Source organism: Elaeis guineensis, chromosome 3 (assembly GCF_000442705.2).
Source record: "Elaeis guineensis isolate ETL-2024a chromosome 3, EG11, whole genome shotgun sequence".
NCBI classification, from domain to species: Eukaryota; Viridiplantae; Streptophyta; class Magnoliopsida; order Arecales; family Arecaceae; genus Elaeis; species Elaeis guineensis.
This window is the reverse complement of record NC_025995.2, coordinates 125,843,870-125,915,958: the sequence shown is the minus strand read 5'-3', so window position 1 is coordinate 125,915,958 and position 72,089 is coordinate 125,843,870. Positions and strand designations below refer to the sequence as shown.

The window sequence follows — 72,089 nt, the reverse complement described above, 5'->3', positions numbered from 1 at the left end:
CACCTAAGAGGTTCATTCCTTTCATTTTGTTAGGTTGCCACTACATGCTGCTAGATGTCATTGATGGATTATGAGAACAACGAGAATTATTTTGATGGTCAATAATCCTCATTTGATGAGTTAGAATCATTCTAATCCATTAAAAGAAGTTTCAGTGATATTAATGATGGAAATCACAATATATCTCACTACTAGACATAATAGAACCTATGAGATCACACACATAAGAGATCCTGACTGATCGAATAGTTGAATTGCGATTTTGAATCACAGTAGGATTCGATTATCAATATAATTGATGATTGGACTGATTTGCAAAAATTACAAGAGAGGACTTACTGACAGTTAGTGAGTTAAAGGATTTATTTACAATTATTACTATATTATTTGATTTGATCAAATAATAGAAGTTAAGTCCTAGTCAAATTAAATGAGAATTTAATTTGATTGGACTTGATCTGATTTTAAGTCATATTGGATTTCATAAGTCTAAAAGATTTAAACTCAATAAGTAGTTGACTTATTAAGAATCCAAACCACATTGGTCTCTATCTGTAAAAGATGTTTAACTTGCAGGACTCTTTCCATTAGATGGCCTGCCCCACTCTCCCTCACGCCAATCTATTTTTCCGTGGCTTCTTTGTTTTCGCGTGGAGACAAGGCCGCACAAGGATGAGACGCAACTTCATCCAAAAGAGTCCTAATGCCTCAAGACTCTATCCCTAACCCTAATAAGATTAGGTTTAAACTTGAAATTTAAATGTGGGCATCTCCTCTTATGAGATAAGAGGGTGGGACGCAGCATACGGGGTTGTTGGCGTGAAAGAAAGGTGAGGCACAACGTCAGGAGTTGGTTGGCGCAAAAAACAAAAAGAAAGGATCAAGGGGCGCTACTTGGTCTTGAAGCCTCTCTTCTTTCTTACATGAGATATCCAAGAGTTGGACATTCTCAAGCATCTCTTCCTTCTTCCATGCTATATCCAAGAGCTGGACATTCCCTAGCCTTCATCCTTCTACGATCCCATGTCCAATAGTTGGATGCCCATCTCCTCTCTCAACTTCCTCCTCTTGATTTCTGATGTTTTCTTAAGAAGAGAAAAGGATCCAAAAAATATTCAACATCCAAGGAGCGATCTCTACAAGGAAGCTAGCATCCCGATGACATTAAGATCTTCTGATCAGATCAGCCTCGCATAGATATCTGTAGAAACCGAACACATGTGCGGCTTCAGAGGAACCTTGAAGACATCCACGAATCATCGAATCGTGGTGAACATCTACCCACGCAAGATGAAGATCAGATCTTCCTCTCTTTTATTTTAATCTTAATCTTAAGTTCATGAAGGATCTTGGTGTTTTGAGATGCGATCTCATGTATGCCTGCATGTTTGATTAAAATAGTTTTAATTTATTTATTTTCCGCTGCGTTTACGTTTTAAAATTTTAATGATGCATACAACCGGACTTCCTTCAATAGATACCAATGAACTCAAGAAACATTACATATTTATTTGCAGAAACATGAAGAGATACTTAAATCTGCTAACAGATAACACAGAGGCAGCAACAAACCTCAATAACATCGGACATTTCACATCTGACTGCAATCCGCTTCACATCACCACCTGCATTTTATGCTACTTATCTTGTTATCAAACATACAAGCAATAAGCATGGCTTCTAAGAAAAACCATATTTAACTAGACAACCATGCACCAGAGCCTAAAACAAACTACATAATCAATGCCCACTGAAAGACCTTTCGCACACATAGTGTGGTTTTGTCCTTTTGAATTTCTTCCGCAACATGTTTAATATCCATTCCTGCATTGGTCATGAAGAACATCCCCAAATCATACCCAATGCTCCGGAATACAGCAAGACAAAAGAAAACACATAACAAAATCAAGGTTTGCAATCTTGGTATCGGACTATGTATTAGGAGACAGGTATAATACCAATACCATACCAACATGTACTGTAAACAAATATATATATATTTGAAGTTTTTAAGCTCCCTTTATTTAGTTTTAAGTGCAAAAAATAGGATTTTCTGAGTTTTTTTTCTAATGTCTTAATCTAATAAACTTTAATTTCATATGTTACATGCCCAAAGAATAGTGAGATTATATAATACACGTTAACTATGTATAATATTATAAGTATAAAATACTTATATTAAATTGGAAATGTAACATACATGCATAAGCTCAATTCCAAGTTAACCATCAATGTCCTTCATACATGTCTGGGTCATGTTCGTGGTCAAGGTCTGAGACTTGATTCCAATCTTGTATTCTGCCCACCCAGGATCTTGGTAGGCCATCGGTACTAAATAGCCATGATAATGTTGATGCTCCATCAGGTACAGTGGTGGAAATCCAAAAAAAGGGACCAAGCAACGTCTAATCCATAGTCTAACAGATACTGGAAAGGATGATTCCTACTCGAACATGTAGACTCAGTGAGTGAATATCCATATGGGTCACAACCACCTTGGGAGGATATTGGTATAGGGTGATGATGTTGAGTTCAGGGGTCTTGATATGTCCAAGATTTCTAAAGATTGTTGGTTGCCTACAAACTGCTTCTAAACTATATTATATAATTCTAAATTTTCACAAATTTTCACTGCATTATTATTTTTATATCAAATTTACAAAACGATATATAAATTGCATAACTATCAGAAAATTATGATACATGCTTCAAAAAATATGACTAAAATATCTTTACATGCTTCTCAAATTCACAAATTTTTGAAAAATAAATTATTATTAGAAACAATATTAATTCAAAATAAAAAAAATCTCAAAATTAAATTTTAAGCATGATTGTAATAGTCTCTCATTGGAGATCACATATATATTTTTCACCTCAAAGCCTAGTTAATTTAGGATTTACTTCGAAGTTAGGCTTTTATTTGAGAAGTAATTACTATACAGAAAATTAATCAAATTGCTGTCAAAAAAATATATAACAGATAGCATGCTAGACTCCAATCATGATACTAATTTTCAAATCTAACATCTTCATGTTTTATTAATTTTTTATCCAAAAATATATTTTTAAAAATAAAATAAATATCAAATAATAAAAAAGTTACAACATTATGTAGATTTGACTAAGATCTAGATCATATTACAAAACGATGCAAAAATACAAAATTTTCGTACAATTTTCCCATTTTTTTAATTTTTGTCCATTTATGGGATTAAAAAAGAAAATGGAGAGAATCTAGGAAAATGCTTTAGCGAGCTAAGGATCTGACCTCCTTGCTCACCCTACCATTTTCTCCATCTCTTTCTCCTCTTCTCCTCTCTTACATAGCTTACGGGTGAAATAGAGGGAGGACAGGATGTGGTGACCTCTTCTCCTTCAATTAGTGAGGAGGTGCTACTTAGGCCTGAACCAAGCTCTTAGCATGTTGAACCACCTGGAACTGTTCGACTCCAGGGTATTTGGCATGATAAGGACCAGTCCATACCAGTTTGGATCCCATTCCGTACCAAGACCATGAACCATCTCAATTCATGGTTGCTGCAGTTGGACACCAACAGAACTGGGCAGTTCAGTGTGGTATCATATACCATGAACAAAATCCTGAAATACCAATAAATTTAAGCTGTGATGACAGGCAAGTGATCAAAAAGAAAAGCTACCTGCTGAAAAGGCACGAGGAGAGCTGCTTTCTACCAGAACACATTTAACACTCGGATTAGTTTCCCATTGATCAAGAAAACTCCTATACTTTATGTCCATCTCTGCATAATTGTATTATTTTTAGTCAACAGCATTAGTGAAAATATAATAGGATTACGTAAGTACACACGAGAGAAAATCATGCAAATATATGAATAATGACGCATCCATCCATCACCACCAAAATGCAGCAAATTTGATCTCAACAATTGATATAAGATGACATCCTCTAGGAGGAATACCAGCTACCCACCATGTGAATGTCTAAACCAGCATAATCTCCAATATTCAGGTATTAATGACCAAACTCGTAATGTAATAAACAAGCCTCCAATTTTCCTTGAAATATAATTTAAACAGACAGACGGGAAATGAAAAATAACTGGTTATTCATTTAATCACTCATGGTGTCTCCCCTTCCATACAAGCCAGATCAAAAACTGATACTGGACAACAACTAAATTTTGTTACTTGAATTTATGGATCCAGAGTGTTACTGCTGATTTGATCTTTTGGCCTTTAAACTGGAAAGGTGAGCCAAATCTAATCAGTCCTGACTTGCTTTATAGAAAAAGATAAGATAAAGAAGAATCGCAAGAGTGATTGGGACGTGACTGCAATTTCAACAGCTGCAAATATGAGGTGTAGAACTTCTATCAGTTCAGCTAACATCGTGTCACATAACTGCCTTGGCTCCAAACGATGCCTCTTTTTACAAAAAACATGGGAAGCCAAAAGCCTAGCCTAGTTCAAATCCCGGATTTTCCAACTTTCTTGCTTGACCTAGCTTTTCATAATTGCTATCAAGTCTAGAACTAGTACAAGAGGAGATCATAAACCCTTGATTCAAAGAGGACCTTTACATATGGGATTCTTCCATGTATTCAAGAATTCGCAAGACAACAAATAAATCAAGAAGAACTTGGAAAGAAATAAATTAGAAAAAGAAAGGTATAAGTACTTTTAGGTCCACTGTATCAAGGGTTTTTGTGATTGAATTATTTTTCTAAAGTAGTAATAATAATACTTTTTACTAAAAAAAAGAAAGAAAAGTAAACAAGAAATGCAAGAGTAATTGAGACATAACTTGGGACCTGTCCCTGATCACTTCCAATAGTTCATCCCGTGCTGTTTCGTTATGGAACTCCAAGAGCTCCAAAACGATACCTCATTTCACTGAGAACACGACGTTTAAAACATTGGCCAGGGTCTAATTTTGAACCCGATTTCCCACACCTCCTTTTCGTTTCAAGGAAGGCAGCCCAGTTCCTCGTATTTGTCTATAATTCAAGAACTCCTAAAACAGAAGATCTTCAACCCAAATTTCAAACCAAAACTATGCATATAAAATTCTTGGACAATAAAGCAAGTCTAGAGAAAGAAAGGGGTAGAACTGAACCAAGATTCATCGAATTGAGGGCTTTGGGACGATCGAGGGTTATGACGGCAACGCCGTTAGGGAAGACGCGCCCCTTGACGAAATCTTCTGCAGAGCCCGGCATGGCTGCGAAAGCACGAGGATAGCCGAACGTTCTTCCGGTATCAATGGGAACGAAATTAGGGTTCCGTGAGAAGCATTTGGATTTGGAGCGGAGGATCGCAAAGAAAGGAGAATGAAAGGGTTTTGGGATGGCGAAGCGAGAGAAGAAGGCTCGCATGGTGGTGGAGATAGACAATAAGCTACCTACAGAGACTCGGGAACCGACCCTCTCCGGCTTCTTTAAAAAGGAGGCGGAGAAAGGAAGCGAAAAGGTCCGCAATTTGATTAACGACATGCGCTTCTTTCCGCATCTTGCCATTCTGTCACCGAGTGCTTTACCTAATTAATTTATAAAAAAAATTATTTATAAAAATAATTTAATTTTTAACTTATTTATCAGATTAATATAAATAAAATAAAATATTATTTTCAATAATATTTTATCATTATCATATCACCCACTTTTTTTTCCTCTTTTTTACATAGACAACACAAAAAAAAAAAATCGCCAAACCCAATGACATTTTAAAAAACATCATATTACTTTACGATTTTAATTTTTTTCTCAAAAAATAAAATAAAATAAAAATTATAATTTTAAATTTATAAAAAAATAAAAATTATAATTTTGATAAAAATAAAAATTATTATTTTAAATTAGTATCTCCATTTCAAATTATCTTTTTAAAAAAATATCTGAAAAAATTGGTGTAAAAAAAATTAAAAATACCATAAAAAATTTTGAAAAGAAATAGAAATTATAATTTTAAATTTTAAGAAAATAAAAATTTTAATTTTAATTCAAATAAAAATCATCATTTCAAGTTACAATCTCCTTTTCAAATTAATTTTTTTAAAAAAATATCATAAAAGAAGAAAAAATGAGAAAAAAAATAAAAATTATAATTTTGAATAAATTTTAAAAAATAAAAATTTTAATTTTAATTCAAATAAAAAAGATAATTTTAAATTATTTTATCCATTTAAAATTAATTATTTTAAAAAATATATCAAAAAAATTTTAAAATTTTAAAAAATACAAAATACCATAAAAAATGAGAAAGAAATAAAAAAATAAAAATTATAATTTAAAATTTAAAAAAATTTAAATTTAAATTTAAATAAAAAATATCATTTCAAATTACTTTCTCCATTTCAAATTAATTTTTTTAAAAAATATCCAAAAAATTAAAAAAAATAAAAAGTACCATAAAAAAGTCAAAAAATGAGAAAAAAATAAAAATTATAATTTAAAATTTAAAATAAATTAAATTTTAAATTTTACTTAAAATAAAAAACATTATTTCAAATTACTTTCTCCATTTAAAATTAATTTATTTAAAAAAAATATTTCAAACAAATGAAAAAATACCTAAAAAAATTCATAAAAACAGAAAAAAATGGTAAAAATGAAAAAAAATTAAAATTAAAATTTTAAATTATAAAAAAAATTAAAATTTGAATTTGAATTAAAAAAATAAAAGAAATAAAAATAGCATAAAAAAGTGAATAAAAGGGAAAAAATGTGAAAAAAATTAAAATTATAAATTAAAATTATAAAAAAAATAAAAATTTTAACTTTAATTCAAATAAAAAATATCATTTCAAATTATTTTCTTCATTTTAAATTATTTTTTAAAAAATATCTGAAAAAAAGGAAAAAATTGGTGCAAAAAAATTAAAAACACCATAAAAAAGAAAAAAGAAAAAAAATTGAATTGAAAAAAAATAGAAATTATAATTCTAATTCAAAAATTATAATTATAATTTTAAATTTAAAAAAATAAAAATTATAATTATAATTCAAATAAAAAACATCATTTCAAATTACTAAATTAATTTAAATTTAATTTTTTTAAAAATATTCCAAACAAAGAAAAAAAATACCTATAAAATGCCAAAAAGGGTAAAAATTGGAGAAAATAAAAATTATAATTTTAATTTATAAAAATTTTAATTTGAATTCCAAAAAAATACCATAAAAGAAGTGAATAAAAGGAAAAAAATGGTAAAAAAATAAAAATTATAATTATAAATTTAAAAAGAAAATTAACTTTAATTCAAATAAAAAATTATCATTTCAAATTACTATCCCCATTTTAAATTATTTTTTTATTAAAAAATTACATAAAATAACTAAAAAAATTTTAAAAAAATAAAAATATCATTAAAAAAAGAAAAAAAAAATTGAAAGAAAATGCCAAAGGGAATGGTGTTTTTGAAAATATCATTTCTTTTGGCATTTTTCAACCATAAAATCCAAAAAAAAAATCCTCTCTCCCTCTTCTCCCTCTTCTCCGGCGTTTTCTCCTCTCCGGCGGCACGGCGGCGAGCTCCCGGCGACGGTGAGCTCCCTCCTATCTTTTTCCTCTTCCTTTGTCTCTCCCTCTTCCTCTCTGTTGCTCCCTCTTCCTCTTTTTATCCTATGTCTTCTGCTATGGTGACTTCTTTTTTGCTAGAAGTAGTGGTAAGTACGGGAGACGACACTCATATAAGGAACGATGACTGGATAGTCGGTGGAATAAATTCTGATAATTTAGGCTTTGAGTCGGATGAAAGTGAAGATCAAGACTATTGGATGGATGAGGACAGTAGCAGTAATGATGATGATGGTGAAGATGAGAATGATGATGAAGATGTTCGGACTAATATTAATGTGGAAAAACTTCAACCTCGTTTGCACGAATCCTCATAATTTTTTAACGATATAAATTTAGATGATGGTGGTTGTATTAGTGCTGGTCGAAGATTGAACTCTAACTATCAATTTTAGGACTCCTCGATAACTGAATTTTCTAAAAGTCTAATGTTTGAGAGTAAAGATTATGTAAGGAAAGCTGTTGATCTATATCACATTATAAAGCATCGGACGTACAATGTAGTTCAGTCACATTCAAAATTATGGTCCGTACGATGTGCATCATCAGATAATGTTCAAAATTATAAATGGAGGCTTCGTGCTGCATTGTTGAAAAAATATGTATATTTTCAAATCACAAAATATGAGGATCCTCACACTTGTTTATTTACGGGATTGAGTCGAGACTACAAACATATCAGTGGAATGATGATTGGCACACTAGTCCGACATATTGTTGAAAAAGATCTCGGTGTTAAAGTTGAAGCTATTATAGCAACCGTTAATGATCAATTTCAATATACAGTGTCATACAGGAAAGCATAGTGTGGAAAGCAGAAGGCATTGATTGATATTTATGGAGAATGGGAGCCGTCTTATGCTAAATTACCCAATATTTGAGTTTTAAATTATATTTTCTGAGCTTTCAAACAATCTATTCAGGATTTTATGCACTGCCGTCCTGTAATCAGCATTGATGGGACGCACTTGTATGAAAAGTTTAAAGGTAAGATGTTAATTGCAACAAGAATTGATGCAGAGAATGAGATATTTTTATTAGCATGTGCAATTGTGGATGAGGAGACGACTGCAAGTTGGAGTTGGTTTCTTTTCCAGCTCAGAACACATATCGTCAAAGATATAAATGGAATATGCTTAATTTCTGACAGGCATCCAGGTATATTAAATATCATCGCAGATGAGTCTATTAGATGCAGTCCACCACGTGCCTATCACCAATACTGCTTAAGACATATCTGCAGTAATTTCAATACTCATTTTAAAAATATGCAGCTGAAAAGAGCAGTATGGCAAGCAGGAAGCACTCATCAAGTTCGTAAGTTCAACTTTATCATAGATAGGATCAGAACAGTGAACGAAGAGGCTTGGAGCTGGTTGTCCAAGATAGAAAAGGAGAAGTGAACGTTGGCACATGATGATGGCCTGCGCTATGGTGTCTTAACTACAAATTTATCAGAGATTTTTAACAGTGTTTTACGAGGAGCTAGAAATGTGCCAATTACAGTTTGTGTTCAAATGACATTTTATCGTCTTGTGAAATACTTCAATACGAGGCATGCCCAAGCCTTGAGATATGTAGAAGAGAATCCAAATAATCTTTTTACTCCTCATATTGCAATTAAGATTACTGAAGATCAAGTTAAAGCTAACCAGCACTGAGTAACAACATTCAACCTTCAAAGAAGCATATATAAAGTGCTTATGAAGAGAGCAAGCGCAGGGTTACGAGGTGGAAAAAATTTTCATACTGTTACTTTAGCTGAAAGAAAATATTCCTGTGGAAAATAGAGCATGTACAAATATCCATGTTCACACGTTTTAGCTGTGTCAAGAAATTGCTGTATATTTTAGTGATTTTGTGGATGATGCATATACAATTACAGCATATATGAATGCTTGGAGCGGTGACTTTAATCCATTACCACACGAAGATTATTGGATGCATACACGTATGTTCAAATATATTTCTGATCATCATCATTTGAGAAGTAAGAACCACTGTGGTATTTGTACGGAATAGGATCATGATCGCTGCCGCTATCCTAGGATACTTCAACTTCAAACAGTGGAAGAAATTAAAGGCTCCGAAGATATATTTTCGTCATTATTTTATGTATTTCTGTGAGATTATATTTGAATATACGTGTTTAATATCCAGAGATGAACTGAATTTTGTGTTTAAGTTGTATTGTGTGACAATATTGTGTTTAAAATATATTTCTCATAAAATGAATAGCTATCATATTTCTTATTTTTTAATACACTTGTGATAATATCATTATTTTAGATTCATTAGCGTATTATGGCTTACGATTCGCGGTATCCCGATCCTCGAGACAGCAGTATTCTTATATTGCAAAAGTACTATCGATTACAGACTATTTTAGATGGCGACGTAAGCATTCCAATCTTATTTACTATTTAATTTTTTTTTGAAAAGTCATATACATTATCTAATTATTATATTTTATTACAGGAGCCCAGACACCTTTGTCTACGACGATCCGATGCTGACTCTTGGAGGACAGAGGACATCCCACATAGAGTGCTGGATTATTTACGATATCTTAGATTTTATGAAGTATATCAGATTGGTCGTATACAAATGGACATTGGTCTTATTACTGCTTTGCTTGAGAGATGACATCCAGAGACACACACATTTCATCTTCCATTTGGTGAGGCGATCATCACTTTATAAGATGTCAGCATCCTTACTGGACTACCAGTTGATGGCGATCCAATTACCGGAGTTGATCCCACGCTTATCATTCTGGAGTGGCAGGCTTTGTGCTTGCGATTGCTAGGATTTGAGCCCAACACCCACTTTTTCGATCATTCACGACTCAAGATTGAGTGTTTGGATGATTGTTATCGATATTTTCATATTGCGGATGATGCACCAAAGGAGATGGTGCAGCAGTATGTTAGGAGTCAGGTGTTGCGGTTGTTAGATGGTGTCCTGTTATCCGATACTTCATTGAATAAGATGAAGTTGATGTTTTTGTCCTTATTTGAGGATTTAGACTTCGCTCGTAGACTCAGTTGGGGCAGTGCAGTACTAGCTTGCATGTACAGAGCTATGTGTCGGGGTTCTTATGCTGATCAGAGCGAGATTGATGGTTATCTTGTATTATTACAGGTATGTAAATTAAAAATTTTTATTTTTAATATTCAATTATATTTCACATTGGGTATATCATGTATGATTTTTTTAAAATTTGCAGATTTGGGTATGGGAGCGTATGCCGACTATCAGTCTATTACGACGATAGTTGCTCGAAATACCATCAGAGCAGCATGATCCTGATGTTCCATTCAGACTAGACGGACCATTGGGATATAGGTATAAAAATATTATTTTTTTTATTTGAAACTTACTGTTTTAAATCCGATAAAATTTATTTAACATGAGTAGATTGTGAAACAGATGGAATGTTGCATTCAATGTTCATCACGTATCGACGAGAGTAGCACGAGTTTATAGGTGCCAGTTGGATACATTAGTTGATACATATAGACGGATAAATTTGATTTTTTTATAAATATCATTTTACAGTATTCATAATCTATTAAAATTTTAGCTTACTAATTTTTTTTATTTTAACTCTATCAATTTTTGTGGGAGCCATATACAGATGAGATATTGGCTATATTGCCACAGATGTGTACAGTTGGACATGACATATGAACTGTTAGGGTGCCACTTATTTATTTTGATGTGGTAGAGTGACATCTTTTCGATCGTGTCCTGTGGTAGTTTGGTCAGATTCAGGACATCCTAGAGCAGTTTGATACCAGCCAGAGACTTCATCGTATTGATCGACGAGAGAGAGCTCGTATTGACTGACGTATTAGACATGCAGAGTACATCGATATTTGGGATGACGTCGAGATCATATTGTTCATGGTGATCCCATTTTGAGAGGCCATTCATATACCGAGGACTACATAGCTTGATTTTTTAGCATTACAGTGCGAGTCGTTGGACAGCCTCGGTATGCAGTTTTCGGATACAAGGACGAGAGTTTTGCTGTGCATCTTTTGGTAAAACTATAAAAATTAGTTTATGTTGTTTGTGTTATATTTTTATTTTATATTTTACAGTATATTGACTATTTTATTTTTATTTTGTAGACTGATTCTATGTCGGATCTTGTGTTGGACGCTCGTCGTGCTTTATCTACGACTAATGAGGACGAACGGATTCGGATACTGCATGAGATAGAGAGAATAAGTTCTGAAATATTGATGGCGATTGGTGTTGATCCATATAGCTGTGCATCTTGATATGGAGCAGTCGATACGCCAGATATGAGATATACGCTATCACCATATGTTCCACATATGCCATCACCGCATATTCCGCAGATGTCATCACTAAATGCTGCACAGATGCCACCACCTTTTGATCCACAGATTGCAGTGCCTTCTTCTTCCTACATCCCCCAGATGACATCACTGGATACCAGTTGGCCACATGAGTATGATACTTTCTTTTCAGGCCCATCCGTGTATCCAGATGAGAGGGTTAAGCTGGTCGCTCAGTCCGTAGATGATCCGACAGCATCAGTTATTTCTGAGCAGTATGACCAGCAGACCTCCTCCACTGATATAAGAGAGGAGCCATCACAGCAGGAGCAGGAGCAGCCGTTGAGGACCTTCCTGAGAAGGTCCAAGCGACCATAGGCACCACGACGTCCTTATGGGACTTAGTCTTCTTTAGATTTGTACTTAATATTTTTGAAACTTTTATTATACTATTTTTTGTATACTTGATATTTTTATTCTATTTAATATTATTAATTATTAATTTTATTTTATATTATTTTATTTTAAGTGATTGGATATTATACTTTGTGGATATAGATACACATACTCTAATGTGTCTCAGAACATTAGGAGAGAAAAAATTATGCTAAAAGGACTATAGAAATTATAATGTAAATAATAATAATATATCGAATAATTTAATTATGAGATGAATCAAACTGCACTGGTACATCTCGATCTGGTACAGGTACAAACAGCTACGTACGGTGCGGTATGAAAAAAATTAATTAATTTGAAATAAAGAAAGTAATTTAAAATTATATTTTTTATTTGAATTAAAATTAAAATTATTATTTTTTTAAATTTAAAATTATAATTTTTATTTTTTTCTCATTTCTTTCTCATTTTTCTTTTTTATGGTATTTTTTTATTTTTTTAATTTTTTAAGATTTTTTGGGATATTTTTTTAAAAAAATTAATTTTAAATGGAGAAAATAATTTAAAATTATATTTTTTATTTGAATTAAAATTTTTATTTTTATTTTTCAAAATTTAAAATTATAATTTATTTTTTTCTCATTTTTTTCTTCTTTGTTTGAAATATTTTTTTAAAAAAATAATTTGAAATGGAGAAAGTAATTTGAAATGATATTTTTATTTTAATTAAAATTAAAAATTTTATTTTTTTAAAATTTAAAATTATAATTTTTATTTTCTTCCTATTTTTTAAAATTTTTTGCTTCTTTATGACACTTTTTATTTTTTTATTTTTTATTTTTTTGACATATTTTTTTAAAAAAATTAATTTTAAATAAAGAAAATAATTTGAAATGATATTTTTTATTTGAATTAAAATTAAAATTTTTATTTTTTTAAAATTTAAAATTATAATTATTATTTTTTCTCATTTCTTTCTCATTTTTTTATGGTATTTTTTAATTTTTTAATTTTTTAAGATTTCTTTTTGAGATATTTTTTAAAAAAAAATAATTTTAAATGGAGAAAATAATTTAAAATTATATTTTTTATTTGAATTAAAATTAGAATTTTTACTCTTTAAAATTCATTTAAAATTATAATTTTTATTTTTTTCTCATTTTTTTCTTCTTTTATGATATTTTTTTAAAAAAATTAATTTGAAAAAGAGATTGTAATTTGAAATGATGATTTTTATTTGAATTAAAATTATAATTTTAATTTTTTTAAATTTATAATTATAATTTTAATTTTTTTTAATTCTTTTTTATGGTATTTTTAATTTTTTTACACCAATTTTTTTAGGTATTTTTTAAAAAGATAATTTGAAATGGGGATACTAATTTGAAATGATAATTTTTATTTTTATCAAAATTATAATTTTTTTTATAAATTTAAAATTATAATTTTTATTTTTTTCTATTTTTTACCTTTTTTTCTTTTTTTGAAAAAAATTAAAATCGTCAAATAATATGGCATTTTTAACAACGTCATTTGGAATGACATTTTTAAAAATATCATTTCAAATGATATTTTGAAAAATACCATTTGACTTGATAATTTTAATTTTTTTTTGGCGTCGTCTATGTGGAAAATGAGAAAAAAAGATGGATGATGTGGCGATGATAAAACGTCATTCAAAATGATGTTTTATGCTTTTTGCATCAATTTGATAAACAAGTTAAAAATTAGATTATTTTTATAAATATTTTTTTTAAAATTAATTTGATAAAGCACTCTTCTGTTTCCGTCCCCCCCCCACACACATATATATATGTATGTATATATATGTATATGTATATGTATATACACACACACATATATATATATATGTATATGTATACACACACACACATATATATATATATGTATATGCACACATATATATATATTAACTTAGAACCCCTTGTGTGCATATATACATATGTATATGTGTATATATATATATACATATGTATATATATGTATACATATGTATATATATGTATACATATGTGTGTGTGTGTGTGTGTGTGTGTATATATATATATATATATATATATATGTATATGTATATATATATATATATATTAACTTAGAACTTCGTGTGTGCATATATATATATATATATATATATATATATATATATATATATATATACATACATACATACATACATACATACTAGCTTAGAACCCCGTGCGATGCATGACATGTATTTATTTCTTCAAATAATATTTTTATAAAATAAAAATTTAACATAATATAAAAAATATCATAGATGATATCAAATATTTTAAATTAAAATATAAATTTAAAATATTTAAGTAATATAATAATAAGAAGTAACATAATCATTCTTATTTTTTATTGATAGAGAAATCATTTCTTGAATCAATATTTTTAGCATCAATTGTTTCGAAATCTTCATCATTAAGCAGAACATGACCACCTATTTGCATCCCACATATATCTCTTTTTTTCATAGTCTATCAATAAAAATAATATATATTTTATTATTATATAATTTTTTATTTTATTGAATTTTCTATCATCATTAAAGACTTACTCCAGAGAAAAGGTAGAGACAAATTTTCTAATAGTTGAATTGTTAATAACTTCTTAGTCCCAATAGCTCAGAATTTCATCTAGAATGACTAAGAGACAATGATGATCTATACATATCTGAGATTAGTAGTTTGTATCCATTTTGCATGCATTTAAGAATGGATGGTTAAGTAATAGTAGGAGATAGACAGTAGTCATATTGTATTTATATTTATATGCATGATTGTAGTAGTTGACCCATGGAGACAATCTCAATTAATAGTTTTTTTGCCCTTGGATTCAAAGTCAAAAATATGGAGATCTAGTACAAAAAGGCCTTTATATAATAAATACTTTGTCAGTATTTAATTGCAAAACACCCCTAAACTAAATTAACTCAACATGGTCCGGTTCAGTCAATTATCAAAAGGGCTTAATTAAATATAGCCTTTATCAAGGGCTTAAATGCAAGATTTTCTTTTTAAATAAATAGATCTATGTCGGATTTCAGATCGGGTTGGGACCCAAAACCCGAATCCGTTAGGCCCATCTTTTTCCTCCCTTCTCTTCCTTCCCCGATCGTCGATGGAGAGGAGCTCACACTTTCTCCACTGATATTATCTACTTTCTCAAGTCTCTTACCATAACTCAGAAAAAAATAAAGAAAGAAAAAAAAAATTCCACTGGCACCAGCCAAATGCGCTTCTCTTTCTCTCTCTCATAAAAGAAACACGACGCACTCAACCCTACATCTACCATCCAAATGGTCCACGTCATCGACTCGTGCAGACCCGGTTCGTCTCTGCCCAATAGTTGCCGGGCTCGAAACTCAAATTAAAAAAAAAAAAGAAATAAAAGGCTGGGGGTGGGGCGGAGAGAGGGGAGACAGGAGAGAGAGAGAGAGCAGGAGGGGGTGGAGAGAGGGAGAGCAGGAAAACAAATGAAAGCGCATTACGGACTCGTTGCGATGATTTTTTTCTCTGGAGGGCTCGCTGGATAGAGGAGGGAGGGGAGAAGAAACTTAGATGGAAAAATTGTAAATTTCTCTAACTCCTGGGGTGAGGCTCAAGGTTTGTTCACTCATCTTCTTCTTGCTGAATCTAGTGTTAGGTCTTTTCTTTCTTCTCTTCCGTGTGGCGTTGTTTTTTTTTTCTAGCCTCCTACCTCGACGTCTTCGAATTGCAGCTTTCCTGTCATCATTCTCGACCCATCCATGGACCTCCTTCCATGACTCCATGCCAGTAGCTTCTTTCGTTCCCCCATGGAGACGAAGCTCTCTCGCTCGATCGTGTTTCACTAAGGAGATAGGTCTGTGCGCTCCAATACTTTTTTCAAAACCTCAGCGCTCCAACGTGGCTTTCTTCGATTTTCTTAAAACGGACACGTGGCAGACGGAGGCTTTTCAACGCGGAAGCTCCATTTTAATATATATATATATATCAGACATAAATTCTCAACTCTATTTTCAACTTAAAAATAATTTTTAAAATAAATTTTATATAAAAATATCTATTCATCTTAAATATAAGTTCAGGTAACTATCTATTTTGACTGAAATTATCTTGATATTCTTATATTCTTTAAAATACTGCAGTATTATATTATCATATTATAGTATTCTTTTACAATAAGATAATATTACATTATATTAATGTAGTAGCATTACATTATCATAGTATAGTATTTTTTTATTATAGTATTATTTTACAATAATGCAGTGTTACTTTATAATAGTATAGTATTACTTTATAATAGTGTAGTATTGGTTTTATTATAGTGTAGTATTATTTTATAATAATATAGTATTATTTTATAATAGTATAGTATTGCTTTATCTGTAAGGATAATTAGATCATTTCATCCCATTTAGATAGTTACTTTTAAGTTATGTTTCAAATGGAGAAGATTTTCTACTCAAAATTTAAGTAGACAGTTACTTTTAAGTTTAAACTCAACAAAATATTTCTAATTAATTTTTTTTATAATATATATATGTCCAAGAATACCGGCGATATACAAGCATTAATTTACACTAATTTTATCCCTATATGATGTGAGTTTAGATATTTATGGTAATTACAGCAAGTCATTGAAAGATTTAAAATTTGTAAAGTTTTAAAATTTATGTAGAATACAATCTGATTGATATCTTGAAAGAAGAAGATAAATCATTCCCTGAACCCTCTTCCCACCCCAACATCAAAGGAGGGACAGTAATTGCATGCCTCCGTCAGAGAATTATTTTTTTGTCCTCATGTATTTATTCTTTTGTTTGAGTCCGGAACGATATCAAATTTCCTTTTCACATCATTTCCTGATATTACATTTTATCTCCTGTGCTCTTCTAGTTGTACTGCTGATTCAGATTTTGTATTGATCTCTTGTGGCTCCTTTACATATCTATAGAATAGATTGCTAAAAGAAACTTCAGTTGAGCCTTCGAACTAAGATCCACCGTAGGAGCCGGAGGTCTATGCAGTGGGTGAAAATTTTTTAAATACCTATATGCATTTAGGTTTCATTAATTTTTAAATTTTCGAAATTATAGCTTGTTATTATGAGATGTTTAAGTGATTGTATAATAGAGGATTTTTCTATTTAGAGCTTTCTCTTTTTATACTTTCCTATCCTTGATGAAGCCTTTTCGAATGTCTCCACTCGTTGATGTGGGTTGTAAGCCAAACCACGTGAATCCCTATGTTCTGTCCTTGTTTACTTCATTTTTTTCTAAAAATTTAGTACTTTCACATGACAATTAGGATTTTTTATTTTGTTTGAGATCTTTTTTAGAAGATAGACTGCAACTTTCCCATGGGAGGGCATTTATAACCTCAAGATAAAATAAGTAAAACAATATATAAAGTGAAGAAATAAAAATTAAAACCTAGAGCCATTAAGAAGAGACACGAGAGATACGGAAGGGAGAAAGGATATAGCGGATCACGTAGCCAAAATTTCAAGCGAAGTTTATAATAGTTAGAGAACCAGTTGCTCATCAAAAAAGTGGCATGTCATATAATGTGCATCACGAAGGAAGAAACATGAAGAAGACATTATTTAAAATCTATGTATTTTGATGTTGTTTTGGGATATCGTGTCATGACCATGAAGACATAATTCGAAAATTAATTGATACAGGCTAAAAATATGTAGTGGTTGCAAGAAGTGAACCCCAAATAAACATAACCACACTACTACAACAAAATGATAATTGCCTGTTTCATCTTCCAATCTGCAGAATAGGTATGAATCAGATCTTGGTCCATTCCTTTTGAGAAGATTGTCCGCAGTTAGGACCTTGTCATGATGAGCAAGCCGGATGAACATTTTAACTTTTATAGGTGTATGCATGCTTGGGTCAGCTTCAATCGTATAAACAAAGCCTTGTGGAGTTGTATTGTTGTTTCACATGTAACAAAAGGGAAGTACCTGCAAAACCTCGTGATGCTTATGTGGCTTCCATCCATATCATGCACCTGTACATAGAAGTGGCAATCGGATCGCATTGGATATAAACAGATCGGATCATATATGAATCAAAAAATTCTGAATCCAGATCCGATCTATTTAAATCAATAGATCAAACTTTAAAATTCGAATCCGACCTATTTAATAAACAGTTTATCTGATCTAACCTATTTACAATCTGATTATAACTCAGTTAAAAAAAATAATAAAATCCAATCCATTTACAACCTGTTTAAAAAAAATAAAATTCTGCTAGCCTCCGCACGACTACCTCCGTCGCATCTCCGTTTGACCGTCCTTGCTACATCTCTATCCGATTACGCTCTTACCGCCTCGAGCTCCATCCGATTGGAGCTCTCTTGATCGCCTCCGGCTCCGGCGCTATGTTCCAAACTTCACCGTAATCTCCTCCATTGAGCTCCCGATTGCCATCACATGGGCGTAGTGGACCATGGTGGCGCCATCCACTGGGCGCTGGCCATTGGAGCAAGAGCAAGGGAAGCGGATGGTGTGCACAGCAACAGAGTGGATAGAGAGGAGAAGGCTGTTGTCGTCAAGAAGGGAGAGGAGGGAGCAAACCTGGAAGAGGAATTTGACGGTGGTGCAGGTGGTGGCATTGGAGAGCACCTCCAGTCGACGCACCACCGCCTCCTTTGCCTCTGGTTTCTTCGCCTCCAACAAGCGATAAGCCCGACCGAAGTGTCGAACTTGACCTCGGCATTCTTCGGAATAGCGGCGGCAGAGAAGAAAGAAAGGTAGGGGAAGAACGTGAAAATCCCTAGCCATGGGACTTAGGGTATTGACGAGATACAAGGGGTAGTTAGAGGAGGCAGAGGCGCAGATGAGGAAGATTGGATGATGAAGCCGCACCTTGCTATGACATGTTGGACGGTGCGGTGGGCCGTCGGAGGAGGCGGAGGCACATTATGGGAGGGATTTGGAGAAGGAGGAGCACAAAGAGGGATTTTGGGGAGACGGGAGGCAGCTTTTGGGACTCTCGGTGGCTGTGCCTAAAATTTGTGGAGCATCACAGATCTGAATTCAAATGAACGGTTTAAATTTTATTACAGTTCTATATCTCAAATATATTAAATAAAAATTATAAATGGGTCAAATAGATTGGATAGGTTGAAATATTTAAACCCAAATCTGATCCATTTAATAAATGGGTTAAACAGGTTGATCTATTTACGATCTGAATTCGTTTAATGCAAATTCAAACATGCTTATGGCAGGTCAATTATAGATCGGATTGATGGATTGGATCATATTTTATCACCCCTACTTGCATATCATTGCTTTGTTGAAATTAAAAAACTGTATCAAAATCTAAAGATATTGATCGTACAAATTCCAATCCCCGAGCCACATGTATGTTGTGCCAAAAGCTATCGGCTACACCATCAGGTAGAACAAGAGACTACATCACCTGACTACGGTGCTTGCCCACTTGCAAGGCTATCGGTGAAGCGCGTTGTTCATGAATAGGTTGGCTTTAATTGGCGAGCTTGTTTGTTCAAATTTGTATGGTTACGATACAAGCGAGCACACGAGGCATAATGTCTGATTTTAGTTTGTGAGCAAGCTAATTATGGATGGTGTCTGGCTCCCAAAATAGTGGAAATTCGTAATTTGCTTACAAGACCGGTGCTGATATTTTTTTAGATCCGGGGTCAAATGAAAAAATAGAGCCTTCTTTATTAAAAATTAGTATATTTTAAAAATAGGGCCTAGCCATGTCCTCCTGTTGGACTTCTCATCGAAGTCTTTGTTGCATAGCGACACCAGACCGACGTGCCACGCCTTCCTTCCAGTGAGCTTCTTATAGTGGATGGCGAAGTCTGGCTCGAGTTCATAAAAACTGTTGACTAGCACGTCAGAGCAGCCCATCTCAACCTCACCCAGCTAACAAAAGAGATCACTCAAGAAGGAGCTGACTTTGGATAAGTCTGGGATCTGCGATCGTTTCAACTTGATACGATGCGGGAGGCCGAGGATGTCAACGGTCTCAGGATCATCGGACAAGAGGAGGGTTTGGGTGGTGCATGCTATGGCCGATGCAGAGGATAAGAAAGCTCATGCCATGGAAGAAGAGCAGCGGTATACCGAAGTCTTTTGCGAGGCTGACAGTCCATGGGTAGAACATATCAGCGATGATGCAGTCAGGATAGTGCTTTCTAAGAATCTGGTTGAACGTTTAGCGTAGGCTGGCATGGGAGCCGAGGAAGTTCTACGGGGCAGCTTATGTCGAGAGGCAGGACATGTTTCCTGTCAATGGAAAAAATACCTGGCACTTCTAGAGTAATGAAATAAAAAACTATCAACTTTTTTTTTTTTTTCTGTTGATGCTACGGGAGGCGAGAGTCTCACATGGGGCCTAGGGCAGTCGCCTAGTTCGATCTGCCCCAGGGTCGGCCTTGTTTGCTTATTAATATAACCACAAAAACATGCATGTGTATATAAAGAAAAAATAGGGCCCGAACATTTATGGCCATAACTCGTGTGTGAATATTTTTTGACAAAGTAAGACAACTAAAAAAACTCAAAGCTTGCCTAAATCATTTTAAACTAAATGGCTCGAAGCTTGGCTAAACCATTTTAAACTAAATAACTCGTAGCTTGGCTAAAATATTTTAAACCCTAATACGTTACACTATGGATTGTCAATATGGGGGCATAGTCTCCAAATCATCACTTCTGATATATCTTCCACGACTATATCAAACATACATGTTTATGTCGTATTGTCTGGAGCACTATCATGATATGGAATAATCTCCCGAGCTATTATTGTTATTTTAAATAATTAAATATTTTTTATTAGAAGGAACAAGAGTAGCGCATCTATCAAAATGAGTACACAGAAAGAGACTTGCATTAGATAATAGAAAATAAGTAGACCAAACTATTCATACCTTTTCACATAAATACTATATATATACTAAAACATGACATATACATTGCTTGTATTACTTTATTTTTAATTAAAAATAAAATTTATATAAACAAATACTAATGAAAGATTTCTTTTTTGATATTTTATTTTATTTTTATAAAATATTATAAGTAGATAATAATAGAGCCTATAAGAACGTATCGCACATAAATAGATCACGAGAGTTTCCCATATATATTAAAATATTGTATTTATGATTTGCTTATTATTTTATTTTTTAATTTAAAATATATTTATATAAATAAATAATAAATGAATATTAAATATAGATTTTGAATTTTGATATTATATTTTATTTTAATAAAAAATTATATGGATAAAATAATAAATATAAGCTGGAGAAAGTAATCGAATATTTATTTTGTGGTTCAAAGGTAAAGTAGAGGCTGAGGAAATGGATACCAGGAGAGGCAGATACTAAGGTTGCAAATGGGTCAAATTGATTTTGATCTGATCCGATTCGATCCACGTAGATCCGATCTGAATCATTTTAAAGGATCCATAGATCCGGATCGGATTCTAAAATTAGATCCGTTCCATTTTTCAGATTGGATATGGATTTACTAAATTTTGATCCAATTTGATCCGATCCGATCTGTAGAGATTTTTGAATTAATTTAGATCTTGAGATAAATGAACCGATCTGATCCGATCGAACCCATATCTTATCTCTCTTTGTTCCTATATTATATGAATGTTAATTTTGATCGAGCTTACTTTAATATCTGTTGTTCTTGAAAAGACAGTCTATTAATTTTTAAATTTTTATCTTTTAAAATTTTATTAAAATATTTTGAATTTGGATTAACCAAGTTAGGGGCAATATGAAAAAAATATGATTAGACTTTTTAAATTCTTGAATGAAGAGTGTGGGATATGAGAGCTCTAATAGTTTTATATATTAAGATCAAAATTTATAGTACAAATAAGGTTTATTTATAAATCTTATACTTATTGATCTTATTATTTATAACTTAGATCCGAATTGATCTAGGTCCGAATCCGAATCGGATTCGTATTTTATGGATCAGGATTAGATTATACATGGATCCGATCCAAAAAAATTTGATCATGGATTTGACTCGATCTAATCCAATCTTTTGTTGGACTGAATTTGGGTTCAATATTTAGATCCGATCAAAAAATTAGATCAGATCAGAATCACTCGTGATTCAATCTGGTTGGATCTATTTGTATCTCTAGCAGATATCGTGATATGGAGAGATAAAACACAAATTCACAGTAATCCAATTAAAAATAAGAAAAGTCCATCAACGTGATGGTGATGGGAGCGCATCAAGCAACCGTTTTTAAGGTCCGGCCACTAAATGCCACACCTGCCACATCCGGATTACGGATCCATTAGTAACAGACCCGGGCCGCTCAGAGCCTAGCCTGAGTCCACCGGATCATGGTACACTGTACACCAAACCCTCCCTCCGGGAAAGGCGAATAATTTGGTAAATTTCTAAAATCGGAGGGCCGTGCCTAACGCTTCTTGAAAGGGGAAAGAGGGCACGAATGGTAATTTACTCTAAAAAACAGAGGCAACTTTCTTTCGAGATTCGACCGGAAAAGGTAAAGCTTCGACGAGCCTTTCAGTAAATAATTTCAGCTGGTAACGACGCGTCACGTACCCCGCCCAAATGTCTCTAACGTTCTCTCGCATCACAACCGTCGACGTCATCCACGAAATCGATCTCAACCGTCCGTTTCTTTTTAAGTCGCCGCGAAAAATCGGGACTCTCATCAATGCCATTCGGCGCCCATTTGTCATAAGAGAAAGTATGGGCCGTCAGATCAAGATCGGACGTACAGGTCTGGCGTAGTCTTCGGGGGGAGTTGGTTGTATTTTCATTTCCCCTGTTTTCCATTTTTTCGGTTTCTAAACCCTGGGTCTCTTGAAATTGAAGAAACCCTAGCTCGTCGTTTTCTATCTAGGGTTGGGTTGGGGAATCACCTCGGAGGAAGTCGTATAAATCGAAGGATTTCCTTGCAAGAGAGATCGGATTCGATCGGGGAACCAGTTTCCCCATAGAGTCTGGAGCCGATCGGTGGGAGAATTTGTTCCAGATATGCGCTTTTGATTCAGGTACGTGGGTTCCCCCCTTTTCCTTTGATCGCTTCGATTTTGTTGGGAGATCGGTCGGGAAATGGGTTTTGATCGGTATCCTTGCTTTTCAGTGTTCTATTTCTGTGCGTTTTGGGATCATGTGGTTGGAATGATGTTGTCAGATCCGGAATTAGGGTTTCGATCGGCGCCTAATGTATGATGGATGATAAAATTTGGGGGTTTTGGTTGCCTTCATTTGGATTGAGGGTCTGTTGATGGAACTCAGCGTCGAGAAACCTGTGGTACCCGATATTCCCAAGAAGTCGAGACCTTTTAATCTCCCCAGCATTTATGTGAAGAAACCAACGGGTTCTGATAGAAAACTATGGGCTCAGAAGGAGCTTTTGGGGGCGAGAGAGATTGCTAAAGCTTTGAAGCGGAAAAGGAGTTCCTCATATGATAATGGTGGTTCTGTTCTAGAGGAATTAAGGAGTAAAAGGAGTAGAAAGGAGGTCTCTCTGAGCAGTTTAGGACCTGCCATTAAGAGGCACCGCAACAATCTGAAAACGTCAAGACCAAAGCAGGATGGGTCTGTTTTTGCTGTTGGAACGACGGAGAAAGTGGGCACCATAAGTGGTGTTTCAGGCAGTTTGGAAATTGCAAATGGTAAGGTAAGACACGTGGGAAATGATCTTACCATAGCATCATCGAAGAAGAAAAAACGCCGATCTCAGCAAGTTGGGAACTTAGGGAACTCGAGTGGGTTGGTTGATAGTGTAGTTATTCCAAAGCGACCGCGAGGCATCTCAAGGTGGAAAAAATCCGAAGATATTGTCAGCTTGAAGAGTGCTACGAGTAACCTCAAATGTGGTAACAGCAGTACAGAAGTTTGGAACAATGAATCATCCACCATTGTAGTTCCTCAGTCTCAGGTGTCAAATGGTAGGCAGAGGAGGAAACTTAATGAATTTAAGGAGTATGGATCCAGTAGAAGTAGTTCTGTTCCTCACATTGAAGGTGGAAGTGGTAGTTCCATTCAGGTTAGTAGTAGAAGGGACCAAAATAGGAAGAAACAGCAGCCCACAGTGATTAAAGAGACTAATCTTGAGAATGAAGCACCTTTGATTGGCAATGATGAGCCATTTTCTGGGGATTTTCAGGATGACGATGATGAGAACCTGGAACAAAATGCTGCCAGAATGCTTTCATCTCGGTTTGATCCAAGGTGTACAGGATTCTCAAGGAATAGGATGGTGCCTACAACAGAATCAGCAACCAGGTCATCATTAGTGCAATCATTTCATCAGAATTTGCAGGATCCAGTGATAGAAGCTTCTCCTGTGGATGCTGCAGGTAGGGTGCTGCGCCCAAGGAAACGCAATGGTAAAAGTTTTGTCAGGAAGCGTCGTCATTTCTATGAGGTCTGCTCTAAGGATATGGATCCCTATTGCATCGTCAAGCAGAGAATTAAAGTATTTTGGCCTCTGGACAAGAGTTGGTATTTTGGCCTGGTTAAGGATTATGATCCTATAACAGAGTTGCACCATGTCAAATACGATGATCGTGATGAAGAGTGGATTAATCTTCAAAATGAGAGATTCAAGCTGTTGCTTTTCCCTAGTGAAGTCAGAAGCAAGTTTAATTCCGAGAATTCTTTGGAACGGAAACCGACGAGTAGACAACTTGTGAAACATGCTATGGATGACAGTGGTGTAGGCAGCTTGATGGAGTCGGAACCCATTATCTCATGGCTGGCTCGGTCAAATCGCCTACTGAAGTCAACCCCAGCTAATATCATAAAGAAGCAGGGTAGAGCTAATCCACTAAAGGATTTTGAGCCATCCATTTCGTTGGAGATGAAAAAACACATGGCTGTGAGTCCATCTGATTTGAGATCAAATAAATTATTTTCCAAATCTGATGTGCCAAAGAGGTCATCTGATGAGGGCATTGCTGAAGCACTGGTGCTGAAGGGCAAAACTGGCTTTGAAGATAGGAAGTTATCTTATGTCTATTCCAGGAAGCGTTTTCGCTATAGAAAGGATCGTTTGGGCAACAATATGCTGGAGCAGGACTTTGCTTGTGGTAGTTCCACCCAGTCAATCAGTATACTTGCTTCTGTTGCTAACAGGGCAACAGTTATAGAAGGACCGAATGTAATCAGCACATCAGTAGAAGTGAAACAAGTTGCATTGAAACTGATGATACCAACTCAGTACATTCATGAGCTTGCATTTGGAGCTGAAAGCTTTTGGCTGTGCCGAGCCCATTTTCTTATGCAGTGTGGTAAACTGATGCATGTGTGGCCAATGGTTCATATGGAATTAATTTTTGTTGATAATGCTCAAGGATTAAGGATTCTCTTGTTTGAGGGGTGTTTAAAGTGGGCAGTATCTATACTCTGTGTAATCATTAGGACATTTTATCAACATACCGATCAAAGCAACTTCATCGAGCTAGAAATGCCCTGCACTTCAATTGGGTTCAAGATTTCAGGCTTGCATGATCAAGGAGGGGACCTTCTCATCATCTTATACAGCTTCTTCAAGCTAAATAAATCGAAATGGAAATGCCTGGAAGATAAACTCGAACTGCATTGCATGAAAGTCAAGGAGCTACCTGTAGCGGAGATCACATATTCAAGCATCAAGAACCTCCCAAGAAAAAGTGATCAAATAGTCTGCACTTCCAATGTTAAGGATCCAGCTTCACTTGAGGTATTCTGTTTTTTTCCCCTTTTAACTTTGCTTTGTTTACTGATAAGCATTTGTAATGCATCCTGAAATATTCACACCATTCACTAGCTCTTAGAAATTTTATCTTTTAGTATATGATAGATAATGCAATATCTTGATCCAGACAAGTTTTAATTGACTGATTCTGTTGGATTGACCATATGCATCTGCTGAAACAGGTGGCATCAGCTGAAACTGTGCACAGCTTTGGTTGGCATGTTCCAACACTTGTCAGTGTCTTCTATTGTTTATGCTTTGTTCAAACAGGACAAAATTGTTGAAAAATATTTTGTTTTGTTAGCTTATCGACCTTCAGCTAGGCTTCATGGAAAGCTTTGCTGAGAATTGGTGCATATTTCTCTGGAAACACATTTTCACTTTATTTGGTAGTTTTGTTGAAAACGAAGCTGTTCCTGATATAAGGAATTCATAGTTGGGGAAACAGATATGGTACCAAAGCATATTAATAATGGACTTATGGACATGTTTTAATATTTGGGGATAATCTGGCCATTACTTATGGTATGGTGTATTTCATGTTGTATCTATTACAGCATATTATACTTGATAATTATGTATTTTCTGTTCTTTTATGAGTGTATATGCCAACTACGTATGTCGAGTTTACAATTACATATACTTTTTGCTAGTAGGTTATGCAGTTTGTTTCCAAAAGTGTAGAATTATCTCTGATCAGCATCGACCAATAAAGCTTGACTATTTCTAGCTATAAAATTCTTATTTTTCTAAATATCACTGGATAGGATACCTAGATTTTGCAGGATGAGTTTGAATTACTGAATGTTGCCCAATCTTCAAATTGAGCTTCATCTAGTTATATGTGTGTAAAGTAAACACCAGATATCAAATATTATAAATCTCCAAGCATATTTCATATTCTTGTACTGTTTCGTTCTTCGTGCTAGTTCACATGTTTTGTACCTGCCAATAGAGCTGTTATCGAGTGAAGCCAGCATGCTAAGTGTAAAAACCAATTGTGGGATCTATAAAACTTCGATGTGCATTATGCTTGTGGTTTTAACATAAACTACATTATTCTGGTTCTACATAATTAAGGAAGTATGCCCAATAAGCTGGCATGACAAACTTGCCTCAACAACCTTTGTCGTCTCTAAAAACCTTAGTGTTGTTTTTACTGGATCAGAAGATTGTGGTGTAAGGTTTGTTATCTCGGTATTGGACTCATACTACTACCATTCTATTATAATGTCGGTGCGCAATTCAGTATGGTATGAGACAGCATATCAAGTGTTGATATGGTATGAGATAGCATGCCAATTTGATATTGATATGATCCAATATGTCCGGTATGGTATATATACCGACTAGTACGGCAAACCTTGTTGTGGTGCCTGACATTCCTATGAGAGATTTTGGCATGTGAGTCCCCCTTTCCCAGTCCTCTACCAAAATAGTCTCTTTCTATTATAAAAAGATATTTAGCATGACAATATTCATCCCAAAACAATCCTAGCCCAAAAAAGTAGCATGACTAACATGACACAATAAGCTTCATCATCTCTGAAAACCTTATTTGTCGTTCTTAGTAGATCAGAAGATTGTGGTGCTTGACATCCCTGAGAGAGATTTTGGCATGTTGAGTCCCCCTTTCTCAATCCTATCCCAAAACAGTCCCTTTAAGTTATAAAAAAGATACTTAGCACTTCATTTTGGTAAATTGGACAAAACATACTCTGCCATTTAACTAATACCTACATTAATTTCTTTCTGTTAAGGATAGTTATGACCTTAATCTCTTATTCTTTCATATCAGAAACTGCTCAGATGGATGACCATGTCTCCATTCTCTTTAGTAATAGAAAAAATTAATGCTATAAACTTCCATTTAATAGAGAAAGATTAGCATATTCAGTTGTTTGTTGGATAGCAATAATTGTTTTTGTCCCGTTCACCAAAAACTAGAGTGGCGTGTTTGATTCACGACTGGAATCGGAATTGGAATGGATTGGACTGAGAACTAGAATGGCCATATCATCCGATTTGTTTGGTTCTTGACCAGAATCAGAATGGAATTTAAATACTAGGGGAGAGTAGAAATTAGGTTTTGAGGAATTGGGCATTTCCATCCCCCCTGGAATTGGAATGGGAATAGAACTCCCTCCAACAAAACAACTAGAATGGGACTCACTCATTTTCATTTCTATTCCATAGTTCAACTCCCCCCAACCAGAAAGAAAATTATAAGAGAGCGAAACTTATTGGGGATCAGATTGGGAAATGTGCCCTTTTCTTGAAAAAAAGAAACGTTGGATTTAGTGCTTGTTATAGAACTTCTGAACCAAGTTTAAGTTTGTGAACCTTCTTTTGTGATGCAGCCAATATGTTGATGTGTTATGGGAGCAAGGAGATTTACATTTGAGTTTTGAGAAGTTGTTATTCTCAAATGATCTCTAGCATCTATATGCGTATGCATGTTAAATTCTTCTCTTTGTTAGAAAAGATGCTGTTCTTTTCATGAAAGTTTTTATACCTTTATAAGTCAACTAAAACTGTAGTCATGTCAATACCTTGGGTATTGATTTTGTAAGTTCTGATAGGCTGTCAAGTAAATTTCTGTATGTTTCTGGTATGCAGGATTGCTCAGAAGGATATTTCTCAGACCTTCTACAGGGGCTTATCCCCAATAAATTATTTTATTTGAATACAAAACCTACAGTTTGTTATCTTGATGAGAAACGTGGTGGTCCTCTCCAATGCACCTTTTTCTTACCTGCTCTAGCTTCCTTTTTACTGAGCATTCATGTCAAATTTCTGATTGAGAACAATGCAGCCTCTGTTTCCTCTCAGAAGGCCACTACAATTTCTTCACAAGAACATCCATGTAATAATGACCAATTGGCAGCTGATGGCTGCTCTCTCGTTGAGGAACCTTCTGATCAAGTTTCTGAAGTCACACATGAGAACCTGGGAACCTCTTTGGCCCAGGCTGCTGCCAGTTCTGGAAGGCGAGAAACAGATGCTCTCTCTGCTAGCAGTGATGGTAACTGGATGAAATCCTCTCATGATCTCCTCGTTACTGAGGTTAAAGTGATCGAAAATTTGGTAGGTCATGGAGATACGGAGAACAGCAGTTATGGTGAGACTGTTAATGTACGTGAAAGGCTACAATGTCAGATTGAGTCATGGAAAGGTGCTGATAAGTCATCTTCTTCATATCCTGAAGATTCTTTTTCCCCAGACAAGTCTGAAGGTGGGTGCAATTCTTCTATGAATGCTACCAATGTCCAAGCTCAACTGCTTGATGAAGTGGTGGAGGGGCATTCATTTGGTAAGAGAACACAAGCTGCTGAGCCTGCATCTGATCTGGTCTGGGAAATGAATGAGCATGCAATATATAGTGCAAATCCAACTGCTCCGAGAAGCATATGGCATCGCAATCGCCATTCTTCAGCTTCATGTGCATTTGGTCACCATGAAAAATTATGGCCAGAAGATTTTGTGCAAAATGGCTCCAAGAAACCTAGAACACAGGTATCATATTCATTATCCTCTGGAGGCTGCGAACTTGGTTTAAAACCCCAAAGCAATCACCGTAAAGCACATACCTATAAAAAAATAAAAAACAATAATGTAAAGAGGTCTTCTGGTTGCTTGGGAAATCCTCAGAGCTATTGGGAGTCACGGACATGTGATGCAAATGTCCTTGTTACACTTTCAGATAGAGGGCGGAGAGAATGTGGAGCGCAGGTTGTACTTGAGTCAGATGATCAGCAGAATTGGAGGATTTGTGTAAAATTTTCAGGGATTACCAAGTATTTTCATAAGGTACACCACTTCCTGCAGCCTGGGACAACAAATCGTTACACTCATGCTATGATGTGGAAAGGAGGAAAGGATTGGACCTTAGAATTTGCTGACAGGAACCAGTGGTCTTTTTTCAAACAAATGCATGAAGAGTGCTACAATCGGAACATTAGGGCTGCCTCTGTTAAACATATTCCTATCCCAGGTGTTCGCTTGATCGCAGATGGTGATGACAACATTGCTGACATGCCTTTTGTTCGAAATCCACCAAAATATTTTCGGCAAGATGGGACAGAGATTGACATGGCACTGGATCCAGCTCATGTGTTATATGACATGGATAGTGCTGATGAGGAGTGGATATCAACAACAAGAAATTCTTGCGATTCTAATGGTGGTAAAATGATTGAGATCACGGAAGATTTGTTTGAAAGGGTCATGGACATGTGTGAGAAATTTGCATATGCTCAACAGTGTAATGAGTTTACAGGTGATGAAATAGAGGAATTCATGGCTGATGTTGGTCCGCTAGATGTTGTTAAAGAGATTCATGAGCACTGGTGTCAAAAGAGACAGAAGAAAGGCATGCCTCTGATTCGGCAGTTTCAGGTGATATTTCATCTGCTTCTTCTGATCCTATTATGGATGCTTAAATTCACAGACATTTGATTCAAATGTTGAGAAACTTAATTTATTTTGTATATTTTTGTCTGCAACAATTTCTTTCAAGTAATTCTAGCAATTTGTTTTAATTTTCATTAAGTAGTCATAACAGCATAATATGTATGTTTTCTCCTGTTGGTAAAGTATCTGTTTACTGATTCATACATATTAACCGACTGCCTAAACTGGACAGAACGGAAGAAAAGGATTCATGTAGTGGACCCCAGCTAGTTTGGGATTAAGGCTTAGTTGAGCATAGTGACTGACTGAGTTGACTGCCAGCATGTTGTTTTGTTCAGAAGCTTTGAAGTGCTAACTTTGATGCTGTCTAGGGGACATAGGATTTTATCTACGTGGCTTCTGCTTACATGTGCTCTATTTCCAATTTTATCTTCTGAATCATGTTTGACTGTTATCATAGCAGATCTGCAAAATGATGCCTTCTCTTGTTTCCACTGTCAAATTATATTTACTAATATTTCTATCAAATTATATATCATACAGCATCTAGCTGCTATTGTCCATAGTATAAAACAGTTTCATTGATTGATTTGGTACTCAGCCTCCCCCCCTTATCTTTTACATTGTTCAGACAATTTTCACCTGATTCTAACCTACGAAACATTTTAATTTTTTGGGACTGATATCATCTGATTTGTCACATTAAGTGGTTGATGTGGATCTTGCTTCCTTATTGTCCTTAATAGTTGGAGGTTCCATGCCTAATTTATTTTTTCACTTTTTGCCATTTGAAATTTCATGTCTGCTGAATGTTTTGGAATGTCTACTTTGTTTTGATCATTTGTCAATTCAAGAAATTGGTGTAAAACCATCGTGCACTGATATGTTTTTTTTAACATGTGTTTCATACAACCCAAATTCTATTATCGCGCTTTTTAGGAATCTATGATGCACTTAGGCTTAAACTTCAGCTGTGCCATTGCTATTGTATACTTGCGCAAGGTAATCTTATATAAGGATCTTGCCGATTAGGCAAGGCAACAGACCTGTTTGATTGAGTGTTGCTGGAACATTGACTATTTTTTTTGTCTCCAATATCTCTCGTGGTGCCGTCACCTTCTCTGACCTGATGTTGTGTTGCTTCCTTTTGTGGATTTAGAATGTGCTGTAGTTTATTTACAGTTGCAGTTCTATTATGATACTTGGCAAATTATTTGTTTATATTATTCGTGAAACTTGTATTCTGCTGGTTTCCTTCGTGCATTTATATCATGCTATTTACTTATGGTTGTCCTTTTATCATGAACTTGATATATTATCTTTTACCATGTGTGCATGATAATTTTGCTTTAGTATCTTTCTTCTTTAGTCCATGTTAGATTTTAGGGAATATAGTGCTTTCCTCCATTTTAGGTACTTTTCTAGGTTCTTTCTACTTGTGTTGTATATTAGATAACTAGGGTTTGCCATTGGGCCAACAAGGGTTCAGTCCAGCTGATTGCATCCTCACTCTTGATGCTGCTGCAATTGATCATGACCTTTGCTTACGTCAATGATCCCAAGCTTGGCCCGTGTTTTTTTACATTGTTCATGCATGATGAATCTGCTTTGAACTTAGTCTATATTAGCCAATAATTTGCATTGCCCAAGGTCAAATTGGGCCTTCGATTTGGCTTCAAGATTTTGGGCCTTTTCTTAGCTTAGATGTGATCAAGAATGTTGTACTGCCCCAAACTGTTCGGGGCATATCGAGCTGTACTAGGGGTGGATTGGCACTGTTCCACTCTTGTTTCATTTTAAAACAGGGGCTCCACCCCTGTTCTCGTGCGCCAGAGGAGATGGGGGCTCGAAAGCTCCCCCTTCCTCTTTCTCTCTTCCTCTCTCCCTCTTCCCCTCCTTTGCTAGCTTTGTTGTGTTGCTACGGGCCTGGAACGGAGCAGCATGGTTGCGTAGTATACCGCCGCAACTAGTCCAGGTTCTAGTACCGGCACAGCAAAACCTTGGATGGGATATTTGGATGCTAGGGCTATTGACATATGAGAAAGAGGGTAAGCACTGACATTGGAAAAGATGTGCTTTACTAAAGATGTATTAGCATTTTCATAGAGGTGTCATGCAGATATGTTTATTTAAAAAGTTCTGCTTGACCATACAAGCAAGGTCCTGATGGGTCTTCAAACTCAGGCAGGGGCGCTGATCACGGGCCTATGTCCCATCTTAGACCTGGGCCGGGATTGCAAGATCATTTGGCTGTGTGAACCTGTTCTCACTGTGAAAGGATCAGTAATTCAGAAGAACCTATATTTTGATTGTTTTTTGGAGATTCATTTTGTGGAATGTTTCTGAATGTCGTTGCATAGCAATATGTGTGGCTTGACCGCCGAGGCAACCAGGGCGGGTTTCTGGGTTTGAACCCAGAAGGTAGCATTCCTAGTTTACTTCTTTCAAGAAGAAGAAGAAGAAGAAGAAGAAGAAGAATGGCTTGGCCAAGCTTAAAGCAACATTAATTCAATAATGACTTATTGATGGCTTTAAATGTAATGCCATAATGGTTGGAACTTGGAAGTCTCTACATGGCAATACAAGTTAAATTTTGTTGGAATTTCCATCAATTGACCTTAGTTTGCTTCTTTTTTCTCGTTTTTTCTTACTGAAAAGCTAGGACACATTATACCTCTGGTTGTCAGCACCACGTGTCATCTCGCAGATTTGCAGCGACACACACTTTCTTTTGTGCAAGACCAGGCAGAAGATGGTCTTTAAGCTCCTCCCCCTTCCTTAATAACATGCATGAACTTAACAAATTTCATTCATTTGCTTGTTCAGCCTGCATTATGGGAGCTTTACCAACAGCAATTAAAAGAATGGGAATCAGCTATGAACAAAATGCACAGCTCATCTGATGGGTGTCAAGATAAGGCATGTTTGCTCAAGAAACCTCCCATGTTTGCTTTCTGTTTAAGGCCACGAGGCTTGGAAGTACCTAACAAAGGGTCTAAGCAGAGGTCTCATAAGAAACTAATGTTCACAGGCCACCATAATGCTTTTGCAAGAGAGCAGGATGCTTTCCATGCTCATGGTACATTTTCTTTTATCCTGTCTTTTATCGTGTTCTATATTTATCTCATTTTTCTAATGTCTATAACTCCTTGTTACGTATTTTTTGTTTATTTGTGGTATCAGGCAGAAAATTGAATGGACCTTTAGTTGGAGAGGAGAGGACCTTATTTGCTATCCCGAGTTGTGAATCTTCAGATTCTTTTCATTGGTTTCCATCTCCAACCAGTTTCTCACCACGGGATAGTTCAAGAACAGAATCTCTCCTGACAAATGATAGCTTAGAGAGATTTCCACACCCAAAGCTCAACAAAAGTAATTCTAAGAAGATGGTCATGCTCCCATCTGCCAGGGATTCTCAAATAACACCTTTCTCATATAATCAAAAATCAAAGAGAAATGGACTCTACCAATGGGGTCTTGACATGCATGATTGGCCCAACACAAAGCAGTCACAGGGTGATGGATATCAGAATCATCGAGCAGATATTGATGAGTTCAGGTTGCGGGATGCATCAGGTGCAGCTCAGCATGCATTAAATATGGCCAAGCTTAAGAGAGAAAAAGCTGAGCGACTGCTGCACAGGGCTGATGTTGCACTTCGCAGAGCTTTGGCTGCAGTTATGACTGCAGAGGCAATAAAAGCATCTGAAAAAGATTTGATTGGTGATTGGTGAAATTGGAAAGATTCATGGGGCTTTTTTTGAGCATAGGAATATCACACCTGATTTTTAACACGTTGTACCATTTTGCTGGACAGACTCTTCATGGAGATTGGCTTATGTATCTCCTTCAAGAAAGGACCTTTTAGTCATAGACGATGGATTCCAAGTGAACTTTTGCATCGGGGCTGTGCCGAGTCGGATAAAATGTTTTTGAGCTTTTGGTTCAGCTGCTTCGGCGAACCATTTTGGCTTTCTGCTGTAGTTATTGTCATTAGACGGTGGGGTCTATCACTCCATTAAGTAGATGGTGTAGTTTTTGTTTTTGGTTGCTAATCTTTTTGTACAGAAAATTCCCCCTCTTCACTTCTACCTTATTGTGGAAAATGTCCTCAAACAATAGTACATTTGGCTCAGAATTATTATACACATGATGGAAGTTTTCTTTCACTTTTGATGCTCAATTCTTATCTGATGAATGAAGGTGGTGATATGTAGGGCCATTTGGGCATGTTCAAGTTTGGAATGGCAGGGAAAGCATATCTTGCTGTTCTAGTGGCTAATGCTGATATCTGCAATTGTAAGTAGATCGCATAACCTCCATTCTGGTTTAGAATCTGAATACTATATGGTCCCTCATGATAAACTTCTTTAAACCATGACAAAAGTCATAGCTTGAGTTCCTTTCTCATCTCTAATATACTTTGTATTTAGGTTGTTCCATGGAAAGTCAGTGTTCGGTCTATGTTCCAGCAAATATCAGGTAATTTGTGGTTTTACTACCACAGTTATATAAGATTTTATATTCTTGTGCAAGTTCTCTAGTTTTTACTATGCCATAGAGAGAATGCTCCTTGACGACGATCTTCCTTACTTTCTCTCAAGATCCATGCTGAAAATTTATTTTGCTTTTAATATTGTATCCCTGGTTCTATGTACTATACTAACATTATAAAATTCCATTTTATGACCATTTATAACTAATATACTCCATCCTGTGCCATCAAGTTTCAAACTGTGCCAAAAGAATATCTTTAGTTCTCCTTTTAAAATCATCTTCTGCGTAGTTTGAGAAGATTGCCATACATGTGTATGTTCCTTGTGTAAGTATCATATATGTGGAAGTCAAATTCTGATAGTCTATATATTATCAAAAATCTTAAAACAATATAGTTATCAACAATAAAATCAACTTGATTGCTGAGAACATAGTCAGAAATTATATATTATTAGTTTAAAAGTGATTAAGTACTTGAGGTTTATTTTAGTGCTTATGCAACATCTTGGAAAGAGTTCTTGATTATTTAGCTCATTTTCTCATGTTTATCAGGCTTGAGAATGAATCCTGAAAAGGGTCAATAGCACTTTTATATGTTTCAAGAACTGCTCCACTTGAACGTTAAAGATAACAACATGATCATAATTTGCATGAAGCAAGCAAGAGATATGTTAGAGAACACTGCATAAATTTTCCAATGATTATGTTATGAATGTAACAACCAGAATTGCTGGATGATAAGTTTTTAGTGCTAAGTGTGATGGAAAAATTGAAAATAATGCTCTCCCACCCACAACACCCCCCCACCTCCCCACAACCTCCACCCAACCACCTCAATTCTAGTGCTTCTCGAGTCTTCATCTGCCAAGTCGCTGCAGCAGTAGGGAACAGGGTGTCTTTTCTTTTCATTTATCCCTGTTTCAAATAATCAACAAATAGCTGTGTTTTCAGTCGCTTGATATTTTGTTGTTATTGAGTGCTCAAGTTGAGGGGTGTTTTCTCTTTATGGCACTTCTTGCTTTTCTAAGTCGGTCGATGTGGGAAATGCCTGATGCACATATTATGTTGTGTTGTCGTCTAAAAGGTGAAAGTAGATATTATTGAACTCTGAAAGAGAAGGGAAAAGCGGGGAGGGGTGACACATGCATAGGCGAGGAGAGTGTGTTTATATGGTTTGTAAGTCGTTAAATTAGCAAATGTGGGTAGTGAGATGAAGGTCCAGTTTGATAACTATTACTTGATGGTACACCATACATGTGGGTTGGAAGCATGAAGTACATCTTATATGGTTTACATGTTGGAAATGGTTATATGGAGTGAGATTAGGAAAAGGGTGTTGCCTGTGAACAAATGGATCACTGGATCCTAGAAGAGTGCAATCAAGTGTTCATTCTGATAGTCTGACCTTTTGGGCAATGTCTGTACTGGGCTCTGTGATGGAGGGCGGTAGAGGTTTTTACTGATAGTCTTCTTGACCTCCTGGCTGATCATTTACCGTAACCCTTGTTACTGAAAAGTTTACTGCAAAAATTTCCACTAACACCTGATACCTTCAGCGATTTATGTTTTGCCCCAGCTGTTTCCTTTTCCATTGCAACATTTTCTTGCTGTCTTTAGTATAATTCTTTTTGCCAGTCAAAACGTCCGACGGTCAGCAGCTACATCCTCTGAATTCTGCAGCAAGAAGTCAGACACTTTGTTCAGAATTCTGCAGGGCTGGAGGCATGATTTCGAATGTTAGCATCATGAGTTTGAATGTTAACATCCTTAAATCTGTATTGTACCCGAAAATGTCAATTGTATTCTGGTTTAGTGTGCTTGTATGCATGCATAAACATAATGCAATTGGAGAGTTAGCTTAAGGCTGTTTTACTGCTGGAAAATATGGCCAGAGCCCAGAGGCGTGGACATGTTATGAATGTCACAACCAATGCATTATAAGAATTTCAAATAAACAATTAGTTTGTTTTTGTTCACAAGAAATCAATGTCATTTGAAACTGCCGCAGGCAATTGTATCTGATTTGCTGCAAAAGAAGGCTGGTGGTGAGGACGTGTTATCAATGTCAAAAGTAATACATTATTTTATTCAAGAATTTCAAATACAGATTTAGTTGTTTCTCCCCCCCACCCACCCAAACAAAACCCCAAAAAATAAAATAATAATAATAATAATAATAATAATAATAATAATAATAATAATAATAATAATAATAATAATAATAATATTCACAATAATAAAGACATTTGAAGATACCTGCTGCAGGCAATTATATCTGATTTGCTGCAAAAGAAGGCTGGAGGTGTGGTCAGATGTTAAGATTGAGTACTATAGTTCTTCATTGTACCGCGCTCTTCAGTGGGGTGGAGGGGCGAATAACGAAGGCGGGCATGCACCACACGCAAGTAGTAGTTTAGTGTTAATAGCCCTAAATTATATACATGTAAATTTTTTAAATCTTGCATCCGTGATTTCATCTGTCTTGGGACAACTGGAAAGGCTAATAGCCCTGACGGAAATGCTGTTTCTTGCTTGGATCTTTCATGCAAGTGATGCAAGCGAGAATTTGATTCAATCGATGATCTAGGCTGCGAACCTCGAAACACACTGAAGGGGCCAGCATTTATTTTCCCAGACCACTATTTCCCGTTCCAGCGCAAGGATATTAAATGATTCTTATGTTGTCCTGACCACGATCAAATGTTCGATTCAGAGCTGCTGGAGTTTAGGGGGAGTAATATAATCATAACATATGCCCAAGGTTGTCGAGTTGTTTCTTTAATGAGTATGAGAAGTAATTTCACCTTTTTCAGTGCTTTTTAACTTCTGGTTGGAGTAAAAATAGGAAGCAGCTGATATGTTTTCTGCAGGGCATCTGATGATATTACAAAAATCTCTTGATGACAACAGACACGGCCGGCCCTGGGGCGGGTCAAAGCGGGCGACCGCCCCAGGCCCCCAGGCCCCTTCTTTTTTTTTTTCGTCTGCGTCTGCCAGGGAGTGAGAGGGTAAGAGAATGGGATAAGTGCCTCATGGAGATGTTGTGCCATGCATAAAAGATGTGAATCAGTAGATCAGATTCGATGATCCTTGCGAATCATATTTGTGACCCCTTGTGGCAAGCATCATAGGGTATCGAGGAATGTGAGTAAACCAGTTTCAAGAGATTGACAGAGAGGAGGGAAGCAGGGCCAGCACAGAGGCAGGTCGAATTGGACGACTGCTCTAGGCCTTAGGCCCTGCATTAATATTCTAATGGGATGCAAAATTGATTTTCTACAATATTATAATAAAAAAAATAATTAAATAGGTTAATGATAGGTTTTACACGTTGCTTAACGAATATATCTATAGAAAATTATTGTATGTGGATTAATTTTTCAATAATAATTAATATTTAAAATATATTAATTTTTATTAGAGAAGACCCCTTTTTTTCATTTAGCCCTAGGTCTAAAAAATATCAGGACCGGCCCTGACAACAGAACACAGTCAAACTTAGGCTCATGCTGCCACTGCCGCTGCCGCTGCAAGTGACAGACGCAACGGTCGTGTGATGATGTAGGCACAATGACTTGCTTGATTTGTTTTCATGAGCAAAGTAGCATCCACTGTTGTTGGCGTTGTTGACCAACGCCCCTACTAAAGCAGGCGCGCATGAAAAAGAACTAACGTTCAGGTTGCAGGGAAGGTCCCATCATGATTTCGCCTTTAGGCACTAGGAACTACCAGACGGCTATCATTTGCCTCCATTCAGGCAGGAACATACCACGCAAACATACACGGCTTAGATCCGTAAATTTCTATTATAACATAACTCAGAAACTTATATTCACCATCTCATGACAAAACAACACTATATCATGACAAAACAGATTAAGCAACCATGGTTTTTGATGCACCAGACTTCTTAGGTTGCATCAATTTCAGTAATAATGCATCAATCACTATAATAGGCAAAACTATAATTTTGGTCCCAGTCTGGAAAGGGAACAAACAATGCGCCAGTAAATTGCAACTGAATTATCCGGGAAGGGCTCATGGTGACCACAGGGTGGGGAGAACTTGATCTAGGTTTACACAAGTGACGTTGCAATACAAGAGTCCCAGGATGAACAGAGAGCCCAGAATACAATTCGCTGCTCAAAATGAGCCAATTACCAGACTGGTTGGGGGGAAATGATGGGCTACCCGAACAACTTACCAGTCATGTAAAATGATAGCACCTCACAATCCAATATGGAAAAAAAAAGAGATTAGTTCGAATAAGGTTGCTACTTGACTTTCATGCACTTGACAAGGACCTCTGCAAATCGCTTGTACAGCTGATTCTTCAGGAACTTGTCTTGAACCTTTTGTCTTCCCCTCAAACCCATCTTCTCCCTCACTGATGGATTGTGTAATAGATATTGGATATTCTGGGCAAGGGTTTGTGCTCCTTCACGCCCAACGGGATGGAGAAGACCTGTTACATTGTGCTCAACAATCTCCTGCGTGCCCCCTGCATCTGTTCCAAGCACCTATATCAGAGGAAAAAACAAATCAATTTTGTTTTTTACTGTTCCCCCCAGAGGAAGAAGCATATATCAATCCAGGCATTGTATAACACATTAGCAACTCATATCACCTTCTTTCTCAAAGTTCGCAAACAATGATGAAGGTCTGAAAAAGACCTCTCTTTATCTGCATACTGGTTTTTGCTTGTTCCATATGCTAGAGGGAAATGATGGCACTGATAAAAGTAGTGCTGAAAGGATATTATAGATGAAAGTATCTACTCACTTGCCTCCGAAAAACCAGAAAATGGGAGATATCGCCAAAATTATCATGAAGTTTCTCATAATTTTAACATAATATTTTAAGGTAAACTGTATGTGATTTTGGAGTCCATCATGATGATTTAAATTCCTACCATTTTTTGAAATGTTTGCCAACATTCACCGACCTGGCTAGCATCACCATTGTAAGTTGCAGTCATCATCTCAACATGAATTTTCTAAATGGGTGTGAAAGGCACGTATTACCTTTATGATGTGAAATAAGTTCAACATTAATCCTAGATGTGAAAGGAAAGAGAGAGAACCAAGTCAGGGCTTCAGTTAGCTATCTTAGTCTTCTTAGATAGATGACTTGGACTTGTTACCTAACATTATAATTTTTCTTTTCTCGAAAAAAAAAAAGATAAATTTTCCTTTTATATTGTTTGCTTTTTACAACCATCAACAGGCAAGAACTTGACACACTAAATGGATACGAGAATCAAGCCAACAAGTCAAAGAAAGACATCAAAGCCTTTCAAGTATACAACTTGACATAACTCGCATATTACATAAATCAATCTATACCATGTAGATAAAGATAACATAATTTCTTCTAAAAAGATAAAGAAGTAATAGATTATGTGGTAGTAAGGTCACTAAAAATGAAATATACAAACTGAGACTTTGTACTTAAATGAAGAAGATGAGTGCTAATACCGGCAGGCCAAATGCCATAGCTTCAATTGTCACCCTCCCAAATGTTTCTCCGAGACCCTGCAAGCCAAATATTTAATTATCATATATCTTTGAAGCAACATAAAAAAAGAGAGAGATGTCGATTGCAACATAATGTGGAAGCAGAATCATTTATTCCCCACTAGAAAGGACTGCAAACTTTTGAAAAGGATAAATTATCAAGAATGACCGGACACAATGGCCATAACACCTAGAATAATGCAAAATTCTCTTATTATTGGGCAACAATCAAAACTTGGAAGCTACATGGAAACCGGTTTAGCAAAGTTTGATGTGGCCCACTCTCTCCCCCTCCCCACCCCCCATCCCCCCCCCCCCCCGACCTGAAACATTTTCTGACTTGGATCATACAGAAAACTGCAAATGAGTCGAGCTCTTGCAACATAGTCAAATTGATTATCCAACATCTGTTGGGTTTTCTTATTGGGGTGGTCTTGGTCTTGGTTATGATCAACATGATTTATTTGCTAATGCACTTAGCTACTGCACATGCACATACTCCATCGACATGTTTTAGGTGAGTGGTGAGCTGTATATTCATTTTGCATCATAGCATCATCTAGATACTTGTCCATCAAAAGTTACAAGGGATCAACATTCACCATAGAAATTGTTATCACGAGTCATCAGCTTATGCTCTGCCAATCTTCACCACTGGGGTTTCTTTCTCTAGCAGGCTCGACCAAACTCTTCCTTAAAATTTGCGAACCTATTAAACAAGTGTTACTCATACAAAGTGAACTTTCATTAGGATTTGATTTGATTTCCTCAAGAACAAAGATAGCTGTCCAACTATCAAATAAATGTAAATCATCCCTTTCTCCTATTCTCCCTAAAAGGTGCCTAAAAGAATGCCATTTATAATAACCTAATTGCAGTTATTTCATAGACTAGGCATTTCATATAGTAGTGTTATGAAGGCTTATATATTGTACTGTGGAGGAATAGGACTTATATTGCGGATTCCTTGGCATTTCGTTGGAGAGATAAATGGAGGGTAATAAAGTGTATTAGCTTTCATAACAGATATTGATTTATTACAAAGTCAAAATAGCCCTCCCATTTTTTGGTTAGATTAAATAGTAGATTCGGGCAAAAAGGTAAGAGGAATTACTTCCCCTATTCCACAGTATAACCTATATACCATTATGGTGGAATGAGTTATACCGACTAGGCCCACTTATACCACCACATTTTATAACTCCTATTGCTTGGCCATTTTTGTTGTTTGGCAGTGTAACACAGAATAAGGGCCCTGTTCTATGGGTTATTCTGCCTACCACACAGGCCCTTAGCATCTTTACACTCAACATTTGTTCTTCAAGATAAGTAACATTTATAACACCCTAATTAACCAGACTTGCATTTGGGTCATCTTCATCTTTTTCACAATCCAATTTTTGCTCCAAGAACACTCTACAACTTCTTCCATGAGCGTCATTGAGTATATTTGACTTATGATTGCATACTGCTCATAGTTATGGAACTTGTGAGCAGTTAAGTGCTGTGTTGCCACTTAAAAAAATTTCTATCCTCAATAATTACTGAATAATTTAAGAGAACTTGTACATAATTGGCACCTATCTTGGCACTTATTCTCATTTTACTCCTTTACTCATATTTTGCTACAGCTATATTTATGAGGTGATACTGATCTAAAGTAAAGAATGGGTCATTGTAGATTTCAGAGTCCCCTTTATAGGAAATTAGAAAATGCTTATGGAAACTTCTGGTTGCTGCCCACAAATTCCAGCAGAACACAGTTTGAAGCCAGAAGTTATGGTTCTTGGTTTTCGAGGGTTTCTAGATGCCTAAGGTGCACGATGTTTTTGGTATCAACTAAAACAACTATCCTGAGAAAACACAATTTGCATGAGCAACAAATTGATTTCGGTGTGCAACAACTTTCAACAAAACAGCTATGGAATTGAGGAGAATTTAGAAGTTGGAGGACAGGGAGAAGATGAAGAAAAAGTTGAGGAGAGGGAAAAGCAAGGAGATATAGCACAAGTTTCCACTGAAGAAGACAAGACTTAAGAGAGAGGAGTGTCTAGATGATACGAGCAATACCCAAAGAGCAAACAAAAGGAGCTGGCACCCTTTCCAACTTTGCATCTTTCTTTATTGAATAGCCAACACTCTAACCCCTCCCCCAGCCTACCCACCCAAAACACACACACACAAACGAGAGAGAGAGGGAGGGCTAACTTCGTTGGATGATATCGCATTCATAATATCTGACACTGCCAAATAGTCTAAACCGTCTATAGAGACTCGTGAAATCTTTTAATCCCAACAGCTAATCCAAAATAACTCTCAACAATTGAAAAATCAAAGGGAAATTCTAACAAAAGTTCAAATCAGGGATTGATAGTCTCTGTGATGGTGCCTGACAAGGATTAGACCAACCGATCTAAACCCTCTATAGATCTCTGAGAGCTTATTTCTGCAACTAATCTCTGAAAAATAACTCCTTGTGATCTTGATGTCATGCAGCTGTTATGTCCATCGGAGGGTTTTATTGTTTGTTGGCAAATTACATATTTGACATGACCCCTTAAACTTGCTTCATCAGCCACTACATTTTGATTTATTGCTTATACATTTATTCTGAATTTCAGTTCTCTACCCAAGGCAACCTATAAACACCTCAATGTTAGCACAATCATATCCTGGTCATGGACAACCAGCCAATTTAAACCTTTTCAGATAAATAATTGCTATACAGAGATCAAACAATATTGACATGAAGAGACAAGATCAAGAATTAAAAAAATTGACTTAGTGTGATAAGGTAAAGTGTAAATGGAATATATAAATTTTGACGGACTAAACATGATTCCTCAACAAGGATATGTTTAAAAAAAGAAGATGAAATTTTCTTGATATTGGACAAACCTATTCTTTGAAGTGAACAATCATCTTCAAAAGAGAAAGCACTACAATTTTCTAGTTAAAAAAAGCATTATGAAAATTTTCGAAAACCTATCCTTGGATACTAAATCAAAGACTATGAAGGGAGGAATTCCAATCAAAGAATGAACATCATATCAGGTTCTAGAAACTAGAATATACCACATAAAAAAACACATATAGAAACAGGCCAGCCCATCTATAACCTGAAAGCATGAACACCAGTAAAAATTACTTAATCACACTCAGTAGAATTCACAGAAAAGACTGAGAAAAAGTACATAAGACCATGAAGTTTTTGTTTTTCAAGAACTCACTACAGATTCCTATGAAAAGAGAAGCTAAACATAGAAGGAAATTTCGACTTTTCTGATATATCAACCATCCAATGCACTTTAGCTAATCATTTTTCATAAAAGATATTTTTAGTGATAGAAGATTAAGAGCAACAAGAGAGGATTTGTGATAGCATGTTTGACTAGTCCAAAGCACCAACAGAATTCCCATAGATCTTAGTCTCTAAAAAAATGATGGATGCTGGAACATGATCAGAAGTTCTAAAGCAACTCTCTCTAAGATCCACTGCGTAATGATGAATATGACGGCATTAATAAGGCCATAAGTTGCCCCAATACTGAATTCTAATTCCATGCCACAAAAGAGAGCCAAAATTAACATCAATAAGACTAAGGATTTTGAAATGAACTAGTGCATTATATATATATATATAAGATTACCTGCGCATTTATTACATAAACATCAGCTGCAGCATAGAGTGATGCAACACGTGTAGTTGTTGGAGTCCATAGCACTAGCTTTGACAAGTTTGAATGTTGAGACAGAAATCTAAGAATTGTTTTAATATAAAGCACTTTATTGCTCTTTGATCCTATAGAGCCAATTAAAACTTTAAGGCTTTGCTCTTCCTTGTCCTCTCTATCTGACAGCAAGTTTCTCAATTTTCGATGATCTCCTTGTGCCATACTCTTGGAAGTGTGATTAACCAAGGAAAGCATATTAGCTAGTCGTGAACGTCTCTTCTTCCTCTTCTTAGAATTGACATTAGTAGTGTTACTTTGGTGGATATCAGCTGCTGGCTCATCAATCTGGTTGTTTTTCCAAGACAAAGAACCCGTAGTTTTCTCACTGCTCAAGGTTGTTTGGTTTTTATTAGTAAATTCTGACAGCTTTTTCTCCTCCAGTGAACCATTGCTTTTAAAATTTTTTACAGAAACATTGTGCTCAGCCACCAAAAGAGATGCTTCAAGAAGCAACCTCTGGCCTTTACCAGGGTTTATGCTACTTAAAGACATTATAAGCACGTCATTGTCACCCAATCCCATCTCCTTTCTGACTGCACCTCTTAACAAGTTCCTCTTTTCCAGCATTCTCTCAACACTGAATGATGGAGTGTTCAGGGAACATGGAATGCCTGCTACAAACGCCAATTCATCATTCACAGAAAGAGGAACTAGCATAGGCTCTGAATTCAAGTGAATATGTTCTTCTTGACACCAGGATAACCACCTTTTAGACTGTGATTCAGATAAGAATGTCAGCATCTTCACTTGGTTCAGCATATGCTTTGACCGATCAAAGTATTCTCGGCGATTCTCCATGATCCACCAAACAATTTTACTTGATCCTGCTGGAAACTTTGCCACATATTGCTCTGTGAGACAAAAATGGAGTACAAATGGTTAGTTTACAAATAAAACATAGTTCTCCAAGGTCAGATGTTAGCCTAAAGTGTAGCAAGTCATTTCATCTGAAGAAAGCTTAGTAATTGAGGAGCGAGATGCCACAGAGGAGCAGGAGTTTCTATTCTTGAAAATTCTGCTTTCACATCAAGAATAGGTCTGAAGATGATCATGATGGACTTACTGCTGGTCATAAATTGTTGCATGCTGGAGGTCCGATCAAAATCCAGTCAAGAATTAAAACTATAGTATGCATAATTGCATATATCCGCTTATTTAGCAAGGGGCACAAAGAGATAGGTATCAGATAGACAACTCTGGGTTACAGAATAGAAGTAACAACCAATTCCCGTTTCAATGCACTTATAAAGTCAAGTCATCTCAACCAATAATGTCAAATAATATTTCCTAGTAGAATCTGCATTAGAAGAAACTGTAAAAACATGAACTTACATCCACATTAAAAGGACTGTCACCATAGATGAAGCATACTAAGATCTAAATGGTAGACCATAGATGATGTAGAAAGAAAGAATCACCATCATGATGGGTCAAAGCAAATGAAAGTTTGCATTAAAAAACCAATTGTATGGTTATCAAAGTACAATGCACACCTATAATCCCCCTTTTTTTAATCTTGCATTACAGTAAGGTATAGGTTTCTCATGGGGAAGCATCAATTCCAAGATGCAACCCTTTATATTTTTATTCATAAACAGTACACTCACTGTATCAGAACCTCTTCAAAATTTCTATTTACCTGCTAGTAAATCCTATGATTGGTGAATATGCTCATATTTAAACAGTATTAACAAGAAGATATCAAAATCTATGCTGGCAAAATGATAAATCAAAATGATGGACAAACACATCCACAGATGATACTACAACTCAGATGATGACCAGCAAAAACAGGCCATCATTCTACATTGTTCAAAAACATTAAATCTTTAAGCATGAAATGTACATCACTAACCAATCCAGGATGAACAGACAGCTGATCCTGCAATAACAAGGTCAGCTTTCATGGCAGCCTTGAAGCTGAGTTCTGCCCGGTCCTTGAGCACTTTGATCCCTCTCCTATCAAGTTCTGCCATCAATCCACCTTTCTTGCTAAGCACTACAGCAGACACAGTGCCGCCGCAGCTTAAAAGCTCTGTGGCCAACTCCATCATTGAAAGCGGCGCCCCTGTCATTGAAAGTTCATGAAATAGCAACACAAAAGACCGAGACCAGACAGTGCGAGCAAATTCAGCTTTCCTATCACACGTCCCTTTCCTCTTATCAGCACTCCATCCCAAAACCCTCTCTTCTGTCTTGCCAAATGGCCCCACAATCAACCCATATGAAGTATTTCTTCTTGGTATCATTCCATCTTCCATCTCACCTGTCCTATTTTCCACTTTGACACCCTTTGGCTTCAGAGCATTCTTCCTCGATTTACGCCTTGATCTTCTGCTGGTCTTCTTAGGAGCACTCTGATGGGATGAAACCTGTCTTCCTTTCTTTGTCAAACTAACAACCAACTTATTCAAGTCTGATTCTTTTTTCCCTTCCACTACCACTGGCTCCTTACTCAAAGAAGTAGTGGTATTGGCTTCCAGAGACGCTGCAGCTATTCTTGCATCCTTCTCTTGCTTAGGACTACCTGACTCGCTCTTGTAACCAACAAATTCTGCCTTTCTGTCATCATTGTGAGCCCACCCAGATTGCACATAAAAGCCTATGTACGTCCATAGAGTTATGAGAATTAAAAAAAGCACCAGACGGTTGCCTCGAATCCATTGGAACTTGCTGGAATTGGACTTCGACTCCCTTCGGGGAGTTCTGCTGGAACCCAACCGCCGGAAAGAAGGGGAGTTTCTTGAACTAGATCTCCCAGACAAGGATGATTTCAGGCTCCCGGATGTTCGAACAGAAAGCTGCCTTACTAATTTCGCCTGTAAATCCCCTTTGTTACTACCTTCCTCCATCTAACTCTCTTTCCCACTATATAATTACACTCCAACCGCTACCAATCCAAGATTCAGAGACATCTCTACTCAATATTTAGCGTATTTCAAGCGAAAACAACGAAAAAAAACATTAGAAAGGATCAAGAACGACTCTTGGAAATCAAGAATATGGAGAGAAGGATCCAACAGTCCTCAGCGTCACCCAGTGAGAATTCTCATTATTCCACTTCTTGAGCTGCAGAACAACAAGCGCTACTCAAGAGACCCAATGAATCACCAAAAACAAGCCCATATCTACAGATTCTTGCCGACCATAATACTATCAAGAACAGATCAAACAAACTACTATCTCTTACGCCGATCCTACAAGAGAAAGAGAAGCAGAAGTAGAGAGAGATCAAACCCTAGCAATGCCAGAGAAGCGACCAATCGATCCAGAAAAGCTCGCACCAGCTCCAAGATCCCAGAGTGGGAGATCGATATAAAGGAGAAGGGAAGAGCCGAGGGTTTGGGATTGGAGATGTCTTAGGTCTCGAAGACTAGAAGAATCGCAGATCTCTTCAAATGCTTCCAAGTTATCCAAGAAACAGAGAAAGAGGAGCCGGGGAGTTGTCTGGAGGACTCAGCAACGACGCTATTGAGGTTTAAAAAGCCTCCCTTTCCGAGAGGGGCGAGGTGTTCGAAAGGCTCACGTGAAGCGCACGCGAGGGCGTACGAAAAACAGCTCATGGTTTTTTAGGATAACAACTCATAGTTTAATTAAGCAGCGTATGCTTGTTAAATAAATAAAGCAGTGCAAATGAGTTTTTCTCGCCTATGAGAGATTGACACGTAAACTCTCTGGACCCACATATAACAGGGATACGTGGCAGTGGATGGGATATACCGTTTTTCTTTGCTCCCCCGGAATGGTGGCCCCTCCATCTCAGAGTTTCGCGGCCGCACTGCCGTCCGATCAGCGGCTCTTCTTGATTAAATAAACTCGGGACTGGGTCCCACAAGTTTAAAATACATGCAGTTATCGATAAACAGTGATTTAGATGTGATAGCTGTCAGGGTAACGGAACCTGAAACAGAGAGAGAAGCTGATAGCACACAGCTTTCCATGCTTTGTCTGTATGCGAATGAATACGATCTGCCGTCCGGATTCACCCGCTCCCTTGAATGGACGGATGAGATGGGTCGTCATAAACCACTGTATGCGAGATAGACGGAGCAGCGAGACGCGGCCGGAGAAAACTGATAGATAGGTCCGCAGCGCAGTCGATCACCGTCTGTTTCGCAATTCGCACTGACGTCCCCCGCGTATTTCGACGCCCATTAACGCGATACAAAAGTTTAGGTGAGCAAACCCTCTGAGGTTTCAACGCCATGTGGTTCCATGTGCTAGGAACCAACTGTTACAAAAATAGCCTCAATAGTGGTTGGGTTGGCTGGATTGGCTTCGTTGGCTTGCCGACAATTTCGTAACAAGCCCAGGGAATTAGATAAACAGCGGCACTAAAAATTTGTTTCGAAAATCTAGTGCGATTTGGACTAAATTTTCGATAGAAATTGCGATCTGTTAGTCTACTCAGCCCATTTTCTTCTAAAGATCCAGTCCTAAATTTAGTCTAAAATTGTAGAAGATAAAATGTTCAGAAGGGAATGCTGATCTGGGCCCGGTCCTGTTATGTTCCTTACGTATTACAAGTCTCTGTCTGATTTGCTTGGGCTGTCCGTGGCATTGGCTCAATGCCCCAGCCACTGAGCGAACTATGTAAGCATCATGGTATAGGAGGTTTCCTTTTTACCTTTCTACTCCTGTATCGTAGACGAGTAATCCCCGATATCATAGCGTTATGAAGTCATCCGAACGATGGATAAACTGAGCATGGGCATATTATTCCATCGAGCTTATGGGCTGAAACTATGGCCCACATCCTTATATCTCTTCCGAGGGGAGGTCGCTGGGCTAGCTCATCAAGACTTGTCGGTTCACATTGTCAGTCCAAGCAAAGACTAGACTGATCAAGAGAAATTCTTTGTGCACCGCACGTGGTGTAGAAAATCCAACATGATGCACCATCTTGTTCGATTAATTCATACAGTTATTATTTTTCAATATACATTTAATACTTACAAGTCAGCTTTTTGGTTTAAAAATTTTATATGACGAAAATATCTATCTTTTGAAAAAAATTATGACATCCTATGGTGTATTATAGCTTAGAATGTCATAATATGATTCAGGATATCATAATATGTAAGGAGCATTTTTGTCCAATCATTTTTCAATACGCATTTAATGTAATGTCTACAGATTTATTTTTTTCGTTTGAAAATTTTGAATGATGAAAATGTCCCTCTTCTTTGAAAAAAATTGTAACATTCTGCGCATATTATGACATTCTACGTTATATTATGACATCTTGTAGATAAAAATTATAATTTTTTGGATACAGAATGTCATAATATAGATGTAGGATGTCATAATTTTATCAAAAAATATGGATATTTTCATCATACAAAATATTTAAACGAAAAAATTGATCTGCAGATATTAAATATGTATTAAAAAATGATGACTATGTGGATCAATCGAACAAGATAGTACACTCCATGTCGAATTTTCTACACTGCTCATGATGCATAAAAAATTTGCCGACTGGCCAATAGTCTTTGGGCTAGTAGCAGAGCTCTTTCGGCCCACCAAGGGCCATGAATGCGTGGAAATGTTCGTCTCCTGTAGCATTTCTAAAGAAGTTAAAAACGCAAGATCACCATCCACTTTGCTTCTTCCTATACACATCTTGATCTCTGCTTGGTTTTGGAAAGCTTCTCTTTTGAGCACTAGTTGTCAGCAAGCCTGTTTGAGCACTATGTTAATTTCTCAACGTTCTACAGATCTCTTGCCTCACCAATATTCAGGCGTATAACATGCCATTGTTATTCTGCAATTAAATTGACACAAGAAATTCACCTCCGAGTAAACATAATGTCCGCTCTCTCGCCATCTTTCATACTAAATCTGTCCATAAAGTACTTGGTGATGAGGCAAGACTACGTTACAGAACACACGATCACTCTAAACCAAGTATAATATATATCGAATATACGTGTAATTTAATTAGAGACCAAGCACATAGCACCCTCACCATCTTGTACTCCACAGTCAGTTGCCTGAGATAAGGACTCGATCAAGGATATCGATGAGCAGCTGGGGAGCAGTTAGCGGAGGGCAATGCCCAGACTTAATTATCTCCAAGGAGACCCTGCCCTTTATCTTGCTCTGCATGTAATGTGCCACACTCATTGGGACTACAATGTCATCGGTGCACTGAACGATGGTGCATGGAAGCTCTACCTTCTCAAGGACATCCCTGAAATCACTCATGAAGACCATTTTCCCCACAGACAGTGCTATCTCAGGTCTCATCCTCAGGAAATCCTGCATAAATTTTTCAATGGAGTCGGGATGATCTACTCCAATGAGGGGAGGGGCGAAGCTTTGAGCCCATGTCTGGAAATTGGATTCCATGGCAGAGAGTATTTCATCAACTTCCGACCTCTTCATACCTCCTTCGTATCCTTCTTCGTTCAAGTACCTGCAAGTAGAAGAATGACATGATCAAATAGTTGGAAGGTGTAAGCAAACTGGTAGATGTGGTTATGGATCAGGCCCGTCCACTTTTTCCTGGGTCGGACAGGGTCTAATTTGGTGGCACATGGACTCAGCCTGACTTGGGCTATGGATGGGAAGGCCCATATGCTTGAAGTAATTCTGTTTCCGGCCGGTCTCTGCTTGGGTTTGACGACCTTGGTGTTTGGTCCCTCTGGGTTAGGTTTGAGTTCCCTCGTTCTGTGTGGGATGCGAAATGATACAAGCGGTGGTTAACCATTTTTGAGAGGGGGAAAAAAAAAAAAATAGAAAATAGAATTGGACTACAGGCCTTCTGTGATACTAGCGGTTGGGCCCGAGCAGTATTTGGTTGGGTTTAATCTCTCTGCATATTTTGCACGGCAATGGATTGTACAGCTGTCGTCCCATTAAGAAGATGGGAAGCTGATTTACATCGCATAATGATGTGCCATGTTTCGCACCCAAGGAAATACATCCCGTTGGACATTTATCCATCTCCACCATCCAAAAGGCGTGACAGCTATTAAGAGCTATAAAGATCCATGACAAACAAGGACTAGGTCTACATTTGGTTGTAGAAGCCTAGTCATTGATAACATTTTTGACTTTGTACCAAAGCTAAATTTGTTGGACTTTATTGATTTTTTTAAAAAATATAAGAAAAATAAGGGTCGGACATAAAAAACATTGTCCAGTTAAGAAAAAAAAAATATAAAAAATGATGAATTATATAGACCCAAGGCCCCTGATATTAAGTGATCCCACGACCCCGCAATAGAGGTCCATGTTCTACTAATATATAAAACATGTTCAGAAGAGGCCAGCCTCAGATTATTAAGAGCTTGCTTGGACGAATAAGCTGGAAATCCTATTGAATTCGTGGATTGGACTGATAAAACATTTACAGATCGATCTAGGCCCATATCTATAACCATCCAAGATGGATTTTCGAGTGGAATAGTCTAGCTTATAAGTCTATTAGCTAACTATTTTATTGATCTAATCCACAAATATAATTGAATTTTCAACCCATTTATCCAAACAGACTCTAAGGAAGAGGCGTTATTGTCTCACTAGATAGAATAATCAATAATGATAAGGTCCTTGTACATATAGAGGACTTCACATATAGAGCCATTGTGATTGATATATATATATATATATATATATATATATATATATATATATATATATATATAACTTCGATCTTTTTTGTCTCGTCGGATAACGTAGGGGGCAATTTCGATGTATCAATCAGAATTATATATATATATATATATATATATATATATATATATATATATATATATAGATGTTGAGAAGTCTACAGCTCATGTTCTAATTCAGCGTAGATTGGTAGCTGGAGTTTGGAAATTAGTCTTATTTCAAAATTTTACTGTTCTTTTCGCTATACCCCTGGATTGTTTTATTTAGCTTATTAGAGAGACATTGTGATAGCCCAGCCAGCCCAAACAAACCAAAAAAAAAAAAAAAATGATGAAGACTCCCTGTGGGAGTCTTCTTCTTCCGACCGGCTTCTAATCGGAGTCGGAAACCTCACCGGAGAGGAGTCAAACTCCTCTCCTTTGGTTCTATTTAAAGGGGAGACCCTTCTCCCTTCTTCCTACCAAAGAATCCCGGGGCAAAACGGCGGCAATCGCCGGAAATTTTCTCACGGAGACCCGTCCTTGTGCCATCCAATTTCTCGCCGGAAAAGCCTCGCCGGCATCGGAGGTAAGCTTCCTCCCCTTCCTCTCTCCTCCCCCTTCCTTCCCGTGCCGATGTGCACGCTCGCCGGCGACCGAAGTCGCCGAATTTTGTTGTGGAAGAATCTTCTTTTTTTGCCATTTTTCCGTCGTCGGTGGTCACCGTCGACCACCGATTTGGCCTCCTCTTGCTGCGGATCGTCTCTCCTCTTGCCGACGGCCGCCCCACGCCGGCTACGCCGTCGGCCGGCCACCCAACTAGGGGACTGTGAGGTCCCCTGTTTCAGCCCAAAATAAGTCCACGGGAAGAAGAAAAGAAAAAGAAGAAGAAGAAGAAGGAAAAGAAAAAGAAAAAGAAAAGAAGAAGAAGGAAAAGAAAAGAAAAAGAAAAGAAAAAGAAGAAAAAGAAAAAAAAAGGAAAAGAAAAAAAAAAGGAGAAAGAAGAAAAATAAAATGATAATAATATAATAATAATAAATAGGATTTTTTCCTCTCTCTTCCGTGAAGAAAAAGAAAAAAAAAGAGAGAGAAAAGAAAAGAAAAATTATTAAATTAATTAATAAATATAAATAATAAAATATGAGAAAGAGAGTTTCTCTCTCTTCCCTCTCTCTCTTCAGCCTGAACTAGTATTTTCTCTCTCTAGAATTGGACTTTCTCTCTCTACTTTCTCTCTCTAGAATCCTCTCTCTAGATTATTTCTCTCTCCTAAGATTTTTAATTTTGAGAAGAATGATGATGAATTTAAATGATTCTCGTAATGGATTTTTGATCTGTGATCGTCGGACGATACACCGACATCCACTTTGATCAGATCAGGTATTTTTAGATTTTATTTCTCATGATCTTATTGAATTATCCACATGATAATTTTAGCATGATTTGATCTGATCGATCAGAATTTGTTGAATCATATTGTCTGAAGAATTCAAGATGAGTTTTCTCTCTCCAGAATTTTCTCTCTCTAGAATTTTCTCTCTCTAAAATATTCTCTCTCTCTTGATTGATTCTCTCTCTAAAAAAAAAGTTAGTGAATGAAGAAATTTCTTTTAATAAGTCTGATCTGATTTTAATGAAGAATCCTGATCTATGATTGTCAGACAGCGTACTGGCACCCACCTTAATCAGACCATGAATCTTTAGATTTGATCATCCATGATCCCGATCTAGCCATGACTTGATTTGATCATATTGATTTCACCAATTGAGATATTGGACCAATCGTAATGTTGGATTGTGTCACCTGATCAATTTGAATTGTACCTCATGAATTCTCTCTCTTCTGATTTTCTCTCTCCACTTGATTTTATGAAATCGATGAAGAAACTTCGGTCCTATCACTTCGAATCCGATTTGATCTGATAGTCAAATTTTGGATCGTTTAGGTCCTAATTAGATTTTTGATTAGATGAAATTAGGTGATCAGACCCAATCTAAATCGTTGAAATATGGTATTCGTATTCTTTCTAATTATTGAAATTGATTCTGTATAGGATTGTGAATGTTTGATCATGGGATATCGCAATATGATCTACGAACAGAATTTTTGGAAGAAAATTTATAGAATTATGTGGATTTATTGGAATGCGTTCGAGGTAAGTAATGTTTTACTTTTTCTAGATTTATCGGCAAATTATAATGTATTTTTCTGACATGATTTGTGAAACGATGCATGAATTGGATGAATGATATTTTATTATGAAAATATCTTATTTAAAATGTTATGATGAAGCATGATTGAACATATTGATTTCATGATGCATTACATTGATTGATTTCGATACTACATGATTATATATTTTATTATCGAAATTAGAATATGAAACATGATTTATGAAGAATTATGATATAAGAAACAATAAGAATTGACAACCTGACTATGTAAAGGACCCTGCCAATGGGGGCATATATGTTGGCAATTGATTGTCCTGAGGGTTTATGTCGCCAGCGAGACCAGCGACATGTCGCCAGAGAGACCAGCGACAAACCGCCAGAGAGACCAGCGGTTCCAAAGGACATGGCTGCCAGATGATTCGCAGCCTACCGCAAGCAGATACGCGGTATTATGACCCTGCCACAGGAAAAATATGGTCATAGCTCATGGTTGACGAAAAAAATTGAAGAACAAAAAAAATTGAAATCCTGAAAGAAACTTGAAATTTCGAAAAAGAAATAAATTTGGCATGAATTATATTGCATAATTGAAATTGATTTCGAATTGATGAACTCTATATGCTTATTTTCTATAAATGATTATTTACTTAAATACCTGATGAAATCTGTTGAGAAGTGATCATTGCTTACTGGGCTGTCTAGCTCATTACTTTCTATTTTTTTTTACAGATGTTGAGGAATTAAGATGATACAAGATATGAATGGAAGAGTGATCAAAAGCAGAATCTTCATACTTTTATTTTGGTTGAAAGGCTTATTGAATTTGATGCAAAGCCTTTGAATTGTTGTTGAATTTATTGAGATATTAAAGAAAAAGTTTAAGTCATTATATTTTAGATTTAAATTGTTGACTAATTATTCCGCTGTTGTTTTAGGATAATATGATAAGATGCCTTGCATGCTTATGGGAAGAGTTTTTTATGAGTATGCAGTGGTTGCCATGACCCTCGATTCAAAATCTCGGGTCGGGGGCGTGACAATTATAGTGGTATCAGAGCATAAGTAGATAAATTATGAAACATAGAATCAGATATAGAATGGGTGTAAGTGGATAGACACCAGGGACATTATAGTGTAGATCTTTAATGATTATAGTGGGAGAAATATTTAAAAATTTTGATTAAACATTGAGATTATGTATAAAAAGATCGCAAGAGATTATGACATATAGAATTTAAAATATGATGGATGATCTATTGATCATGATATGATTAGTTAGATCTTGATCGAAAGTAATCACAAAAGGATTGACATAAAATTTTATTATGCATTGTGGTTATTAATTTGATCATTGGTTATTCAAGTGAATCGTAAGTTCAAATTCGATGTGAAAATAATACTATGATATTACTTCTAGTTGAGAAGTTGACTATTATTGACAAGATAAAGATTTGACGATAAAATGTTGTTCCAGAATGGGCTAAGAAATTTTTTTTTTTTATGGTGCTTGATTGAAATATTTATCGAAAGTGAACTTGGTATGTGGATCATATATAAAGTGGCATATTAGGATGAAGGCGTATTTGGAGATATTGCAAAGAAGCCTATTTTTTTATTGATGAAATTGATTTTGAGGTTGTAGAATATTCATCGTACTAGAATCTTTAATCATCATCCTTAGATCTAGATAATGGATCTTATTATGTCTTTTGGAGACTATATGATGTGTATGAAATTTTAATTTAAAGATTTCGTATCTAAGTTGATCAAGAGATTTTCTGATATTATTGTTGATGTTGTTAAAGAAAAAATTGATATCTTTAGATTAAGATAAAAGATCCTATTTATATTTATTTCAGATTAAGGGATCAATGTGAATTTATAATTTAGAAATTTGAGATTTAAGAATTGATATGGAGTTCCTTTGCTTTTGTTAATGAGGTCTCTAATTGAATCTACTATTAAATGGAGATTTGATTTTTGAAGCTTGTATGATTGTTATGAAAGGATATTTAATAGATATTGAAGATCCTGATGATAGAGATTTTAGAAAAAAAAATAATGATTTGAAATCCATATATATTTCGATTATGTCCAAATTTGGTGGAGCATCGAAGGATTTTCTCGTTGATTTGACTTATAAAGATTTTTGGTTTGAAAATTATCGAATTGAAGTGATATGAGAATTAAGATTTGATTCATATTGATTATAGTAAATCTATATGATGGTTTAAATATGATATTGGACTCAAGGGTTAATCAAGATTATTGTACACCAGTAAAGGTATGAATGAGAATCGAAAGTTAATCTTTGATTTCAATTAAAATTTGAAATTTTCAGATAAAGAAATAATTTGATCAAACTTTTTTTGGTGAACCTAAAAAATTTTGATTGTTAGATCAGAGTGCGCAGCGGAAGCATGGTAATCTGGATTACTTTGAGTAAGTCAAGAATGTTGATTCTTTGAGTCAAAGAATTATGATAAATGATATGGTTTGATACAAAAAATTTATTGATATTAGAAAGAATAATATTTTAAAATTTTGAATTATTTTAGATATCCTAATATGATTTTTAAAAGTAGAGCTTCCATCTACTATGCTACAAAAATAATTAGCATCCTAATTCTAGGATGAGTGGACCTTTGATTTTTGATTTTAGATTTAGAATATTTAGAGATAAATTTTTTCTATCTTAGAATTAAATTTTATAATTCTCTATTTATTAAAAAAATTTGAGATTATTTATCGAATGATGATTTTGATCTTAGATTAGTATACTCAAATAATTATCTCCAGGGTATAATGAAATTTGAAGTTAGAACTCTTTTGATTATTATTATTTCTCAGACTGAATGAAAAGATTGAGGTTATCTATTGATATTGACGATTGTTCTACAAAAGATAGATTGGAGTTATTCATAATTTGATAATGAATCGATTAATTAAGAGTTGTTAATGTTTAGATAAAGAAAATTGATATACTTACTTAGAATAGAGACATTGATTTTGATTATAAGAAAAATATAGTTTTGATTTAGATCAATTTTTGAGTTACTGATTTTTATTATGGAATGACTTAATGATAAAATTTACTTCAAGAATTAGAATATTTAAGAGTTTGAGGGTTTGAGTAAGAAAATTTCGATGACTAGAAATAGTGATATTGATTCAATCAATAATGGTGATATTGATCTTTACGAAATGACTTAATGATGAAGTTGCATCAAGAAATAAAATATCAAAAGTTCGAGAATGAGATTGAAATCTTCAACCTTTGAAAGTACGAATAAGAGAAAATATTTTAAAATTTTGATTGATTGAGATGTCATCATATGATTCATAGAAGTATATTTTCCTATCTTATGATGGGTTAAAATTAAGGGTGGTTAATATTTTGAAATAAATAAATAAATGAATGAATGATGATGAATGAAGCTCTTATGCAAGAATAGAGACATTGATCTTTTTCTATTCACAAGAGATAGATTTGATTTTAATTTGAGTCATGAGATATTGAATATTAATTTTTACAGAAAATAAGATCATAATTTCAAAATCTTGAAACATTGAAAATCTTTGAGACGTGGATCTTGATAAATAAGAAAATGAAGGTTCCATTTCAGATAGATATTTGATGTACCAACTTTTTCTTATGAAATGATTTAAGAATGAATTTATATCAAGAATTAGAATATTTGTGGATGAGATTCAAGTAAGAAACTATGAAGACTCAAGCAAGAAAAATTTCGAGGACGAAATTTCTTTTAGAGGGGAAGAATGTGATAGCCCAGCCAGCCCAAACAAACCAAAAAAAAAAATGATGAAGACTCCCACAGGGAGTCTTCTTCTCCCGACCGGCTCCTAATCGGAGTCGGAAACCTCACCGGAGAGGAGTCAAACTCCTCTCCTTTGGTTCTATTTAAAGGGGAGACCCTTCTCCCTTCTTCCTACCAAAGAATCCCGAGGCAAAACGGCGGCAATCGTCAGAAATTTCCTCACGGAGATCCGTCCTTGTGCCATCCAATTTCTCGCCGGAAAAGCCTCGCCGGCGTCGGAGGTAAGCTTCCTCCCCTTCCTCTCTCCTCCCCTTCCTTCCCGTGCCGATGTGCACGCTCGCCGGCGACCGAAGTCGTCGGATTTTGTTGTGGAAGAATCTTCTTTTTTTGCCGTTTTTTCGTCGTCGGTGGTCACCGTCGACCATCGGTTTGGCCTCCTCTTGCTGCGGATCATCTCTCCTCTTGCCGACGGCCGCCCACGTCAGCTACGCCATCGGCCGGCCACCCAACGAGGGGACCGTGAGGTCCCCTGTTTCAGCCCAAAACAAGTCCACGAGAAGAAGAAAAGAAAAAGAAGAAGAAGAAGAAGGAAAAGAAAAAGAAAAAGAAAAGAAGAAGAAGGAAAAGAAAAGAAAAAGAAAAGAAAAGAAGAAAAAGAAAAGAAAAAGGAAAAGAAAAAAAAAAGAGAAGAAGAAAAATAAAATGATAATAATATAATAATAATAAATAGGATTTTCTCCTCTCTCTTCCGTGAAGAAAAAGAAAAAAAAAGAGAGAGAGAAAAGAAAAGAAAAGAAAAATTATTAAATTAATTAATAAATATAAATAATAAAATATGAAAAAGAGAGTTTCTCTCTCTTCCCTCTCTCTCTTCAGCCTGAACTAGTATTTTCTCTCTCTAGAATTGGACTTTCTCTCTCTACTTTCTCTCTCTAGAATCCTCTCTCTAGATTATTTCTCTCTCCTAAGATTTTTAATTTTGAGAAGAATGATGATGAATTTAAATGATTCTCGTAATGGATTTTTGATCTGTGATCGTCGGACGATACACCGACATCCACTTTGATCAGATCAGGTATTTTTAGATTTTATTTCTTATGATCTTATTGAATTATCCACATGATAATTTTAGCATGATTTGATCTGATCGATCAGAATTTGTTGAATCATATTGTCTGAAGAATTCAAGATGAGTTTTCTCTCTCCAAAATTTTTTCTCTCTAGAATTTTCTCTCTCTAAAATATTCTCTCTCTCTTGATTGATTCTCTCTCTAAAAAAAAGGTTAGTGAATGAAGAAATTTCTTTTAATAAGTCTGATCTGATTTTTATGAAGAACCCTGATCTATGATTGTCAGACAGCGTACTGGCACCCACCTTAATCAGACCATGAATCTTTAGATTTGATCATTCATGATCCCGATCTAGCCATGACTTGATTTGATCATGTTGATTTCACCAATTGAGATATTGGACCAATCGTAATGTTGGATTGTGTCACCTGATCAATTTGAATTGTACCTCATAAATTCTCTCTCTTCTGATTTTCTCTCTCCACTTGATTTTATGAAATCGATGAAGAAACTTCGGTCCTATCACTTCGAATCCGATTTGATCTGATAGTCAAATTTTGGATCGTTTAGGTCCTAATTAGATTTTTGATTAGATGAAATTAGGTGATCGGATCCAATCTAAATCGTTGAAATATGGTATTCGTATTCTTTCTAATTATTGGAATTGATTCTGTATAGGATTGTGAATGTTTGATCATGGGATATCGCAATATGATCTACGAACAGAATTTTTGGAAGAAAATTTATAGAATTATGTGGATTTATTGGAATGCGTTCGAGGTAAGTAATGTTTCACTTTTTCTAGATTTATCGGCAAATTATAATATATTTTTCTGACATGATTTGTGAAACGATGTATGAATTGGATGAATAATATTTTATTATGAAAATATCTTATTTAAAATGTTATGATGAAGCATGATTGAACATATTGATTTCATGATGCATTACATTGATTGATTTCGATACTACATGATTATATGTTTTATTATCGAAATTAGAATATGAAACATGATTTATGAAAAATTATGATATAAGAAACAATAAGAATTGACAACCTGACTATGTAAAGGACCCTGCCAATGGGGGCATATACGTTGGCAATTGATTGTCCTGAGGGTTTATGTCGCCAGCGAGACCAGCGACATGTCGCCAGAGAGACCAGCGACAAACCGCCAGAGAGACCAGCGGTTCCAAAGGACATGGCTGCCAGATGATTCGCAGCCTACCGCAAGCAGATACGCGGTATTATGACCCTGCCACAGGGAAAATGTGGTCATAGCTCATGGTTGACGAAAAAAAATTGAAGAACAAAAGAAATTGAAATCCCGAAAGAAACTTGAAATTTCGAAAAAGAAATGAATTTGGCATGAATTATATTACGTAATTGAAATTGATTTCGAATTGATGAACTCTATATGCTTATTTTCTATAAATGATTATTTACTTAAATGCCTGATAAAATCTGTTGAGAAGTGATCATTGCTTACTGGGCTGTCTAGCTCATTACTTTCTATTTTTTTTACAGATGTTGAGGAATTAAGATGATACAAGATATGAATGGAAGAGTGATCAGAAGCAGAATCTTCATACTTTTATTTTGGGTTGAAAGGCTTATTGAATTTGATGCAAAGCCTTTAAATTATTGTTGAATTTATTGAGATATTAAAGAAAAAGTTTAAGTCGTTATATTTTAGATTTAAATTGTTGACTAATTATTCCGCTGTTGTTTTAGGATAATATGATAAGATGCCTTGCATGCTTATGGGAAGAGTTTTCTATGAGTATGCGGCGGTTGCCATGACCCTCGATTCAAAATCTCGGGTCGGAGGCGTGACAGACATCCTCTAGTAAAGATAGCATATTTGAAGTGGTGTTAATATATTATATTGCTTATCAAATCTGGCTATCTAAAAATAATCATTTTTTTCTAAGATATTAAGTAGAGTGCAAGGATGACTTTTTTAAAAGCTTTGACTCTAGCCAAGAAGTTTGTCCATATATCGACTTTAGAGAGATTTATTATATAAGAAAAAAATCTATAGCTCTTCAAATGCAGCTTCTGCATCCTTTTATTTATCTTATTTTTTTTTTGGAGTCATCACCCCCTATCTATATCAAGGTTAATTTTGATAGCAGTATACAAGTAAGAGAAGCTGTTGGTAGGGTAGATTTTGTTTTAAGGGGTGCTAATGGAATCTATATTGCTGCTGGAGGTGTTAAAATTTTCGATACTACTATTTCATTGGTGGAATTATGAGCTGCATGGGAAAAACTGACTTATACCATACAAAGGTTGAGTGCTTCTCACATTTACTTAAAAGGAGATTTCTTGACCGTCATTTGATGACTAGTAGCTCTACCATCTATTGATGCTAGTACCTACCTTCTACTACATTATTGTTGGTTAATGGTGTGTGCTTTATTTTTTATCAAAGTTCCGCATATCTACCAAAAAACTAATAATGCTGATGGCAAATTATGTAGCTAATCGCATTGGATATACGCTATAGGATTCTTCAATATATTTTCTGTATCAATTTTTAAATATTTTATTTTTTAATTTTATGAATGAATATATGCATACTCATCTTAATTAGTTAATTTATCCATTTTATCAAAAAAAAAAAAAAAAAAACTAAAATCCTTGCAACATGACAAGCTATGACAACGCGGAGTGCCATTTTCATCCATTCTTCCGTTAGGACCTATCTTTCACAGCCACGCCATATTTTATAAGATTTTGACAGCCACCATCTGTTAACGGATGATTGAGTGCTCCAAGATCTATTTCTTTTCCAGAGAAATGAACCACCATGTATCTAGATGAAAATATTTAAGGTTTTGCTAAGGTGCTTCTGCATTATTTTTAATAAAATCAAATAAAAATACCTTTTTTGATAACAATCAAATAATAATCCCAGCATCCATGCTAAAAATTATATGGGAAAATAAAATGGCAATAGAAAATATTTGTTCTTAATTAATGAAAAAATTATTAATTATATCCAATGGTGAAGCAATAATGATGAGAGAACCGAAAATTTATTTTATCTCCTTTACTTAATATGCGAATATATACATTGCAGTAACCCAAAAATATGTTAGATGTGATGGCTGATGGACAATTTGACCATCTCACAGATGTGGAATAGGCTGCATATCATACCTCAAGATGCAAGTTTCATGCATTTTAGGGCACAATGTGCGGCATGCGACCATGTGTTAGACATAAATCATATAGCGTCAGCCAAACTTTTTGTATGTATACACTCCCTCCGTGTCTTTCCACAGAGTTTGGATTGTGTCTTTGATTGATCTTCTTTCACAATATAAATCATTGAATCACTTTTTGCATAACTTTCAAAGTACCCAAATCTCCCTCTTTCATCTATTATTATAGGCCATGAAACAGACGTTGGATTTTGAAAGCTGTGCAAAACATGACCCAATAGATTCATCGTGTGAGGCAAAAAAAAAAAAACCCTATCAATCCTAACCACCAAAGATACAATCCATACCCCTCTCCAGGGAAAGAAAAGATATCCATACACACGAATAATTTAAATGGTGCGAGCATTTTTTTTCAGAAGAAAAATAATCTGAGCAATTCATAAAAATGAGATAAAAGAGGAAACAAATAGAAGTATGTTCAAGAAATACTTCACCTTGGAGATGCTCCAACGAGTACGAGGTGACTGAAGAGGTCAGGCCTCTCAATGGCCGCGATGCATCCGATCATGCCGGCCATGGAGTGTCCCACGAATATTACTTCTCTTAAGTTCATGTCATCCATGAGAGAGATGAGGTCCTCGGAGAAGGCACCGTAAGAAGAATACCTCGAGGTATCGAAGTCAATCGGGGGTTCGATGGAGCTCGAGAAGCTCCAATCGAACACCACAACTCGATACCTTTTGATCAGGTCGGGTAGGACGTAATCCCAAACAGATTGGCTGCTTCCATACCCATGCCCAAGCACCAGAGTTAACCCACCACTCCCAAGGATCTTTGCGTTCATGGCTTCTAAAACTATGGAGACGGAGGAAGGAGAGGGAGGGGAAAATGATGATAGCGGTGGTGGCCATCTTGTGCCTTGGGACGCTATAAATAGCGATGAAGACCGCATGAGAAAGACAACAACATGTTATGTTAGAACAATTTTTATTAATTATTAAGCAGTACAAAAATCTGACCATGGTGACACCCATCCATTTCCCTTGGAAGCACTGGTACTGGAATATTGTGCTCATTGGTTTGAAATTGCGGAGAGAAACATTTATTGAAACTATAATTTTGAATATAAAAATTTATCATGTGATTTCATTAAATCAATACTTTTTTGGAAAAATAATAAGCAAGACTTCCCTATGGGAAGAACATATATGATGGTCACAGATGGAAAGCCATCCAGTAACCGGTAAACACGGGCCCCTCGGCATTCATGTCCTTCGACACACGTCGTTGCAGACATGTGGTTCGGCCTTTGCCCTTCGAGATGCACACCTTTTCTCTGCAATAAAAAACGGAAGGACCCACCATTATGGGTCCAAGCAAAGAAAAAATCTCATTGGGTGTCGCCAAATCATTACTAATAGATTCGTTCTAAAGGATGTTCGGATGCCGGACCATAATCACGGATTTCCAGGCATAAAAGTTGCATTTGGAATGCTGCGAGGGAGCAGGTACTCACACAAGGTTGAGTCGTAGAACATGATCATAGCTGACATGAAAAAAATTTAATACGAAGACTTCGATTGCAAGGAGCTGCAGAGCAGCACAAGTCCATTAGTTCGCTTTTTGTTTTACATGAATATTTTCTTCTTGCGCCGTATGAGTCATATGGCTAGGGCAGTCAGAATAGACTGTGTACCTGGTCTAATCACATGTTTGTGGTTTCCATATTTCAGATGTACAACCCAAATCCAATTCGGATAGGATAGGTTTTATCCAATTTATAATAAATTTGAAGCAGATATGGATAAGAATAAAATTATTTTTAAACTTGATCTATATATATTTTTTAAAATAAAAAATTAATTTATATATAAATAAAAATATATTTTTTAATTTTATCCGATCCGAACCAACCTGTTTGTACAATTTTTTCTATCTCACTCTCTTTTAAGGCAGATATGAGGAGGACAGGGATAATAGCCAATCCGGTCTCATATTTAATGCATTAATCTAAACATTCTCTTGTTAAAGCATGTTTTTCAAATCATGGAATGCATCAATCCATCTGCAACCCTTTATAAATAGGTTTCTTTTCTAGCTTTGTTTGTCCCTTCCCCCTTCACCTTTCCTTTTAGAATCATCCGCCTGGAAATATGGTTTGCCTGCCCCCCACCTTTCTTTTTTCTTTTTAGAGTCATCCATCCAGTAATATGGTTTGCCTACGGATGCAAGCTATATCTCTACAACATTGGTGTTGGAAAATATAACATACCTGACCTTCAATATTCCCATGTTTTTCAGATTTTACTCAGACCGTCGGTGCCGGATATTGCTTTAGAAAATTACAGATGGCTGGGGCAACACAACCCAGGCTAACTAACCTCTTTAACCAGCGTCACTCCCACGGTCCCATATTCTTGTGGACACTTAAAGAACCTATGGATAATTAGAACCTCTCTAAAATTATCCTCAAAAGATGTTTGTCTGTCTAATTTATAATTTACAAATGGTCCGTTAATTGATGATCATCCATATTTTATTCTCTGGTGCCCCCTATGATTATAGCTAGTAGATGAAGACAGAAAGAAAGGTCAATTTTTTTTTTTTTAAAAAAAGAACATGGGGTAAAGGCCTCGGAAGCAGACATCTAGATGACGTGGTTCGACTTTGGATGTGCGTCCAAGGCCCAACTTCTCCCTTCTCGGCGATTAGAGTTGGCGGGATGCTCATTCAAAAAGAAGGTAAAGTTGGTCGATTTGTCCAACTCGGTCAATGTAGGATAGTCTGTTAAACAACTTGAAAGAATTTTTATCATAAAAAACTAGCATTTACCCCTACGTTGTCAGGATTTAATTGATAGTAATTGTTGGGGGATACCCACCGACCGACCGACCGACTATCGGAGGGCCCGACCGGCTGGCGGCCCGACCGACCGACCGACTATCGGAGGGCCCGACCGGCTGGCGGCCCGACCGACTATCGGAGGACCCGACCGGCTGGCAGCCCGACCGACTAACCAACGGCCCGACGGACGACTCTGACTGGCCGATCGTAGGTCGGGCGACAGGCCGACGGACGCCATCAGCGGCTAACTGCGGCCATTCCACGGTCCATTCCCGACCGACTAAACCCAGAGGTCCGGTAGCCGACCCACATGAAGCTCGCCGACCGACGGAGGAGTCCGACGCCACTCTGCTGGCCACCGACCTTGGGTCGGCCGACTCCACCAACCACCGTACGGCCGCCAGACGTTGTCAGCTCTGACACGGACATGCGGCACAGTTACCTAGGGGCATTGTCCCACCGAGAGCCGGGTCAACCCTGGTGATTAGACGGCTACACGGCGACATGACGTTTTCACGGCGGCTCTGACAGCCTACAGTGAGTTGACAGTTCCTCACTTGTCCGCGCCATTAATGATGGCGCCATACCGTGCTCCACTATATATACCGGGGAAGGCAACAGTGCAAGGGATCGATCCGCCCGTCTCTCCCACATACGCAGGCTCGCTCCTCTCTCCCTCTCCCTCTCTCCTTCTCAGAGCTCTCTGTCTGCATTTCACTGTTGCCCAGTCACCTCTCTGACTTGACCGTCGGAGGGTCCCCGCCGGAGCCGCCTCCGGTCAGTGCGGACTTCCTTTTGCAGGTGCACGCTTCCCGGCGATCGGGCGACGAGGCGATTGGCCGCAACAGATTGGCGCGCCAGGTAGGGGACAGCATGACAAAGACAAGAGCTCAACGATCGAGAGTCACTGGGTCGGCCAGGCGCTCTTCCCGCCGGGAAGAAGCCTCCCCGCCACCACCGGCGGCGGAGCCTAGCTCTCCGCGCCCTGCAGTGACCACGGAGGCCCAGATTGCGGCCATCGTACGGCAGATGACCGTACTGACCGACGCAGTCAAAAGCCTCCAGCAACAACCGGCGGCTCGACCTATGCCTTCCAGGAGCAGCCGCCGACGGCCGCGCCGACCCCTGTCGCCTCCATGCGAGCGCTCTCAACAGCGCTCCCACGGAGAGGAGGAGGGGCGACCATGGCGCGACGACCGACGGTCTCAGCGGCCCTCTCCTTCCCCGTTGGAACGGGCGAGGAAGGAAAAGCGGCCGCGCACACCGTCGGCCTCTCTTTCAGAATCCTCCGGAGGCTCCACCCCTGGGGTCTCCCAGCATCGACGAGCGGACGACTACGAGCGACGGTTCGAGGAGATCGACCGCCGACTCGCCCAACTGCAGATGGACGGCCAGAAGTCTTCGAACGACGTCGACTTCCAGACCGCCCAGCCTCTCTCTCGACTGGTCCTTGATGAGCCGATTCCCAGTCGGTTCAAAATGCCGAACGTGGAGCCATACGACGGCTCCACCGACCCAGTCGACCACCTCGAGAGCTATAAAGCTCTCATGATGATTCAAGGGGCAACCGACGCTCTTTTTTGCATCGGCTTCCCCGCCACACTTCGCAAGGCTGCCAGGGCTTGGTACTCCGGTCTTCGATCGGGCAGTATCCATTCCTTCGCGCAGCTCGAGCACTCGTTCGTGGCCCATTTCAGCACCAGCCGAAAGCCGCCGCGAACGTCGGATAGCCTTTTCTCCCTCAAGCAGGGGGAAAACGAGACGCTCCGACACTTCGTGGCGCGATTCAACGCGGCCACGCTCGAGGTCCGGGACCTCAACGAAGACATGGCGGTTTCAGCCATGAAGCGGGGCCTGAGGTCGTCCCGATTTACTTATTCTTTGGACAAGACCCTCCCCCGAACATACGCCGAGCTACTGGAGCGCGCATACAAGTATATGCGCGCGGACGAAGGAGCGTCCGACCGACGCTTGGTCGAGCCCAGGGGTCCGAAGGAGAAGCGAAGAAAAGGTCGGGAGCCCGCCGAACCAAGCAGGCCCCCGGCCAATAGTCGGCTTTCTCCACCCCGACAGATCCAAAAATCACCCCGCCGACAGACTCCGAGGTCGGTGCGTCCCAGGTATGACTCCTACACTCCTCTCTCCGCTCCCCGTGCGCAGATCTTGATGGAGATCGAAGGGGAAGAATACCTGCGACGGCCTCCGTCTCTGAAGGCAAAGGGCCTCGACCATCGGAAGTACTGCCGGTTCCATCGGAGCCACGGCCACGACACCGAGCGATGCATCCAGTTGAAGGATGAGATCGAAAATCTCATCCGCCGGGGGTATCTCGGCAAATTTCGAAAGGGTCCGCCGACCCGACCGGCTGCCGATCGACGCCCCCAGCCGACTGAAGAGGCGCCGACTAACCAGCCGACGGCTGGAGTCATTAACATGATCTCCAAGCGGCTGGGATCGGGGACGTCTACAGGGGGGGAGCCGACGAAAAAGCCGCGCCCGGACGACGTGATTACCTTCTCAGAAGACGACGTTCGGGGCGTCCAGACTCCCCACGACGACGCTGTTGTTGTGTCGGCGACAATAGCCAATTATGATGTAAAACGAATTTTTGTTGATAATGGAAGTTCGACAAATGTTTTGTTTTACTCGACCTTCTCCCGAATGCGACTACCGACTGATCGACTTAGTAGGGTCTCCACGCCCTTGATCGGCTTTGCCGGAGACATCGTCACGACAGAAGGAGAAATCACCCTGCCCGTGACGGTCGGTACCGAACCACGGCAAAGAACGGTCTCCCTCATTTTCGCGGTCGTCCAAGTTCCTTCGGCCTACAACGCCATACTCGGGCGACCCGGATTGAACGCCCTCAGGGCGATCGTCTCGACGTACCATCTCCTTGTTCGATTCCCGACCAAAAACGGAGTCGGAGAGATGCGCGGAGATCAACAGCTCGCCCGACGATGCTTCCAAATCTCCGTCCAAAGCGACGAGACAAAGGACCCCCTGACAATCGACAAGCTGGATCAACGTCTGAACCAAGTTGGATGGACCCGATCGTCCGGTACCTGTCCGACGGGACCAGTCCCGAAGATCCCGCGGAGGCCAAGCGACTCCGATGGTCGGCGTCGCAATATGTGATCATGGACGGCCGACTCTACAAGAGGTCGTTCTCCCTCCCTCTGCTCAGGTGCTTGGGACCGACCGACGCTGACTACGCCCTCCGAGAGGTTCACGAGGGAATTTGTGGGAATCACTTGGGGGGCAAGTCCTTAGCCTTCAAGGTCTTACGACAGGGCTACTACTGGCCGACCATGAGGAAGGATGCGGCAGAGTTGGTCCGAAGGTGCGAACCATGCCAGAAGTATGCCAATATTCAGCACCAACCGGCCAGCCAAATCACTCCCATTGTCGCTCCATGGCCCTTCGCTCAGTGGGGAGTCGATATTCTCGGCCCCTTCCCACCGGCGTCAGGCCAGAGGAAGTTCATCGTTGTCGCCATCGACTACTTCACGAAGTGGGTCGAGGCCGAGCCCTTGGCGCAGATCACCGAGCGGAAGATGGAGGACTTCATCCAAAAGTCCATCATCTTCAGGTTCGGATTGCCGCGCACCATCATCACCGACAACGGACGGCAATTTGATAACCAAGACTTCAAGGACTTCTGCGCCAGGTTCCACATCCGTCATCGACTAACTTCAGTCGGGTACCCACAATCCAATGGCGAGGTTGAGGTGACGAACCGAACCCTGCTCCATGGACTCAAGACCCGACTGAACGAAGCCAAAGGCCTCTGGGTCGACGAGCTGGGCACCGTCCTGTGGGCTTACCGAACGACCCCCCGCGTCCCGACCGGAGAGTCGCCGTTTAGTTTGGCCTACGGGACAGAAGCTATGATCCCGCTCGAGATTGGCCTGCCATCTTCAAGGGTCGAGCAGTACCGCGAGCCGGACAACTCCGAAAGCCGGAGGGCCGACCTAGACCTTCTCCCCGAACTGCGAGATGAGGCTCAAATCCGAATGGCCTCATACCGACAGAGGGTCGCCCGGTATTACAACGCTAAGGTCAGACCAAAGCTCTTTAAGCCGGGCGACCTAGTCTTGAGGAAGGCAGAAGTGTCGAAGCCCTTGGACCAAGGGAAGCTGACTCCCAACTGGGAAGGACCCTACAAGGTTGCTGACACCTTCGGGCCGAGGGCCTACCGGCTGGAGACCCTTGAGGGGAAGCCCATTCTCCGGACTTGGAACGCCGACAACTTGAAGCTGTATTACCAGTGAATTCTGTAATTCAATCGTCGGAATACAAGTTCAGTTTGAAAAATCGGAGTTCTAACTCTTCGACTACTGATCGGTGCTCAGCCCCGACGCATCGACGCGGACCTGGCACCGACGACACATCGGCCCCTTACACGGACCGATGCATCTACGATGACGGGAGTTCATACTCCTTCTACGGTCGAATTTTCGGGCAGAATCCATCGGCCGACTGGCCGATCGGGCCCCGACCGAAGAAAGGCTAAAAGCCCACGCGGCTATTGCCGCGACTTCCGACCAGGCTACGGCCGGTCGAGGGATATTCGGCTTACCACCGTCTATCACATGACGCGACCTTAGTCGCACCCACTACTCGCCGACCGACCTACGGCCGGCTGAACGACACTCGGCTTGCCACCGTCTGTCAAAGGACATGAAACCCGACGCAAGAGCATGGAGACCCGACTTACTATCATGCCCCCGACACTGCGCCGGACGATGATCGACTAAGTGCATCTACGGAGGTCCGGCTGCCGAACCTTGGCAGGTTCGGTCGGCTTCCGGCTCAACAGATGGACCCGACTGGCAACTTCGACTACCCGAAGCCGACCTAAAGTCGGGACCCATTCCGCTTTCAGGGCTATGAAAGTTGTCGGAGTCCTACCGACTCACGTGAGTTAGTGGCTTACTTAAGTTAGCAACTAAAGTTCGACATCGCAGCAATGGTCGGCATTACAAACAAGAAGGAAAAGAAGAAAATTTCATTCATTGATCAAAGGAAATTACAAAGTCGGGCCGAAGCCCGATTACATGTATTTTCAAGAAGAAACAAAAGGAAGACGGTCGGCTGGACCGATCATTCGTCCTGGTTAATCTCTTCGACCGACGGAGGATCGGGAAGGATCGGCGTCTCGACTGTGAGCGGCGCTGGGTCAACGGCAGAAGGATGTCCTTCAGTCGGCAAGGGACCTTCGGTCGGCTCCTGCTCCGGGACGGCTTCCTCCGCTGGGATGACGCCTCCCGACAGATGGTCGGCCTCCTCTTCGGTTCCCTCCTCTTCGGCGAGTAGCGGGACGACTCGGCTGACGTCCACCTCCGGGTACAAGGCATGGACGGCATCCCGACCATCCTCGAACCCGACCCGGTAGGAGGCGAAGCCCGACTTGAGCATCTCCTCCTTGTACCGGTCGGAGGCCCGGAAGTCCTCAACCGCACGATCGGTCGACTCCCTCGCCGACCGTGCCTCATCCTCAGTGTGGGCCAGCTCCTCCCTCGCCAACTCCGCCTCGGCCCTAGCAATTTCGGCGTCGATCTGGGCGATGGACAAATCCTCTTCGGCTTCCACGAGCTTCCCCAGGCTGGCCCGAAGTTGCTCGCGTACCCCTTGGAGTTCGGAGGTGGCACCGTCCCGTTCGCGTCGAAGACGACGCACGACCCGACCTTTGTGCTTGGCCTCCTTCTTGGCCGACTTCAGTTCGGCCATAAGCCGGGAGACCTCGTCCGTCAACTTGGCCTCCCGGTCGACCGACTCCTGCAGTTGGTCGACCAGCCTCGCTCTTTCAGCCTCGGCCGCCGCCGACCTTTCCTTAAAGGCTGCCCGAACATCGCCGAACCTTCGGTATCCGGCCTCCAACTCGGACATGGTGAAGATCAGCTGCCGACGGAAAAAAGCTTTGTCAGAATTATGTGGCAAGCAAAAATTCTTTTAAGGAAAAAGGTGACGCGAAGCTTACCTCCACCATTGTCGGGTAGAACCGCGACAGCATCTCGGTCACCTGCCGAGACCGCAACGACTGAACGTCGGTAGGGAGGAGGATCCCCTGGCACAACCTCCTCGCAAGGTTGTGGTCGGCCAAGGCCGATGCACCCTCAGGGTAGTATGCGCTGGGGGGCAGTGATCTCTCCTCCTCCGAGGGCTCCATCGGGGCTTTCCCCCGATCAGCTGCCCCGACCGACGGGGCTGGCAGCGATGGGACGCTGGAGTTCGACCCGGCGCCCCCCGTTGCGCCAGCGGACGCCTCCGGACGATGTTCGGCTTCCCGAACTACATCCGGCTCCACCCACGGCGGCGAAACTGCCGACACTCCTTCGACCACTTCCTCGGTCGGCCCCTCCTCGACTCGGACAGTCGGAGCCGCGAGGGCTATGATCGGCTCCGACCCCTCGGTCGCCGACGCTTCCACGGTCGGCGGGACTGGGGCTGGTCTCTTGGAAGGGCGCGAAGGTCCAGCCCCCGACGCTGGCCTCTTCCTCGCGGCGGCAAACTGACGAATCTCGGCATCGGTCGGCCTCATCCTCGGCGGTGTCCCTGCAAAACCGACCAGTGTCAAAGGCCGGACCAGAACTACCCTAAAGCCGAACAAAAAGAAAAGCTGGGGGATCGGGCGATACCTATTCGGGGGACCAGACTCAGGCCGGCATCATAGAGAGCTTGCTCGGTAACAAGCTCCCTCTGCTTCGGGACCGACATGTCTTTGAGTCGGTGGAAGTCCTCCCGGTCGTCCACGTCGACCCGACTGTTGTCGTTGGCCTCAGTTCGGGGTACACCCCAGCGGGAAGGAAAGCCCCAAGAAGAAGAAGAAGAAATAAAAAAGAACTGGTTCTTCCACCCATGAATGGACGATGGAAGACCAGTTATGAAAGCAAGACCCTTCCGGGGGTTGAAGAGCCACCACCCTCGGGCCTTAGGGTGGGGTCGGAGCACAAAAAATGCCCGGAAGAGAGAAACGCGAGGGTTGGTCGGCAAAAGCTGACACAACAGCGCGAAGGAGATTATCAGACGAACAGAGTTCGGCGCCAGCTGCGCCGGACAGAGTCCGTAGTAATTAAGCAGATTCCGGACGAACTCCGGAATCGGGAGCCGAAGACCCGCGCGAAGGTCTTCGACATATAGCGCCAGGTCGCCAGGCGGAGGGTTGTTGACCCGACCGCCGGCCCCTGGAGCGGAGAGCCGAAACTGCTCCGGGATGCGATAGTGCTCCCGAAGCTG

General features: G+C 38.2%; 5 protein-coding genes across 12 annotated transcripts in view; 2 read left to right on the top strand and 3 right to left on the bottom strand.

Moving 5' to 3' along the window:
- LOC105040272 (3-hydroxyisobutyryl-CoA hydrolase-like protein 3, mitochondrial) overlaps positions 1-5,481 on the bottom strand; it is a 21,301-nt gene extending 15,820 nt beyond the window's left edge. For 4 of the 7 annotated variants that reach the window (XR_012140266.1, XR_012140267.1, XM_010916728.3 and 1 more), the window contains exons 1-3: positions 5,102-5,481; positions 3,663-3,764; positions 1,573-1,625 (exon numbers count right to left, since the gene is read on the bottom strand). Coding sequence is in view for 5 of the 7 variants with exons in the window: in XM_010916728.3 (XP_010915030.2) it covers positions 1,573-1,625; positions 3,663-3,764; positions 5,102-5,477 (531 nt within the window). In the remaining 2 variants the exon portion in view is untranslated. Of the gene's footprint in view, positions 1-1,572; positions 1,626-1,759; positions 1,825-3,662; positions 3,765-5,101 lie in introns of all 7 variants that reach the window. The other 3 variants (XM_019849498.3, XM_073254897.1, XM_010916729.4) reach the window with 3 other exon arrangements.
- A 17,633-nt stretch (positions 5,482-23,114) lies between these two features.
- LOC105040274 (uncharacterized) lies at positions 23,115-34,628 on the top strand. The gene is made up of 5 exons (XM_010916732.4): positions 23,115-23,353; positions 23,446-26,031; positions 28,666-30,444; positions 33,286-33,538; positions 33,643-34,628. Exons 2-5 carry the CDS (start codon positions 23,590-23,592, stop codon positions 34,191-34,193), a joined length of 5,025 nt encoding a protein of 1,674 aa, XP_010915034.4. The 5' UTR covers positions 23,115-23,353; positions 23,446-23,589; the 3' UTR covers positions 34,194-34,628.
- Positions 34,321-37,741, top strand: LOC114913969 (uncharacterized). 2 transcript variants are annotated; one of them, XM_029263127.2, is made up of 4 exons: positions 34,321-34,459; positions 34,677-34,758; positions 34,893-34,941; positions 37,222-37,741. In XM_029263127.2, the coding sequence occupies exons 2-4, from the start codon at positions 34,689-34,691 to the stop codon at positions 37,541-37,543; spliced, it is 441 nt and encodes a 146-aa protein (XP_029118960.1). In that variant the 5' UTR covers positions 34,321-34,459; positions 34,677-34,688; the 3' UTR covers positions 37,544-37,741. The 2 variants fall into 2 exon arrangements, with proteins under 2 accessions (XP_029118960.1, XP_073110996.1); XM_073254895.1 differs by lacking the exon at positions 37,222-37,741 and adding an exon at positions 36,592-36,975.
- A 1,273-nt stretch (positions 37,742-39,014) lies between these two features.
- Positions 39,015-47,637, bottom strand: LOC105040275 (uncharacterized). The gene is made up of 4 exons (XM_010916733.4): positions 46,062-47,637; positions 44,123-45,057; positions 40,434-40,490; positions 39,015-39,476 (listed from the first exon to the last, which is right to left on the bottom strand). The coding sequence occupies exons 1-4, from the start codon at positions 47,056-47,058 to the stop codon at positions 39,231-39,233; spliced, it is 2,235 nt and encodes a 744-aa protein (XP_010915035.1). The 5' UTR covers positions 47,059-47,637; the 3' UTR covers positions 39,015-39,230.
- Positions 47,638-49,945: 2,308 nt separating this feature from the next.
- On the bottom strand, positions 49,946-62,933 carry LOC105040276 (strigolactone esterase D14). Its single transcript, XM_010916735.3, has 2 exons — positions 62,501-62,933; positions 49,946-50,627 (listed from the first exon to the last, which is right to left on the bottom strand). Exons 1-2 carry the CDS (start codon positions 62,848-62,850, stop codon positions 50,195-50,197), a joined length of 783 nt encoding a protein of 260 aa, XP_010915037.2. The 5' UTR covers positions 62,851-62,933; the 3' UTR covers positions 49,946-50,194.
- Between the last annotated feature and the right edge of the window lie 9,156 nt (positions 62,934-72,089).

Excerpts from the sequence above, each read along its gene's own strand:
- LOC105040274 (XM_010916732.4), top strand. The coding sequence starts at position 23,590 with ATGGAACTCAGCGTCGAGAAACCTGTGGTACCCGATATTCCCAAGAAG. Across the intron at positions 30,445-33,285 it reads CTCTGATTCGGCAGTTTCAG|CCTGCATTATGGGAGCTTTA; the intron begins GTGATATTTCAT and ends TTGCTTGTTCAG. Across the intron at positions 33,539-33,642 it reads GGATGCTTTCCATGCTCATG|GCAGAAAATTGAATGGACCT; the intron begins GTACATTTTCTT and ends TTGTGGTATCAG.
- LOC114913969 (XM_029263127.2), top strand. The coding sequence starts at position 34,689 with ATGTTCAAGTTTGGAATGGCAGGGAAAGCATATCTTGCTGTTCTAGTG. Across the intron at positions 34,759-34,892 it reads TAATGCTGATATCTGCAATT|GTTGTTCCATGGAAAGTCAG; the intron begins GTAAGTAGATCG and ends CTTTGTATTTAG. Across the intron at positions 34,942-37,221 it reads TATGTTCCAGCAAATATCAG|GCAATTATATCTGATTTGCT; the intron begins GTAATTTGTGGT and ends TACCTGCTGCAG.
- LOC105040275 (XM_010916733.4), bottom strand. The coding sequence starts at position 47,058 with ATGGAGGAAGGTAGTAACAAAGGGGATTTACAGGCGAAATTAGTAAGG. Across the intron at positions 45,058-46,061 it reads TGTCTGTTCATCCTGGATTG|AGCAATATGTGGCAAAGTTT; the intron begins GTTAGTGATGTA and ends TTTGTCTCACAG. Across the intron at positions 40,491-44,122 it reads TTTATGTAATAAATGCGCAG|GGTCTCGGAGAAACATTTGG; the intron begins GTAATCTTATAT and ends TTTGGCTTGCAG.
- LOC105040276 (XM_010916735.3), bottom strand. The coding sequence starts at position 62,850 with ATGAACGCAAAGATCCTTGGGAGTGGTGGGTTAACTCTGGTGCTTGGG. Across the intron at positions 50,628-62,500 it reads CTCGTTGGAGCATCTCCAAG|GTACTTGAACGAAGAAGGAT; the intron begins GTGAAGTATTTC and ends TTCTACTTGCAG.